Source organism: Siniperca chuatsi, linkage group LG12 (assembly GCF_020085105.1).
Source record: "Siniperca chuatsi isolate FFG_IHB_CAS linkage group LG12, ASM2008510v1, whole genome shotgun sequence".
NCBI classification, from domain to species: domain Eukaryota; kingdom Metazoa; phylum Chordata; class Actinopteri; order Centrarchiformes; family Sinipercidae; genus Siniperca; species Siniperca chuatsi.
In genome coordinates, this window is record NC_058053.1 from 15,183,660 (window position 1) to 15,244,607 (window position 60,948).

Below are 60,948 nucleotides of genomic sequence, written 5' to 3' on the forward strand. Positions count from 1 at the left end.
GCAACATAACCTTCAGAAACATCCTATTTTTCATTAGAGTGGTGTCAGACAGCTATGCCTTTAATAACATTCATCCCCCTACCAAGGAGAGGATAACTCAAGCTTTAGGCACATAATGAATGGGAGAATAGGGCCTGGCGCTGTTAAGAACAGGGGGGCTTGCCAAACAGGCAGAGCTGCGCTGCTGCACTCATGGCAAACCTTTCACTGCACGGCATCCTCCTGTATTAACGCCATGCAAATGAACAGTCAGATGCTTCCTGAGGTGGCTCTCTAATGTGGCCTTGTTAATTACTGTCATTAGAGCAGGCGCTAGGAGAGAGGACTAACAAGCCACCGTTCTCATGATCTCTGCATTTGAAAGTCATCTTTGGCGATAAAAACATGTCAGAACCCCAGTAAGAAAATTGCAAATTGCCAAATTTGCTGACAGAGTGGAAAAATTTCTGCTGACTCCGAGCAGCCTGCCAGTGATGGATGCATTCTTGACACAGTCTTGGTGTTTAGACTTAAGAAATAATGAGTATCAATGTCCCAGCCGAGGAATATGCAAAGATGAAAGAGCGCTGCGTGGGTTTAATTAAGGGAAGCAGAGGCAGGAGCCGCTTTCAAACAGAGTGACCCAACATGATCAGGTTCTTATTGCTGTCATTTTTGTGCTGAAATATGGCCAGTAAGGTACAGGGAGTGCTTTAATAAGACCGAAGTAATGTCATAGCAAGCAAGCCCAGAGGCAGCTAGTGCATTGTAAATGTAGCCCAGAGATATTTTTGTGCAGTATGTCTTGGTTTCTGAAACACAGGTTAACGTGTAGAACATCCCATTCAAATAAGGGGAGAGTGAGGCTCTCTGAATCAGGGCAGTTTTGTTTTAAGAAGAGTTGAATTGGTTTTCACTGCATCATTACAACAACAGGGGTGTGGGCACTCATTGTTTCCACAGTAAAGTATTTTGTTTTACAAATGCCCTCCGGCAGTACCCACTCCCTACATCAGGAGGGAAAAAAATGTTTCTCATACTTCAGAGAGCAAACCAAAATATCCCCTATTATGTCTGTGATGCATCAAATCCCTGGTGTGGCCTTGAATTTAGTTTCCCCCAAAAAACTGGAGGGTGACACAATCTCAGTCAATATATTCAACACACGAGGCCACGTCCAGGCTAATATATAAGACTTTTCTCTTTCTTTGTTTCACTTTCTTGCTCTCATTCCCTCCTCTGTTTTTCAAACGTCTGTGCTGTTGAGGACAAATCAAAGGCTCTATTTTACTAATGTAACACTGAGCAGACTGTGAGGTGACTGTGGGGATAATGAGGGACTGCAGAGATGTGAAACAGACAGGCTGAAATGGATAATTAGGACAGAAAGTTTTTGCGATGCCAATGACAGTCTACAGGAAATAGGATCATTAAGTTCTATATAAAATCTCTATATGTACAGTGTATCTATATAAAACTGCTCGTCCTCTTCATTACAACTTTTCATTTCATTACAACCGAGCTCTGTTTAACTTAAGGTGCAGCCCCTACCTCTGTTTTAGAGAAATGTCAGAATGTGGCCACTTTAACTCTCTTTGTAAGTGAAATACATTTAGCATAATTACTGCTTTGACCTGCTGGAGAAATACATGAATACTTCATGTCCGTTCGCACGACTGCCCACTTGTAGTTATTCTGCAAATCCAATAGTCTCGTTTTAAAATGTAGGTATCGCAGGTGAAAGTTGTGGTGTTTGATTGTTAGGTCTGTAGTGCTCAGGTATCAGAGGGTCTGGTGCAGGCAAACTGGATAATGAGCTGCAAAAGCTGTTAAAAGGTGTTTGAGGGAGATATCATGCTATGTTGCTCTATTATGATTAGATTTCTCCTTGACAATATGAAAAGATCAAATCAATATCTACTGAGATTTTGATGATCCACAAGCCAACCCCATCCAGCTCCCCCTCCCCAGGCTCTATTGCGAGAGCATGATCTGACATCACCACAGTAACATCAGGCTTTTCTCAGCTACTGTGAAAATATGTAACTTCAATTAGTGAAATGCTGAACAAAATGACCTGTGTTTTGGATTCACTCCCAAATGTTGCTGTTTGGGTACTGATGACAGGACCTATTGTGTTTCACTTTAAAGCAATTCAATTAGGAGTCATTAGTCCTCTGAGTGATTACCAGTGGCCTATTGATAGAGAGGAAGGACACACTAATTAAAGGGCATTTAAATGTTTCTCAGCGCAGAGTAATGGGGAGAAACACAGCATTTAAAACGCAGTTTGGAGGAAAATATCCTTGCACAGCAAATGACCGACATAACATGTTCACTTTGCTCACTGCAAATTCCCTTTATAGACGCATATATGGGAATGGATCCCAGAGGAATACTAAAACATGGTCATACAACAGTCACCAAGAAGCTACCAGCCCTGCTAAAACGCAGGTAAATATTCAGATGTTATGGTTTTCTAATTTAGAAAAAATAAAAAAGACAGATAAATAGCTAAACTGATGTAAAATCATGGCAGGTATTTATGGCACATATGTGAAATTGAATATAAGCATTTCACTAAAAGCAAGGAGTGGATTATCTTTCATTTTTAATTGACTGTCAGTGTTGTGCATCTTTGAATTCATTGTATCAGAGATGGATAGGTACTTTCACTGCCTATCATGAAGTTAATTCCATTCTTAGATGAATGGTAGTGATTATGTTGAAGGAAGGTGACTTACTCTAAATCCGCTTCCCTTTTCTATAACAGGATGCTGCTTTTTTATGAAATCACACTACGTACTGTGGAAATCATAAGAAGTGAAATTAAAGATATTCTGTACATCAACAAGATGAATATAGAAAGGCTGACTGTTTAAATGCACACTAAAAACTAGCTCATCTTAATCTGAAAAAAAGATACACAAATTAAATAATACAGCATTTGCACAAGTCACAAAAACATATTTAATTCCCACATGTATTTCTGGAGACTCATCATCCATAGCACAAGGACACTACACCTCTACAGCATTGAGAGGACTGCTTTTTGTGTTAACATAGTGAGAGAGATATTGATTAAAGTATGATAAGAAGAAGCTCCAGTCCCAGGGCAGAGCCTTTACAGCTATGATTAAATATGCTGCACCGAGGTAGGACCTATATCTCAGACAGAAGCATCTATATACAGCAAATTATCTTTACCACTAATATACAATCAGCATATACAGTATAAGAGCTCTAAAATCCTAATTATAGCTCTTTTGATATCAAAGTAGATATAGTCCATCACTGCACCCTACTTTTGAGAATAATAAAGTTTTGGATGACACCAACTGTCATGGCTTTTTATTACGTGGCCAACACATGTAAAAGGTACAAGATGACTCTTGAAATAATGCAAAACAAAACCTTGAAAGGTATCTTACAAATACAGTAGATAATATATAGTAGGTAAGCATGTATGTACAATAGTGACTATAACATGACAATGTGACAATTATAAGATTTAAGTTTCTGGGCTTCTTTCCAGAATGTTATTATTCTGGGTGGATGTGCAATAGCAGTGACTTAAAATGAAGCAGTACTATATTACAGGTTGGGAACCTCTTTATAATGAGACGGTATGGACAAGCAACTTCAGCGCTCAAAGATGTTTTCGGCCAGGCTGATAATTGCAGGAATGGACAGTACTGTACTGAAGGGACCAATAACTTCACTAATAGAAAGATACCACAATTAAATTAGGTCATAGAAATGAATTGCAGGAATTTAAAAATCTAATCCAAATACATTTTACTATATAAATATTAGTAAGTAAAAATTTGCAGTTGGCCCATCACTGACCAAAATACAAACATTTGCAAATATAAACAAAACTTGACATTAAACTCATGTTAAGCTGTCACGTATTGTCAGACCTTGCATGAAATATATCTTAAATTAATTTAATTATTATATAAACAAAGTTAGAGGGAAAGAAACACTATTTCAACAGGGGGCGCCACACAATGGACATGGACAGGGCCTTTCATTTAAAAGTTTGTATACTTAATAATCATAATAATAACAATGTGTGTGTTGTTTTGTATTCACAGTTGCATTCATTGTTCTATTCAATAAAATCTTAAAATAAAAAAAGTTTTCGATAGATAAATAAATAATATGATATCAACAGGAACAAGGTTTTAAGTTAATGTTAGCTGTTCAAAATCTATGGTGATCCTACAAAAGTGGGTTTGTTGTTTGTTTTAACTCTTATAATATATGATACAGTCTGGGCATTATTTTTTTCTTGCCCCATTGTGACAAGCAGTAAAATATTATATAGATATTTTTATCCCACAAAATTATTTGATTTCTTCCAATCATCAACACAAATACATCTGAAATAGTTTTGTGTAGTGAAACATCAGTAGAAGTTTGTGAAGCTCACAACAGTAATAACTGACTTTTTGACTTTTATGTATTGTGTACAGAATTCAAGTGTATGAAATTGCACCAATAATTCTTATAATGTGTTTACTTACTTATGTACTTATTTATTTATTTATGTATTTGCACAATACATTTTTGTTAGCATCACCAGAGATGGTATAATTTCCACATTTCCAGTTAGAAATTAAAAATGTTGATCCACACATGCTAGCTGAAACATTGGGTTTAAACACAGTGAGATCAGGCCTGACATATAGGTGGATGACACTCCACCACTTTATGAAGTTTAAGGAAGAGGAGTATTGTGTATACAGCATGCCACACAAGTATGCTGCTTTGTGCCTCTGTCTTCTCAGCTCACTGTTTTTTCTATAATCACAATAAAGTGTTTGCCGTTGGACATGAATGCCATTGTACTTAAAATATTAAATCTTAAAACCTGCTGGTAACTCAATAACTGTTCTCAACTGTCAATAAGTGAGTCAAGAGCAAGGAGCAATTTCCAGATTTTAGCATCAAGATGGGAAGCCATGCTGTTTTTGAGTAACACATTAGTTATAATACCTTTCTTTGTAAACTGGATGATCTAATTTTGCATGCCAACTGCATTCCTCGGTTTTAGCTACGCAGCCGAAATAACTGTGAGAAATGTCCCCTTGGTCTGACTTTTATTCCTCACCTTATTCCCAATGTCATTCATTTGCCACTGAAGGTAACAAGCCTTTTCCACTCGGTGCTCTGTAACGGCAGACCTTTAATAGCCATTTCCCGGTGTGGCAAGGGGAGAGAGGGGGAACATGTTTATTTGTGTGTCTGCACATGCCTCTCCAGCGATTCTCTCTGCTCCACTCACCCAGCTGCTGGCTGGAGGAGTGATTCATGGGCCTGACAGATGCCTGGTGCAGCTGGATCTGTCCTTGATCATCCCAAAAGCCTGGACAGCACTGTCATTCACCATTGCCCAAATTATCTCTGTATTGACTGCAGAACCCTCTGTGACAGCGCCGTAATGGCTAATTACCCAGGATGCTTTGGGTACTTTTAAACCCCAGAGTGTTCTCTTGCTGTCTTGCCATGTGGCTGCTGCTGCTACTGCGTGTCGCTGTGAGGGCCACCGTTTTCTCAAGCCCCACCTGAGCAAAACGTCAAGAGAAAAAAAAGGCATAATATGCTCTTTTCCAGAAATTATACAGCGATGCCAAAGTAACAAAACACTTTTCCTGTGGTCTCAATGGTGTTTGGTGAGCTGTCACTTGTGACATCTCATAGGAGTGAAATGTGCACATAAATTACCATTCACGGTTTGTCTGGTTCTCTATCCTTCTCTGCATGTCAGGGGAATCACCTTCGTGAAACACACACACAGTTAATTATCAAAATCCGTCTAATGATGTTAGAAAAATTGGCTAATTGAAATCTTTCTCAGTATGTAAATATGAAACCGTATTTTATCATGAAAACACCAGAAAAAAAACGACACAAATAGCTGTTGAAAGTTTTACATTTCAGTCAAAAAGTCCACCATAAGCATACTCATCTACAATTCTAAAGCTGCAATGTTACTTTAGACTTTGAGATGTATTTCAGGAGGAAGGTGACAGAGGGAAGTGAAAGGAAAAGAACGGAAAGACAGAAAGAGGAAAGGAGAAGGTGAGGGAATAGAGGGTACAAAATCCCATCCTGACTGTTAGAGAAGATGATGAGGTCCCCTGAGAATGGTCAGAGCACAGAGGGAGCAGCTTTTCTTCACAAAGACTCCAGTAATTTGCCACATCCTGTCCGCACACCCGGCATGGAAGCCACTCTGTCCTTAATTACCAGGATAACAAACCCATCCCCTCCCGGCTCCTCATGGTGCTGTTCTCCTCATGTTACTTTCCCCCTCAGCCAACGTCACCACCACCCAGGCTTCCTGCACTCCCCCTTCCCATCAGTGTCGGGGTAGAAATGGATGGCCTCTGCTGCTGTCTGCAGACAGTGGAAGGATGGACACCAAATAAAGTGATAAAAGCTGAGAGAATGGCCCTGCCTCGGTTAGCAGCTCTGATCGTGATGGACAGGGGCGCTATAATGACACGGAGGCCTCACCTGAGTAAACTAGCAGTTCTGACAGCCCTGTTAGCCATATACACAAGGGAAACCCTTAGACAAGCCCACTATCACTGTTGGTCTGCAGCTAACAACACAATTATTAGTAAAATATGTTGATTACTCCTCCATAACAATTAATTATTACATATTTTATCATAGTTAAAATTCTCATAGGTTAGAATAGAATCCATTTGCTGTCAAACATATAAATTACTTCCAGTTTTCAGAAATAAAGTTTAGTAAACATTAAAATGTAATAAATAATAAATAAGACATTGCAAACCTTGCAGCTTGTAATGACATCACTGTCATGAGACAACCAGAGTATTGGGGCCGTGGCCTTTTCGTCTGGTCGTCGTCTGTCATCTCCAAGATGGCGGCGTGTCTGCCTCGGCTTTATTTGCATTGGCTTTTGCATACGTCTGCGTTGCTGCATGCATCCTGACTCCACAGATTCAAAACAAAGGGGAAGAGCCAGGAGTGACACCACAGCCCTGCCTTACAGTACATACAGATACATTCAGCTCAGAGGGAATGACAAGGCTGTATTAGTGCAGTGTTTGCATGCTTTTCTCAGTGAGCAGGCAGTGGGAGGGTCTGCTATTCCTGGGGGTGAAGGGGTTAGAGGGGTGTGTGTGTCTGTGTTACCAGTCACCTGCTGCTAAATCCTATTAGCAAGGCCCGGGGGTTAAACCAACCATCACCATTAAAGGCCTGTCAGGGGAAAGCCCACAAATAATAGGGCTGATCGCTACAACTCACAAATAATAAGGTGCTTTGATAGAGGATAATCAATTAGTGATAATAGGAAGAGGCTTGACAGTCTGGAGATGCCTCTCAAAGGAAAAAAAATGTGACATAAAGACAACAACAAAATGGTTGAGAGAAATGAGAATTTTTAAAACCTTATTTTGTAGAGGAGCACAATTAAATAAAAGAAAATATTTATATTTTACTTTAATTTGTCATTTTCAAAATGACAGACTGATATTAGAGCTACAGTAAATACCGAATGTGTTTTTAAACTGTAGTTTTTTGTCAGAGTGTGCACACAATGTATAGTTATTGATGGGGTGAAAATAAAGACTGGGTTTTAAATGTAACTTGAGGTCACATGTTAGCTCAACTGAAACCTAAATGGCAATACTTTTATTTCTAATGTTAACTTTGCTCAGTTATACTGCAGGAGTTTTTCACATTAAATTACTCATCACAGTATGCTGAGTTACTGTGATGTCTTGACTTTTCAGCTAAGCCAAGGACAAAACAGGGCTTAGTTGTTAGGCCTTATTGCCTCTAGGAAAAAACTACAAGTGAAAGTCATAAAGCAGATATTGTTATTCAAGGATTAGAGTGTCAGCCAAAACATTTCCATATGTTTTCTAAAGCGAGGAAAACGAGGTGAGAAGAAATTGGCAAAGCAAGTGTTAAATGAGATGAGAAGTGACAGTTTACATCTCCAGCCACAATTAACACGTTGATGGCGTTTTTCGCCGGGCCCCTCACAGTGATAATGCCTGTTGTCAAATCTGTTTAGCACGCCAAATCTCCTGGAGCCTTCAGCTAGGCAGCAAGCTTTTGACAGATTGAAGGTTCAGAGATAGGCTATCATGACAGATGGAAGCTGGCATCGATGTTCAGCTCTCGCCAATCACAGGGGACCTGCCCCCCTTATTCTGTGGGGCGCAGCTCCGCAACCTTCCCCCCTCTGATGGGAGCAGGGGATGGCATTGTTAAGCAGTGCATCTGTGAGACTCAGTCTCTTCTGATGGAAGCATAAGGCAAAGAGCTCTCAAGCAAAAGACGGCCACTGCTGTAAGCGCATTTCAGATATGATGGGAGGCTAGCTCAAGGGAATTGTGGAAGAGAAAAAGTTTGAAACATTTTGAGGAGCAGAGGAAGGGCCCAGGAGAGAAAAGAACGATTGCAGCAAGCCTCAGCTATTCAGTAATGCCATCATTAAATCTGATTATTACCTAAATGCTAGCAAATGCTCTGTAGTCACAGCACAGTGGAGTTTGACAGAAACATTTACTTAATCAGTCTTTATCTGATTAGTACAATGACATTTTTCTTCTGACCAACAGAATCTCACCTGTTAAATACTCAATACTGAGAGAGAAAATCAATTTAGATAGCTGTGGCTTGTGTATAAAGTCCTCCTTAGAACTCATACTACAGTATGATTACCCTTAATGAGATCCACCTGAAACAGTGGCACAGGAGAAACTCATTAAACTGAGCTTGTTCTAATCAGACAGGCTTATATGGATTTTGCAGACATCAGAAATTGTTCTGAAAAAGAAAAATACACCAGGGCTTCTGAAACAGAAGAAGGGATCCGATAATTAAGTGTCTGCCACGCGCTGATGATATCACGAGTGTTAATGATCACTATAATGACAGTTCACGCTGCACCCAGTTGATTTACAATACACCTACTGTGAGGCACCACTGCGACAAACACTGCAGCAAACACACCCAAGTGAAAACAGTTTAGTATAGACTAAAAAGCCATAAGTTGGCTAGGGAAAGGAATTAAATGCCTCCTTGCACAATAAAATTTCTGCAGGTAGATAACTTTGAGATGCAGCACTGTTGGTTTACTTGCTGGCAGGCAGCCCTCTAAGTTGTTTGGTCTCTCCCTCCCTGTTTAGGCGAACACATTGTTGATTCAGACCCATCATGTTGAGGCTTGAGGTCACCCTGTCTCAGGCTTGGCTAGTTAGCAGCAGCCCACCTGATGGCCCAGAGGAAATCACAGCAGCCGCACTCACAGGAGAGGGCCTGACAGCCAGGCCCCGCACCAGAGAGAGGGGTCCAGCCAGGGGGGTGGAGAGAGGAGGGTCAGTATGGGGAGGGGGGGAGACGGTTCTAGAAAGGAGGGAGGGTGGGGGGTCCTTCAAACATAAGGAGGGATGAGAGACGGCTAAAGAGGACGCAATGGTGAATTGTATTGTGATCGTGGCTGCATTAAGTAACAAAGAAAGAGAAAGAGGCCTCAATGATGAAAGAAGGTGTAAGAAAAGAAACAGGGTTGATAAAGTGAGTGACTTAGTGGGTGGTATGCTAGAGAAGAAAAAGAGAGATGAGAAATAAGGAAGACAGTTCCTGGGTTAAGTCGTACAAAAAGAGGGAGAAGAGGAAAGTCCAGTCAGTGTAAGAGTGATGAGGACCCTCATTCACAAAGATGGATGCTTAGTATTTGGGGGAGGGAGAAGGATTTCTATACAGTGGATGGATCTATACAGGGGGCTGGTCTAGTGGTCTAGTTGTCTAGTTTTTCCAACACCTAACAGCAGTTTCTGTTCAAGCAGAAGCAAAACTGCCCTGTGTAAATGAAGTGAGGCATCAGTGTAAGTTATCCTGGGGCAGCGATGCTGCTCTTGCAGAGAAAACGTTGGCTGTAAAATGCTGTGATGAACAGCAGACATTTCCAGTTCACAAGATTCCCAGTCTCTCCTGAGAGTCTGCTTCATCCCTATTATAGCCAATAATAGCCCATTGTAGTCATATGCTCTTTCTCTTCACTGTGACTGAATGAGGACACATTATTTACTGAGAGGAGACAACGCTAATATGCCGCGGCAGAAAACTGCTGACGGGAAGAGGGCAAAAATCATAGGTTTTCCCTCCTAGAGGACGTTACACTTCTTTATATTTATGTTTAATAACATCCCACAATCTGCCAATACACCTCCAGACAACCTCCACAGTCGCTCTGACTGCAGGTTCAACTACAAGGTGGTAAACTAGGGAGATAGAAATCAATGCTTTATTTCCACTTTCTACAGTAAGTGTATGTTGACGCTGATAAGGTCATTTTGGTTTATATGAGATGAAAGAGGCCTCTTCAAAATGGTAAGTAATGTAAATAAGATTGTTTGACACAAAAGCTGCACGTTTATGAGCATATTATATATTCAGAGATTACAACATTATTCAGATACAAAATTATGCTAACAAGATTTCAAATTTCATGTTTCACAATATGTACTGTATGGGAACACAGTTTTTATTTATGATTACAGTTTGTACAGATCACGAGCAATGCACAAATTAAAATGTAAAACATGAACTAATTAAATGAGTCCTTTAATACTCGTTAAAATATAATCTCATGGATAAAGGCCCTCTCTTCTGGAGCATTTCAACAGGGCAATAACTGCAAAATGCAGATCAAAACCTCACTGTAGCCATGTGCCATTGAACACAGTTTCTTTAGGTTTCCATTTTGTGCTCATGTCCAAAGGCATCCGGAGACAAATGCCTCACCACAGAGTCATACACCATTAATGCAGTCAGTGGTGCTGCAGCCTCAGAATCTTATTATCTTAGTTGGTTCAGCCTCATTAGCTGTTCTATGCATATTAATGGCTGGGAAATGGAAAACTATACCCCATTTAAGAACAAAACATGCTCAAAGTACTCGCTGCTTCGAGGTTATAGGACATAACTCATTCTGCAAATTGCTATCATCGGGCTCCTGGCAGAACCCTGCTGTTTTCTTTACCCAAAAGCCCCTGGTTCCCTCGCAGAGACAGAGTTTCATTAACCTGCACTGCATTCAGATGCCATTATGGCTCTAATTATGGCACATGCTCTTGTGAGGAACTGCCTGGGTTCTCAAAGACTTTTATGTCCAGCTGTCCTGTCGCCAAGGCCAGGGTCGTCCCCGCAACTGCCGAAGTTCCAGATAGGGAAGATGTGCTAATCTCAGATGCATTGAAGCTGGCTTTGTAGACTTATGCAGGCTTATCTATCATGGTCGCGACTGCATTAGACATAAGACCTTAAGTTTGCGGGCACTGAAGTAGAAAGGAGAGCAAATTAAATTCTTCTCATCTGCCTCCTCAGCTGTGTCCAGATTGCATCAGTCAAAAAAAAAGTGCAGTCTTGAGGATAATACTAGCACCTAGCAGTGCAGAAGTCTTTATGTTCTGCTTGTTCTCCACAATAAAAATACAATGTTGATATCTACTGTAACTTCATGATTAGAAAAGCAAAATAATGACAGTATGTTTGCTATTCTAGACTCCGCCCATCTACCAATAGACCAATGGAGATCTTAGATTGGGAAACAAATAAAACCTCTGTCCAGTGTCTCATTATCCATGAAAGTATCTCCTCGGCTTTCTCTGTCTAATCAAAGACAAAGGAAACACAGGAACAAGCTGAAAAATTCCAGCATGAGGGAGATTGAAACAGTTTCCCCAGCGTTCAGCATTGCTCACTCACAGCAGATAGTGAAGGTAAGAAGATCCTTTGGCAGGTGCTGCGGGCTGTCAGAGCTGTAGATGAGCTCTGTTGCTGGATAACATCTTGCCAAATGCTCGAAGCTTGTCAGTTAACAGTCTGCCAGAAAAAGGTGGACAGCTACTAACCTCTCGGAGAAAAAACAAAGACCAACAGTAAGTTCAAAGCCATGAAAAGAAAAGTTTAGAGTTCCCCGAGTGCAACTACCAGTATTGCCACACGTATAAACATAAGCCACTTTGATATGCAATGTGCTTTTATGCATTTCATGCATATACTGCAAGGAGAGTGCATTTCAGTTGTTGCCTGTCAGACACTTGAACAAAATAAGAAAGCCAAAATGGTTCCTACATGCTAAGATTCTGTTAGGACATTTTCTGGTCAGTGTTTTTAAAGGTCATAAGATTAATTTAACATATGCCAATTATAATGGCTTCACTCAATCAAGCTACATATGACATCTGCAGTAGGTTTACTTAAAAAATAAATGTGTGTGTGTTTAAACAGTCACAAGCCAGTACTTCTAGGGGTCTGTGAAGACATTTAACATAAAAATGTTAATTTTCTTTGCCTTAACTTGCTCTTTCTGTTTGCTAACTACCTAAATAATTCACAATCATTCTCCAAACACGCAACATGGTGTGAATTACAATTCTGAATTTGAAAAAACAACACTAGGCAAGGGTAGTTTAGTTCAGCTCATCAATATAAGTACCAATTCTGTTGGCCGATGGAGACAGCTAGATCAATAATTTTATTTGTGTGATCAGGAGACAACACACAGTATACAACTCATGTACACATACTGTATGTATATGAGTATATTTGCACAAAAATGATGTGATCTGATAAGTAAAAAAAGTTAGAATTCTTCTCATTACTGTAGTTACTTCTTCTGTCTGACTCACCCTGTTTCAATACATTTTCTGCACTCTAACAGTTAACAACACTGAGTTTGTCAGCTCTCGGTCAACCTGCTTGGCTGTGCAAGAACATTTCTGGTTAGTAAATTTGTATTCAGCCATATTTTTGATATTAAAAGCAGAGTCAACAATCCAAATGCAAACAGAAGTGTAGCCCAACCACCAATATTCAGAACGCAAAGAACCTGCTATCACTGCCAAGAAGACCAATAAACACTTTAATTAAGTTATTTTAAACATTGACAGAAAACTATATTTTAGATACTGGTCAGATGGGAAACACACAAAATACAAATTTTCCATCCAAAGTTTAACTCAAGCTCTTTAATTAAATATATGACTGTATCTCGTTTTTTCATATGGTTAAAAAATACTGATAAAGTAAAAGGTTTTCTAGAACAATAAACAGTACTATAAAGGCTTTGCAGTACATCTCAGGAGATGGTGGACCAAACCAGAGAGTACTAGACTGACATTTGACAGGTGGCAAGAAAGAACGGGATGCCCATGCTGCTCTGTTTTTGTTGGATGCACAATTCAATCCAATTTTATTTATATAGCGCCAATTCATAACAGAAGTTATCTCATTGCACTTTTCCTATAGAGACCGTACTCTTTATAATATCATTTACAGAGACCCAACAATCCCACCAAGAACAAGAACTTGGCGACAGTGGCAAGAAAAAACTTCCTTTAAGAGGCAGAAACCTTGGACAGAACCAGACTTAATGGTGGGCGGCCATCCGCCGCTGCCGTGTTAGGTTTTGAGAGATTGCCTATTAGGCAATTGTTTGCAATTGATTTAGCCAGAAACTTGATAAGCTGATGCAGTGTGATGGCAGATGACTGTGAGTGTGTTTTGGAGTCTTTCCATAAGTGATTGTAGGTTTTCAGTGGTTTAACTTCTCACCTTGCTGTGATCTACAGGTGTACTACAGGATCCCGTGACATCACTGTTGGGTATGTTTACAGATGCAAAAGTGTACATTTTTGACCACGATGGGTTTGAAACAGACTTGGAACTTTCAACCAGGGAGGGCAGTGAAACAATGCAGCCAATCCAGCTGCAGCCTCGTGTTAAGTTCCTCTTTAAACAGGATTTGGTTACAGTTAAATATGAAATGAAATATGAAATGTTGGATGAAAATGAAAACTTTACTTTCAGCAGAAATCTTTCATCAAACTGGTAAATGAACCTGGTTTTAAAAGATTTATTGTTCACAAGGCACAAAAGCATTTAACCCTTGAATAGCTGACATACATTAGCATTCCTGATGTGATAAAGTAAACCTCACAGGGAAGGCTAAAACACACGTAATGTACTCTAGTCTGTTATATTGGCGGATTAGAATTTGATATCATGTCACACATTTGCAGTTGAGGGCACAGGTTTGGTATAAGTTGAATGTGACATACAAAAAAATACCAGGGAATTGGAAATAGTTCATAGGGTAGTGGACAATTACTTCTATGTATGTACCAGCGTAGAAAAACGCTGTTTGTTTAAAAAAAATACACAATCTTGTAGTTAACATCTTTTAAGTTATTTATCCATACAGTTTGGGACTGAAAACATGATAGGAGTATGAGGACTATTTACTGTATGTACACTTATTTCTATTTAATGTAAATCAGTGGAATTAAAAACTATATACAGAAAATCATACATTTTCTCTTGAAAGAAATAATAAGTAATTAAAAATGTGAATCAAAAACCAACATAGTTTTTCATAATGAATGAATATTACTGCCCATGTCATCCTTTCTAGCACACTTGGTAAATACATCAAAAGTGTGATCTACTGTAAGGGAATACAAGGTGGGGAAATCTTTGTAGAGTCATCAGCTAGCTGTTTAAATTAGAAAACTGGAAGTCACGTTAAAAATTTGACTGTTTACAGCCATATTAGTATGGACAGTGTAATTTTGCTCTGCAGTACACATCTAGTGGAAGGTAAAACCAAGCACTCACTGAAAAAAAGTTCTACGTTGCACCTGCAGTATATAAGTTCTCCTGGGACAAGGAGCTAAACAGCACTTCTTATTTAGAGTGTACAAGTAGGTATAGTTTTCTTTCTTTTTTTCAGCATCTTTAACATCCAACTGAAGTAGTCCCATGAGATCTTAAAGGTGACCTCATCTGTAAAGTTGAAGTATGATCACTAATTCCTCTCGGGTAAGTTCAACTCTCTCCCCTACTTTTTTTCAACCCTATCCATTATCATAACCAGTAAATCACTTAAGTAATTTATTGAGCTAAAATACATTTGCTGAAAAATAGCTGTAAAATGTGTGGAGTTGCTTGATTTTCTCAATGTTGTATCATGAATTGATTAATCTTTGTTTTTGTTTTTTAAATGAGTCTTGATTAAATAAGTAGGCTAATGCTAATATGTCACTTTAACCTCTTTTAACTTGCTATGATTAGTTGGTAGTTTTTGCCTTTTTAAAGACAAAATAATGAATAGACAAATTGATAACGGAAACATCTTTATTAACATCCATATATCCATATCCATATATTGCCACACAAATCATATATGACTAATTCACTATGTTTCCATGGCTTACAGCAATGAGTCTGACTAATTGAACTATTTTAACATGGCCACAAAAGTGAATACACCTCAAAGGCTTTACATATAGAATATATGGCAAGTGTTATTGATCCTTCGTCATGAGCAGGATGAGTTATCTGTAAATCACTCCAGCTGACACTCCCCATTTCTGAAGATTTAAGGGATCAGTTAAAGTATGAGGATGTCTTTCTTTTAATTTCCTTTCCTAATAGAACAAACCATTTGAATTAATGTGACCTCATGATTGAGAACACAGTGTACACACTTGCAATGTGCAACACAATTCCAATAAACCCTTTTCCTAAATAATCTAAATAATTTTGCTTTAATTATAACTGCCATAACAATGAGCCACAGTGAGATAAATAAATAACTTCACTGTCCTCCCTGGAATTGTGCTGATGCGGAGGCCTGCCTAGGCATTATAAACCTAATTAGCAGAAGATTACTATGCAGTGTGCAAGGCTGTGGTCCAGAAAGACATCATTAGGTCTTCTGATGGGGATATGCCTTCAGCACATTGATTCTTTTTCGCTCCAAGAACAATGCAGATTGCAGACTTTATAATTGGACTTTCAGGTCACTTGTGACTTCACTTCCACCATGTGTGGTTGGTGATCTCCATTCAAACAAAAGAAGCCGATAACAAAAAGACATTCCCGCTGAGCTCAAGGAATGAAGAGGATGTTCATGGATTATGAGATACACCAACGAAACTTGGATAAATAAAAATCATGTGAGCAATACTGTAGGACTACATAACTATCTAAAAAGATGATAAAGCTTAGATCCAATCAGATATTCTGAAAAAAAATTACAAATTAAAAAAATAGCAGCTGTACTGTTTGACTTAATATAGCATAATGAATCTTAAAATAATGGATCTCTTATGACTATTACATTATGACTATTACTATTATAATAACAGTCTCAATGAGACCTGTCAGCAAAACCTTCTAATGCATTTTATGTTTAATAACAATAATATTACTAATACCTATTATTTGTCTAAAACTACATTTTCATTTTGACTATTAACTACTTTTCACCATGATTAACAAAAACGCTATTTACTCCTGTTTGAGTAATGTTTGCTTAAAAATACAGTGCCCGGCCATTTTTTAAAATTGCTTAGCCTTTTTTAAAATAAAAGTTTATTACTTGTGACCTTTGTAACAACGGTTATGTCTCCAGTAAGTCCGAACCATAGACTGTATACAAAAATGGGTAAAAAGGTTGAGCTGAGGCGGGCCGAATGAAGCCTGGTTGATGAAACCACCTAGCGAGAGAGAGAGTGACGGTGACTGCGCTCAGAGCAGACGGGTGTTGGCGATCGGAGCAGAGGGAAAGGTTAGCAGTGAAGTTGTCTAGTGGCAGTAAATGTACAGTGTAGGTTACATGAATAAACGCTGCAGCTCCTCAATATCCAAGACATTCCCATGTCTTGCTTCCCAGCTGCTGGGTAAAAGTGAAGGTGGTTAGCCCTGAGGTTAGCATCAACTTCAGCCCTGGAGAAAAAACAAAGTCTTCCCTGTGCTTCCCGACTGCAGTCTGGAAGCTACAGCAGGAACGTTTACCACTATGCTTAAGTTACCTCACCAAGCAGATCATATGATTATAAAAAATATTTTAAATACTAGTCATAGTGATAAACTACTCTTATTAGCTTTTTACTCGTGAAGCTTTTATTGCACTCAGTAACAAGATTTTACTGGCCAAAACAATCACGATGTCCTTATGGCAGAGGCCTCAGTGGTCGATGGCAGTCAGCCATCAGCGATGGACGATGACATCATTCATTGCCAACCCTACTCCGAACGTATTGAGGGATAGACTGATGTATTGTTGGTTTTGGTCTTTTCATGGGATTTACTGACAATAACAAAACTTTAGAATACCACTACCCTTATCGTTTAAAGACAGCACGTCTCCATTGCTGTTTAGATAATTTTAGCAGAAATTATGTCTGTGTCATTTATGTACACCACCTATACTTCAACGCCATTGTGAAGTGATATTGTGAAGTTTAAACAAACAAATAAGCAAACAAACAAGAAAAAATTGCTTCACTATATGTACGTAAAAACAAGTTCAGTAACAAATGAAATCCATTATTAAATATTAATTTTATGTCAACTGTCAATAAATATAAGAATTTAAATACACTAACGTTTTCATGTTCCCAAAACAAAAGCAAAAAAAATCCCAAACATTTGCTGATTAAATCTTCTCAAGTGTGATGATTTGCTGCTTTTCTTTGTCATATCTGATTGTAAACTGAATATTTGGAGTTTTGAACTGAAAGTCAAATAAAACACGCAATTACAAAATACATCATAGTGGGCTTTGGGGAATTATTGTGTCCATGAAAATTATGAAGAGAATCAGTGACAAGATACAAACTTGGCCACAACCAAAAAAAAAGTGATTTCCTGACTTGTTGAAAATAGCTCTCACTCCAGTTATACAAGGAGATGGCTGGTAGCAATGACCCTGAAACCATGTATTCCCACAATAACCCCCAAAACACATACTGAGGGATATAGGACTTCTCTATGTCCACAAAGCATGTAGACTCGATGAGAAAACTCACGTGACCCCACCAGTATCCTTGTAAAAGTAAAAAGCTGCCCCCCTGTTCCACCACATGTACGGCAACCACATTACTTTTAAATCTAAAGCTTAATGATCAGCCTGAGCCTCTTTTCAGGCATCTTGACATAAACTTTCCTGTGGAAAGTTGAGCAGTGTGATATGCTGACTGAAGCACACCCTCTGGTCCACTTTTTATATAAATGGCAACTACCACACCAATCTGCTAGTTCACAAGCACTATCCCTGACTTCCATTTGATACTAAAGAGACTTGTCAACCAAGGTAACCCAACAATATCATTCACCATCTCAGGATAAATCTCATCTCATCCCCCCACCCGGGGCCACTGTGGATTTGTGCGATTGTTTACCAGAACCAACGAGAAGTCCTTTGCCATGGCTTCCCCTAACTTCTCCCACACTGAGTTTTTGCTAACCAAAACCCAGAACGCCTCCCTCTTCAGCTTAAAAGCTGTTGGTTCTTGGGGTGCCACCATGAGAGGCATCGACAACCTTCTGTCCACAACTCAAAGCAGCTGCCTGTGCAATGAAGGGTTTGAACAAGGGTCATTCGAATTCCACGTTCCCAACTCCACCCAGGTTGCAGGCAAAATTCCTCCATAGGTGGGAGCTAAACACTTTTCAGACAGGGGCCTCAGCCAGATGTTGTCAGTTCATTCTCACTGCCAGTTTGGGTTTTGCATGTTTTTTTGGTACTTTCCCCCATCAGCTAATCCATCTCACCACCAGGCGGTGACAAGTTGACAGCTCTACTCCTCTCTTCACCAAGTGACATACGGCAACAGATCAGATGATACGACAACAAAGTCAATCATCAATCTTCCTCTAAGTTGCTCTGGCCTCAGGTACACTCAAACATTCCTCCCAATCACACCCCTCTAGGTTTCTCCATCATTACCCACATGGGAACTGAAGTCCCCCAGCAGAGCCATGGGGTCCACATGTGGGTCCCTCTCCAGGTGCCTATGACACCAGTCCTACGCTAGAATGAGATAATCATGCCGTTTTGATTTATGCACCTCCTTTCTGCTGTAAGTCAATAAGACATTTTTTAATCAAATTGTAACTGGGCCCAAGAAAATACACAAACAAGAAAATCAAAAGTTTTGCACCAGCTGCCTATTTTTTTTTTTTTACCTTTATGAATATGGGGTTAACATAATAACATCAAAATTTACACTTTGGGGTTTTAAGGCTATAAGAGTAAAAAACTATGATAACTATAAATATTCTAATGCTCTCTTCTGTCTCCTGCTTGGGTTGCGTTTTGTTTGCTTACTTTGCATTCCTCTATGTGCGTGCATAAGAGAGCTTGTTTAATCAGCTTTGCTTGCTGCCTTCCTATCTGGACTCGGCCATCGTATGCCTGTCTCCTGCACCTCGTTCTCTCCGGCTGGCGTTTGTAACAGAGCACTACAGCCCCATTTGAGGTATGATAATCAGCTGATTAGCCAGCGAAGTCCTTTTCCCAGAGGCTCCTTTGTGTGCAAAATCCTCACACTCATTTGACATGTGGACATCATCAAGCTGATGAAATGCAATTGTAATGAACAAGTGAGGCATAGCATCTGCAGTGGACCCTGAACGAAAAGGACCCTTCCCTCCTGACATGCTAATGCTGAAAGCTGCTCTCTGCCTGTACTCCCCGTGGGTCCCTCATGGAAATGTGAAGAGATGCATATTCAAACCAGCGCCTTCTGAGGGGGCTAGATGTACGGAAGAGAGCGATGGGAGAAAAAACCCTGTGTGGACTTGGCCAAATGTTAATTCTGAGACAGATTATATTGCATCACGCGCAGTAATGATCTGACAGTTCATTTGTGAGGAGAGTTCAGGATCTGAGGTTTAATGCTTGGGTGGACGCAGGTGCTGAGCCCCAGCTCCTCAGAGCTGTCAGAGAAAGGCAGGGGGCTGCTGTCAAATTATTCCAGTTAAAAAGGCTGAGGCGCCTGCAAATATGAGAGACATTTAAGAAATTAATGCATTCGTATTCAACACATATTGCAACAGTGTTTCATTAGAGGTGCTCTAGTCATATTAAAACTGACATCTGACCTTTCACATTTCTCTGAGGCACTCTGGAACATTCTTATTACATACATGCTAAAGTCAAAGAGAAGGTAACTGTGATAACTAGCGATATTTAAACAAACATTTTTGCACATTTTCCCTATTATTTCTGTTCTTTTGCATCGCACAGCAGAATGATTATAAAAGCCATATTTGTGTGAGTGAGTTTATTTTAGAGGAAAAGCTATGAATTGTGAAAAACCTGGATGCCATGTGACTATCACATACTGCCTAAGTAGACCATCATTTCATCTCTTAGTTGTTTTGCTTTACCAAGGAGACTTATTATATTACCATTGCTGCTTTGTTACTGCATAATCTTGCTGTGATTATGATAAGCATGCATAATGGAGACAAATTCCATACAATTTCCCTGATCAACATTTTCTGCTTTCATGCATAAAACATTCATCATAAACAGATACAAGGAGGGAAGTCATGGAGACTATCAAAGTCAGGATTTCATAAATTACATCAAGAGAATTTCTCAACACCACCCTTTCAGATGTGGTGTCACACAACAGCTTGCAAAGTGTATCTGAGTAAATCAGACTTTTTACAAACAGACTAAATCTTTTGGATATTCACATGAACAGAGTGTAGAGTTGCTATGAAATGCAAGTACAGTTGGTAGAGGTCAAGCCAGATAAACAGACTGATGATGCCATACATATTGTTCTATATGGATAGATGTAGGTCATTACACCTATGGCCTCCAGCTGAGCTGCTTTGTGATGACAGGACCTCTGGGCTTGGACCTCAGAGACAGAGCAAATGGGCAGTCAGCAGGCCCCCTGCTTTCTGAGCCTTTTGGGTCGCTGAGGTGTCAGGGGCTGAGAGGGTCATAGACCCTGAAATCTAGCCTCACACACCTCAACACTATCCCTAACCCGGTGTAAGCACAACTAGACCCTAGGCTCTGAGGTGGGCTCCCTCCCACCAGGTGTTCAGGATGGCATACATGTCTTCAGGGTGTGGAGTGCCGCTGGCTGCCCAGGACTACACATGGTGCTGGGGGTCAAACATGGAGCCATGCTGGACCAGCTGTCGCTTTGCTGTTCGCTCCAGCTCTGAGCCAGGCCCGCTGGATAGGGCCAGATGCGCACCCTCAGTCACTACAGCTTAAAGCAACATTGGTCTCTCTATCTGACCTCAGTGCTTTGGCATTATTTTGCTAAGATCATTGCAGTAAAGTAAGCAGACATGTTGTGATCATGGGAAAAAAATCCAACTTTGGTTCTCCGCACAACAGCACAGAAAGTGTGCAAACAGTTGCTCAGTATTCTGTGTTCCCATTCAGCATACAAGGGCATCCATTAATTTGAAAAGGCTAAGCTACCTTGCTCACACATGTGCGCACCCAGATCACAGACTCTGCACTGCTTTGGAGGCAGCAGCACTCTATCTTCTGTCTAACTGCAGCTAAAAGCATGAAAGCAACAGTGAGATTTCATTTGGCTAACTGACTGAAGGCACTGAGGGAGTAAAGCTCGCTGGAGAGATTTATACACCCAGCCTGATGCCTCCTGCTCCCTATAATAGAGCAAAAGCTTGTTGTCTATTCCAATTACAGATGTCAAAACGCTTATTTTGAGGGTTGTGATCTTTTCCCTTTTAATCTGCAAAGATAAAAGGTCTCAGCTTCATTAGCATGTGTTCTCTCCCCCCAGACTCAGATTCCCTGCAAGCAGCCAGCTCAGCCTTACAGCCTATTACCCACTCTTGGGGCCATTAAGGTCTAACATTAATGATGTGTAATTAGCATATGATGACAAATAATAACAATGCACTCCCATTCGATGTAATGGGGGTAGGATAATAACATGGAATCCCACTGTTTCAACCCTACATAAAGCTCACAATATCTATGTTTTATTGCCCACTCGGTTGTTCAAAGGTATAATGGAGTGGGATGTAGTACATGTGCATAAATTATTCAAATTAATATGTTTATCGCAAAATATCACAATTACAATACATCATTAAGTCAAAGTGCTTAAGCTACACAAAGCCTGACTGTAGTTTAACCACATTCGATGACAACGGAAGAAAATGTTAATATATTTCTGAGAACTAGAGCTTTTTTATGTTTGTATGAAAAACATATGAAAATACTGGGAACTTCATGTTGTAACCTTAAAGGGACAGTTCACCCCAAAATCAAAAATACATACTACTCCTCCTACCTGTAGTGCTATTTATCCATCTAGATTGTTTTGGTGTGAGTTACTGAGTTTTGGTTAGTCAAGATAATTCACAATTTTGTTGTGAGCAGTTTCATGTAGGAACTATTTTCTTTCTACCGATAGTTCCTACATGAAACTTATTACCTTGAGTTGGCGCTTTGAGCACCACAAGCTGAGTGCCATATAGTCCCATTATATTCAAAAAATGCAGATATCTTTACGGCCAATATCTCCAAAACTCTGCAACTCACACCAAAATAATCTAGATGGATAGCTAGCACTACAGGCAAGAGGAAAAACATGTATTTTTGATTTTGGGGTGAACTGTCCCTTTAAAGTCCAACGGTATGCAAAGAATTCTTTATATCTACTCAATTAACCAAATGGGCCAAATGGGGCTTCTTTAGCTCTCTCCACATCTTACCTATATCCCTAATTTATACATTATCTATTAAAGTTAATGACAGCAAGAACTCAAGTTAAATGGAGGAGTATCAGTAGACAAGCGATATGCTTAGAACAGAGGCAAAGCAATCAGAAGTGACAGACCGTCTTCAAACGGCTCTTCTCATCCATTAAACAGGCTGCCTGTTTGTGTCAGCTGTGGGTCTGGAAGAAAACCATACAATTAAAGAGACCTCGCATGTTTACGCACACACATTCATATGCAGCTCCAACATTGAGCATATTGTATTGTGTTTTGTGCAATGCAACCCACACTACTTTTTTTTTATTTTTCACATCTGTCACAAAACAACCCATCACCAATTATATTGAAGCACAAACACGGCCGTTTTCAAATTTGTTGGTTACCTCCTGTAAAGAGGATGGCGGGGCATCTTAGAATCAAACTAATCAAAGCACCTCAAAAGTAGAATGTGAATGAATATATTGACAAACACAAAAGTGAGGTGCTGTTGAAATAAACAAGTGTGAGATGTTGTGAGACATCCTACTGCCTTTGTGTTTTATATGTGAGTGGTAAAATTGGGTTAAAATAATCAGTGTTGTTTTCTCGACCATTATTATAACATAATAACAAGTACGTATGTAATTTCTATCCAAAGAGTATCAAAGATCTCACTGAACAGGGCAAAATATAAAAATGTGTGCATAATGGAAAAAGTGCAAATAGAAAACTAGAAAAACATCTGAGCTGTTTCAAATTGAATTTGCTCTCTGGAAACACAGACGTTCTTCTTTTTTCAAGTGAGCAAAGCAGGGCTATTCGAAACCCTGTTTACAGCACCCAGATCTCAAATTGACTTGCTAATGTTAACTTTTATTCCGTTGCCATGGGTTACCATGTCGTGTGATTTGACACCGAGCTACAGACACTGCTGATTAGTAGCATCCAGTTCTGTCCATCTCTGTGCATCACTGAACCATCTGGTCATTTATTCACTAATAAGCCCCTAATGGCCCAAATATTCAGCGGCCTGTCATTGTGACATGGCAGAAAATGCCTACATCTTTCAACTCGCCTTGACATGTTGCTTGTTTCACATCAAAACTCGTCATTTACAGGAGAGAAACTCAGAGGGGTAAAAACTTGACCTAATCTGCAGTGTTAACACTGAGGCAAGGAGCTTTGTTATCTGCTAGACTGACTGAAAGGATGTTAATGCATTCATCCTTCCCCACTTCAAGATCTTCTTTTCTGCCACAGGGAGAGGGATATGAGTGCTGTCAATAGGAATTTGATTATGCCCACATTGTTTCTACGCTCAAAAATGAAAGATTATGCACAGCCCAGACTGTGAGATGCTGGGAGAGAAGGCAACACGGGGCTCATGGTTCTGCAATGTGTTCACGTCCAACCTGTCATTTGTCGCCAAAACATTGACTTTTTGCCATAAATATTTCCAGATGAACAAAGCCACCTGGGATCGTAATTGGTGACATGCAACCATAAATTTAACCTTTCCTGGGACACTGGTGGCAACCAATTAACTAGCCATTGAATAAAAAATATCCTCAATTATCTGTCTCATTATGGCTATGTTGGCCTGCATGTACAAAGAGCAAAGAGCAAAGAAGATGAGCAACAAAAACAACCACAAATTGTTTTTCTCATGTTGACTTTTTACATTTACATTCAAGTGCTCAAAGTTGATAGAAAATTAATGTCTAATTTATTATAGTCATGGCAAGATGCATAAAAATGCGGCGAAGGCAATTTATCATTATGCTGATTACTTATCTGATGTGTGAGAAAACATGAAGGCAAACAAATTCGTTGTAAAAGAATAAACACCTTAATACAAAATTCAAAATGAAATCCTGAAACAGCCCTTTTCTCTATCATTGGTCTGATTGGAGTGTGAATGAGCTTCATGTTGACCGACTGGTTGCAGAACCTCTCTGTCAACTTAACTAGCAGCCCAGGATGGTGTGAATGTATACTTAACTCCCTGTCACTTAGCAAGGCATGCACCCTGAGTCTCCATCAAGACAAGCTAAGTAAGATGGAAGACGAGCAGGCTTTGGCCGGAAAGGAGACGGGAAATGCCACCTTTGGTGAACTCGCCTGGAACCAAAATCTCTCAGACTTATTTGAATGTTGTGCTAAGGGTGAGTGGATACAGAGCGTGTATCTTTTACACACTTAATATAATTTCTATTGTAGAAATGTTAGGGCATGGCTGTTTGAGGGATTTACTTCATACTTGAAGCATTCACAGGAAAATCCCTATTCTAGCTCATCTTTTCCCTTTTTAAATCTCCTACCATGCATTGGCATTGCACACTACACTGCAAGCGGAGGAAATCAAATCATCTATGTCTTAAACCATCAGCCTTCGTACAAAAATAAAGTTGAAACCAAAGGCATTTGATACAGGAAAGTGAGGGGAAAATGTTTTATGTATGCAGTACAGATTCAGGACTGAATTCAAAGCAGAGTATATATTTTGAGTCCAGATTTTTAGCACTTCTAATTAACCAAAGTATTGAAATACAAACAGTCTAGCCTGTCTGATGCCACTGCAGCTCTGTGGTCTAATTTATGTAAACTTGTTCCATTATATAGGCTGCTGAGAGTATCATTAATGTTTGGCTTGGTTTTGGGACTCTTTTAAAGCAAACCTACAATAAAGCACAGCCAGCTCATCTCATTTGCTCCGTGTGTTGGATGTGTATTCTAATGAACGGCTTACAACAATGCGACCTGCCAGTGCAAATAATTAACCTTAAGTGAAACCAATTACATACTTTTCTGGCATCACAAAAGCCTCCAAAAGCAATCATGTATAGCTTTCTCCAGGACTGTTGCTGATAAAGAAACTAAGTAGAGGATTCTGGGCTATTCTGTAGCAACAAATGAACACTGAGAAGTCTCTTTATGCTCAGAGAGATATCTAAAGAGGAAGAAGATAAACAACAATTATACTGCTCTCCCTGTCAGCACAGCATGCCTTGGGTCAGTCCATTAGAGATCACTGTTTGGTGCACTCTTCTGCTGGAATAAGAAGTGCACCCGTTTGCGGCCAGGCTTTTGACTGGCAGTTGGGACCTGGAGACTGTGTGTGTGTTGTGAGCTGCCTGCGAATGCAGACGGGGGGGGATATCCAGACATAAACTTCTGCTGTCAGCATGGGCAATCATGGCACTTCATTGTCCAGCAGCATCATTACAATATGGTTATCATCTGAGCTTGAGTCTGACACCTTCTCCAGGACCTCTCCAATCACCCCCCATAGTAGGCTTCAGTACTAGGCAGTCAGGGCAAATCTCTGCTTTGTGCTTGTCTGCCTTAATAGACTGGATGTCACTTCTGCCTGTGGAATGTGCCCGGTCTTCAGCTGTCAGTCAGAGGCGCGGGTGTCAGGCCGGAGCGTGGCTGGAGCCGTCTGGATTAGAGGGTAGTTACCATAGCTGTCAGATTACTGACAGCCTGACACCCCCTCTCCCAACTTCCTCTTATTGTTTCTTTGTTTCTCTCAAACATCCTCCAGATGGGAGAATTACCAACCAGAAGAGAGAGAGAGGAGAGTGAGGGAGAAAGAGGGGGGGATACAAAAGCTGAGGCGGGTTTTGAAAGTTCTATGCCACGTTAGCTTTGTGATGAAGTAAAGCGTGCTTGGTAGATTCCCATAGAGGGAGAAGGAAACGAAGAGAGAGGATGAAAGAGAGAGCATTACACCTATTCCCACCTCTCCTTGTTATCTTTGGTATTCATGTCAAGATAGGTGATTGTGTTGGTCATTAGTGTTCCTATACCCAACAGAGTGTCTTAGTTAGTACCATTGAGTACAGCTCCATCTTCACTGGATATTCACCTCTATGACTGTACCTGTCTCATTCATCTGGAGAAATGTTGGAAATGTTCTTTAATTTCTCTTTCTTTTTAAGACAAATGAACTAGCTTAATGTAGAGATGTAGACAGGCATGATAAAAATCACTTAGATACTATAACCTATGATGAATTATGGAATCATCCATGGTTTCTGAAAGTATTTTAATGATTGAAGAAACTGTGGGTAGGCTACGGGTCAGCACTTGTCTTTACATTTTTCATCTCTCTCATTTCAGTGAACCTGTATGGGTGATGCTGGCATTCTGCCATTTTTAAATGAGCACTGGACTAACAGCAGAGTCTGCATTAGAGAGTAAGGCCATGGACATAAAAATCTACATCCCATTGTCTGCTTAGCTTTCCATTTAAAAGACAACATGAAAGGCAGATTTATTTTTATATTAAATAACATTTTATTTGATCAAGCTGATATATATAGAAAACAATCTCGATATTAAAATAACAGATTCTTAACCTGCTCCAACTTCCAACAGCCCCAAGCAGTGAACTTCAGAAACAATTACACAGATGTAAAATGAAAGGAAATGAGGTGTTATGTTTGTAAAATACACTGATACACCGCCAGATTCTACCATAAAAATAACCAAAGGCAGATTACAGTTTGCCCTGACCTCCAATCTCCTCTAACAAGCCCAGCTACTAAAATCAGCTGCACCGTCATGTACGGGTAAAGATAATGAGGGCGGCTGCCTGAGGAGAGACCGAATGCAAAATAATTATAGTTAGTTACAGGAGCACAGGTTAATATTCTCTCATGTCCCTCTTCTCACACATTCCCTTTTGTCCTACATCAATCTTAATGAAAGTTATGAGACCTGTCCGCAATGATAAGCAGCCGCTCAGGCGTACTCTGTGTCAAGGCTTCCACATTATGCCTCCCCTTCAGCCTATGTTTTGCATAGCCTAAAGCATCTATTAAATTCCCCTTGTAAAATTCATAAAACAAAAATGTGGTGGGTCAAGTCTAGAGGGAGCCAAAGTAAGCTGCTTATTAGCAGGGAGTCGAAAACACAGATCCAATTACAGATCCTGAACAAGGAGCACTAAGAATCAGCATTGGGGAATAAGTATTTTCCTTTTCTCTCCCCTTCAATTGGCCTAGGTGCAGAGGAGAGAGAGGGAGGTATCAGAGAGCAGGATCCACGAATGGTAATTACAGTGGGAGTGTTTAGTGCATGAAGCTAGAGTTGGAGCCATTCAAGTACAAACTCATGTAAATCTTCACTTTGCTTCAGATAGTAAATTGGTCGGGTTTAAGAGGAATCCCAGAAGGAGCGGAGGAGAGGGGCTGCGGCGAAAGGAGCCATGAGCTCCAGAGATATGTAAAGAATCTCTGTCTGGAATTTAAAGGGCTACAAATTAGACCAGACATTAGCCTTTTTCTTTTACAGAGCCAGCAGAATGTGAATGAAACAGAATAAATAACTATAAGACAGCTTTTCCCCCTTCTTATAAGATGACATTAATCCTTTCATGTGCAATGACAGCTTACAGGGTCTGACCCTCTCCCCAGACAGCCATATAAAGCCAGGAGATTTCTTAAGATCCCACCAAGAACATGCTTCTGTTAATAAGAGCTCCTGATAGAGGTCTCCACCCCACATTTAATACTCTAGTTTACACTAACTTACCCTGCTCAACATGCTCAACAGATGGCTCTTGTTAAACCAATCAACAATATTGTGAAATTTTATTCCATTTAGAGGTTTACTTTTAATTTGAATGGTTCTATATCTGTAACAAGCGGACAGCACTTTTTTTCTTCCTGGGTAGTGAAGGCTGAAGTGTCTCTCAAGCGTACAATAGCGTGAGCATTTGAGCCCTTTGAAAGAAAAAAGATCAAAGGCGGCAAGTCCTCCTGCTGCTGCTGGGTTTAAGCTGTAACCAGCACACACCCTGCTCGCCACATCTCGGGTAGCGCATAGTGGTGGGTGGCGAGCTGACTGATTGCCAGGAGTGTACTGTCAGCATCACTCTCTCCACAGAGGACCATGATGGGGGACAGTGTGCGGCCAATCCATGTGGACCCCCACACCAAAACCATCAGCTCTGTAGAGAGACGGTGGCAGCCTGCATCTCCCATAATGACCTCAGTGGGTAATGTGCTACGCTAATATCTAGACAGGGCAATTCATTTGCACAAATGAACAATCCATCACATTTTTGCAGACAATGAATTCTGCACCGAGTTGAATGGATGCCATATTTAGTTTTCAATACAAAATAATTGGGTATTTTCAAAAAGAAATCAATAGAAATATACTGTAATTTCTATGAGTGGTATTTAGTAAGATAGCTTCATTTGAAACTAGAAAGGTTTTAAGGGAAGTGTAAAATCTAATATAAATTATTATAAATGGGAAAGATTCATCTGTACATATATTGACATGCAATTAATTGGAAACACAAGCGGTAAGTTGTAATTGTATGAATAATTTGTCAATGGTTATAGTTACAATATACTGTACATAGTCATCACAGAAGTTACTAGAAGCATGTTAATAGTGATTTTATTTTTTTTTAACATTTGCCTGGCTCAGTGGACTATTAGCGGACGTAACGTGCTTTGTGATGTTGTGGTTTCAGCTCTAGCTTGTGGCCTATGTTGTGTTTCATGCCTCCCTTTTCTCTGTCTAACCTCACTATCCTGTAACTCTCTGCTAAATGACATAGATGATGTTATCGCAGTTTCCATACTGTGTTATATTCATTACAACTGGACACATTGGAGTTGTGTCAGGGGCTAAACTAAGTCCAAGGTCCTCACATCCTTAAATAAATGTTAACATAGTGGTATCCGTTAACAGACATTCCTGTACAATTACCAGCTAGTGTTACACCGCTGACATTATCAGGAGGGAACCTATGCTGGTCTTCCTTTTGAAAACAGCAGCAAGGTGGCCACTTTATATTCCATCACCTTAGATTTTTTTCCCCGCCGCCCCTTATTTCCCCTTTTTCCAATCAATTTCATCTGCTGCCAGTGGATTGATACAAACACAATTTCTATTTAAACAGGATCAGACACAAAGCAAATAAAATCTGCATGATATGCAGTCCAAAACAACATCTGCTAGTCAGTGTATGCAGATTAATTGAAAGTCTTTGTGCTGTCATTTCAGTTGAGTGCAGTTTGACTAACATCTTAACCTACTTAGTGCAATTAGTGCTTCATTAGAGAGGCTAACTAACTATTGCTTCTCTCCATAATGATGTGCAAGAGTGTAGACATAAAAGTACATAATCAATGGTTTCCAATTACTCCACAAGTGCAACCACTATTTCAAATAAACTGGATAATAATATAGAGGCATTACAAAGTCTAAGGTAGCAGAACCATTTAATTGCAGTGCAGTTCTTCTCAGCTCCAAGATTTTTTCACACTAATGAAGTGTCATACAAAAAAAGGCCGTATTGATTTTTTCACCACACAGCCTCCACCACAAATATGTAATTATCCTTTTTATATCTGGCAGGGGATTAAAGTAATCTATAGTATCTAGCCTTTGCGCTTCCCTGACAGGGTTGTGTGTGGGGCTTTTACCCTTTTCAAAATATGCACCTTTTTGATGAATGAACTTTAGACAAAATGCTGTTCTGTTCTATATTGTTTTTGTCTAAAAACCTGTATTCTGAAGACATCATGCTCCATGTACAGCTGCCTGAGCTTTCAGTACACAATCATGGCATTTCAAGCCCTGTCATCTATGAGCCAGGCAGTTAGAGCTAACCATCAGCTAACACACACACATAGACACACACAGACAGATAAGCTCCACAATCAAACACAAACACACAAAAAATACAAATAGCTGCACACTTTCGCACACTCGCACAGTTTCTTTGGAGATCTCTGTGAAGCAGTGAGCTCAATATAATTCATCACAGCTGGTTAATAAGGTTAATTTAATCCAATAATGTGTCCATGAAAATCACTACTTCCTCTGGAGCACCACACAAAAGCTCCCTGCTGTTCACTGTCAAACACACAACACATCCACACTCATCCTCAGGCTTCACATAATAACAGCCCAGTCCATTTAAACTTTGGGCCAGCTACTCTTCTCCTCTCTCTCTTTCTCTCTCTCCCTCTCTGTCTGTCTTTGTGTCTCCAGACCTGAGATGGACGAGCAACCTTAAGACTACCCCACGCTGGGCTGCCCTTCACGATAATAAAAAGCCATTACCTTGACCGCTGACACGAGGCCAAGTGTGAGGGTCAGAGTGATATTTATTGATGAAACTCTGAGCTCCCAATCTGCTGCACTCAGTGCGCATCATACAGCTGTCAGCACAGACAGGGATCAGGCAGCATGATGGCCCTCGACATGGCCCATCTATAATTTATGAACTACACAGAAAACAACCAGGAGACAACAGAGAAGCCCCGGCTGCCCAGGGATTACCCTCCAGCCCAGCTAAAGAGATCTGAACGAGAACCATCTAAGGGCCACTGTGGGCCACGCTGATATGGGGCAGCAGGTAAGCACAATAGCTGGTGTTCCATATTCAGAGGAGCCTCACCGGGATCCATCTCTCTGGAGGACACTGTTGTGAATAATATAATAGACAGTGTTTACAGTGGGGATGTAAAGTGAGTGCGGTGGTGCATCACACACCCCAGCACACTTCAGCTGAGCCCTGTAAATGAGCTAACACAGGGGCAATAGATGTAAAGTTTCACACTTTATTCTACAAAAAGCTCACCCCCAGTGGCAAAGACAGTCAAAGATGACCACCGCAGGGTGAAAACATTTTGTTCTTTTTCGTATTATTATTACTATTATCATCATTATTATTGATTAACCTGTCAATTATTTTCATTAACTGATAAATTGTTTGGTCTATAAAATGAAAAGAGTGACAATTAAGTCACAATTTCCTCAAGCCAAAGATGATGTCTTAAAATTTCTTGTTTTGTCTGACCAACAGTCCAAAACCCAAAGACATTCAGTATACAAAGATGCTAAACACAGAAAAGCATTAAATCCTCACAATTGTCCAGCAGAAACCAGAAAATGGCGTTTTTGCTTGAAACAATTAATTGATTATAAAAATAGTTGTCGATTAATTTTCTGTTGATTGTTGTTTCAGCTCTCATTAAATGTTGGCTAACATGTGCCTGCGGAGCACAGTTACAGGAGGCTTTTGTCTATTAGCAAAACAAGCAGTAATAGTTTTTTTCACTATGGTTGATAACAAAACTGATGTCCCATTAATGTGTAAAAAAAAATAAATAACAGCCACCCAACTTGAGAAAATATTTTGTTTCAGTTAGACCATCATGTTTCTGTTGTTAATTATTACTTCTGGTCTTAACAAGACAAACATGGGTTACAGAAGATAGGTAGGTTTTTTTTTTCTAATTTATATTTTTTCCCACTAGTTTATTTCGGTATTGTTGTGCTTTTTTTCTCCTCATTTGAAATCCCACTTGACAGTTCTTTGTGGAAAACTTTAATTGCAAATACACTTCTGGCCCATTTTTTAACACAAGGGTATTCTGTCTCCATTCTTGAATTCCCACCCAGATCAAATGCAATCCTTCATCGGCCAATTTCCCTGACACTTTCTTTTTATCCTCTGAATTCATCTTTACATGCCACAGACAGACATATATTGTTTCTGATCAATAAATAACCATATAATTGAATACTGCTGCATCCCAAATGAAGCCCTCATTTACCAAGCTTCAGTAAACAGGCTGGATTCTTTGCCTATCTAACGCTGACATTTCAGAATTCAAACACATTCAGGGCAGTGTCAGTGCACAGAGCTTCTGTATCCCACTTAGGCTCTCTTTTCAATATGGAACTATCTCCACCCAATAAATTATTCTGGGCATCTCCAAAGTCATTACACATTTATTTTGATCTCACATCATAATTCACAGGTTGGCGCACAATGCATTTTCTCAAAATGCATGGTAATTCCTTGGTGCAGAGCAAAGTTATGATTCATTTATACTGGAGTGACAGCATAATGCAGAGACGTCAAAATCCATTAAACTGTTCAATGTCTTGGGGTTTATTTTTAGATCCAATTGAGATTTAACTGATGGTGAAATATATACAGTCAGGTGTGTTTACCTCACCTTTAGAGAGAATGTGTTATGGTTCCAATTAATTTGTTATTCCTGTCACTAAGGCACTGTCTATGTCAAAACTGTCACAGCACTTTGGGCTTTGTTTTCTGGAGAATGGCATTTAATTTCACCGTATACTTTCATAACTATACTCATTTAAAAGGTGTGCATTTTATGTAGAGCCACTTAAACTAAATACATGCTGATTTGATTGCTCATCACAATGGCAAATTGCAAAATTGCTGGCTGTTGTCTTGACCACTGAGCTAGTTAAATGATCACCCGCAGTTTAAAAGACATTCAATTATCTTATGGGCGCCTTCAGAGATGGGTTTTGAGAGGAAGGTTCTGCAGTCTGAGTGGATGCTAAATTGCATTACTGTGGATATAATGCTACCATTTAACATTGTTACCTTTGTGAATACTTTCCAATGTAAAACAGTGTATAGGCCTATACTGTGCTGTGGCACTGCACACCCACATTTTGAAGGAAATATTTGGGCAATAAAATATTATCAAAATGTTCAGTAAAAGTGTAGTTTAATTATTAGAGTACTTCATGAATTATTGTTTTACTATATGCAGTTTTTCACTCTATTTGTACTTTTTTTTAGTAGATTAAGCCACTAAATAAGAAAGAAATATTTTTTTAAAAGACATTAAATTGTAAACTCCACAGTGCTATGGTTCCTTTGTATGAAAGCCCACTAGTGCACTGAGTATGGCTAGCTGCTCAGTGTCTGAGATGGGGAAAGGCAGGCGGGAGGGAATTTTTTTTCTTTCTTCTACAAGGATTTTTTGGTGTGCAGTTATGGTCCATCATTATTAAATGTCTCTTGTTGGATGGGAGAGGCGCTTTATCAAAAACAGCCATTCATCAGGCGCTGTGCAAGACAGCTCACATCTGACCTCTGCGGCAATAATGCCGCATCAAGTAGGCCAACTACCTAGTTTAGCGGCAGAGCAGGGAGCAGGGGCCGGCTCCAAGATTAAGTGCGCTGTTTCAGGTTTTCATTCCCAGGGGCTCTGCTGGCTGATGTTGTATTGATTGCAAAAGTTTACCAGTAAGTATCACAAACAACAATAGCCAGGTCAACGATCGGTGATGCCTGAACCGCTATTCCCCGGCGGGGGGCTACACGTTCAGGGCTAAAGCACTGCCATCATCATAGCTGTGTGCAGGGTGCAGAGAGGGTTCTCCTGAGCTGGGGGAAGAGAAGTGCACTGGCTGTTCCTACTGACATTTAGGAAAGCGATATGTCAGTGTGAAATGAGCGAGCGTGAGATAATTATAAGCCCTTGCATTATAAAAGGCTGCATCGACAAACTGTCGGATTGGCCTTCCACAGAGGCACCCGGCCCTGTTAGGTACTCCTGCAGAGGCTACTCTTTATCCCATTTAATGGTTTGGTAATTTTTTAACATCCAAAGTAAAGACCCTGTCTTTCTACACACATATGTCACAGATCCAAGCTTGGTGTAAGGCAAATGATTCACAGCCTATTTCTAAACAACTCACTTTATGTTAGCATGTCCAAGAAAGGAAGTGTTACTAATAAGCAATATTTCCTAGAAGGAAACAGCAATGATACACTCTAACATAAGTGAAAGGGCTGAGCAGTAAAGAACACGATTCACCCTAAGGCCATCTCCGGCAGGCTGAATGATGGTGCATCCTTGGCCCTGCATGGAGGACAGCACACAACCCTCCATCACAGTGCCACTGGACCATTACCCAGGGACTGCAACGGCCAGCCGCACCAAGCAGGCCTCCTCCACTGCCCCATGAAGCTAATCATGTGATTTGATGCAATGACAGAGTAATGACACAGATTGGTGGTGTGTTCAGCTTCCCCTGCTGGAGACCACAGAGGAGGTGGTGAACACACAAGACTGCCCAAGCCAGAGCAGGAACCAGAGATACCACATTAAGGAGCAAGTTATAGAAGATATCCAAGTACTCTCACATGTGAAATCAAGATTAGTGGTGCTGCTGAGGGATTCTTTTATGTCCTTGAGTAACTATATTTCACTTAATGAGGGACATTAGCCGTAATAAAAGTACTCAGAAGTACAAGCCGTTAATTAATGCCTCAACATTACCAGTGAATGAGAATAACTGAGTTGTAGGACCCATTGGACCAAATATTAAAGGTTCAATCTGTGGGCTCATAATTTCCACTGCTTGGTGCCAATTCATCATTTCAGCCACTAAGATATATCATGGTACTAAATTTCCAAACCAGTATTGTGAAACGTAGATTACTATACTGCACATAATTCCTTATTAGACTAATTCTGTCTTCAGCAAGGTTTAAATGACTGTATTTGTTTACCTCGTTATTATGTATGGTAGCAGTGAACATAATTACTGTCATGCTGCTTTTAATATACTGAGGACTGTGTATGAACTTGATAGTAAATAATCTAAACGGTTAAATCAAATACCACTCCTGTTTCATTTATAGTTTAGTCTTATTGTGTCTGTTCCTGCATCAGGCATTCTAAAAATTACTTCCAGATCTTCACCTACCTCAGCACCACAGAAATACATCTCACTAACCTGCCGCACCTTTATCTGGGTTATAATCCTGGCTGTAATGTGCCCTCGTTAGGAGAGCACTGCTGGCCCACACCAGTAGCAACACGGGGAAGGCCTCAGGCACCAATGGAATTAATTACAGACAAAAGCGATGGTGTTTGCAATTGTCATGCCAAATTTATCACTAGCCACTTAATGTGCCTCATCTGAACTGATCCACACTAGCTGGATTGCCCCAGGGCATCTATTCTTCCTCTTCCAGGGGCGGAGTGGTGGTAGTAAGGGAGCATGTCTGTGTGTCTGTGTGTGTATGTGTACAGGGGCAGTCTGCATCTGCTGGGGGCCTGACTAAGTCCTGGGCTGGAGGCGGTGTGTGCTAACAATGCCCCCAGCAAATACAGAGTGTAGAAGTCTATAACAAATGTTAACACCCTCTCCACCCCTCCCCATTCTCTACCCACCCAGCTACGTCTCCAGAGAGAGGTTCAAAGCCAATGTTGACATCTTTAATTCTGTGATTTTTGTGATGATAATCCTTGATGTGCTTGGATGTGGTGTCAGTAGTCATTTGTTCAACGCCAAAGTACATCTCTACACATGCTTGTGGCACACAAAAATCCTTAGATCAATGAAGAGGTCTTATTACATTTTATCAAAATATACAAACAAATAGAACATACTTGAAAGTACAGCTTCAACTAACTAAAGTACAGCTTCAGTAAATAATTATTTTCTTTATTGATTAATCTGCTCATTATTTTCTCAATTAATCAGTGAAAAATGTCTATCTCAAAGAGCCCAAGGTGATGTCTTAAAATTGCTCATTTTGTTTGACCAACAATCCAAAATTCAAAGATATTCAGTTTACTATCATAGAAGACAGAAAATCAGTAAATATTCACATTTGAGAAGCTTGAACTGGTAGATCTTTTGGCATTTTTGCTTTTAAAAAATGTCTTAAATAATGAATCAATTATGAAAATTGTTGTCAGTTAATTTTCTATCAATCAACTAATCGATTACCCGACTAATCATTTCAGCTCTGAGTGGACGTTTTTAAATAATATCTGCCATTTAAGTATATTATAAAGATGAGTTACAACACTTTCACGCAAGGTGAAATACAGTTTGCATCATTTAGCTTTTTTCTTTAATCCTGTCATTTATATGGCTGTTTATATCAAAGGACAAAGGCTGTCCCAAATGCACACTTACACATAAGCCACCATTATCTTTCTGCTTGTGCAGCTGAAAACCTAATACCTTAGTTCAATAATAATGCAGAGGGGACAGCTCATTGGTAGCCCAGTGGTACAACAGAATAATAGCTCCAAAGGAGTCCTGCCTCTCGAAAACAAATATGCAGGTGCTTCAGTTCAACTTAGGAAAAATGCAGCAAAATATTGTATCCACAAGTGCATAATGTCTCATCAACACCGATCGGTTATCAATTAAAGCAAAACCATCTCATTATATTAATGAATGGCCTCAGCTAGTAATAGCCTTTCTTATTGATGTTTGAACAAGGTAAGCACAAACCCCCTTACACACCACCGAGATCTACAGTATCAGCAGCTGAGAACAGATTTGCAAGGAAGAAGAAGACAAAAAAAGGGAAAAGCAAAGAGAAATTGAAGGACACCACAGGCTACTCTCAGAGGGACTGCATTTATTCCAGCAATTGTCATGCAAGCCTTGTTGTAAGTAATAATGTGGCCTTTAATGACGGAATGATGGACCTGCCAAACACTGCCTCTGCCATATACTGTCTGCATGTCCCCGCCGTCCGCTTCTCACATACCCATCTGGGACATATTAGCATATCCTCATCAATTCGCAGCCCACTTTAACATAATCCATATTTGTTGGGTAAAGTCCAACAGCAAGCCTCCCGTACAGCGGTCATATGATGCTATGACACACTTGTGTGCCTGGCCCACATAAAGCATGCTTGGGCAGCTAAGCAATTCAGAAATGCAAAATAGCAGGGCATACCGTTCCCTACCTTGTACCAAGAGGGACAAATCCCTTTTGGCCAGACATCTCCAGACTGTTACCTTGGTATTTCTCCACAACAGTACTTGTGATTTTTATTCTAAGTGTTCAGGAAAGAGGAGAAAAAGAACAAAAAGGAGTCTGCTGTCATTGAGTGTGTAGAATACATTGAGTTGCAGAGGCATGTCAAAGTATGTATGCTTCACCTATCAGAGAATAATGCCATATTTTGATACACATTTGCTTGGAAAATATTCTTACTCTTTAAAAAATGGGTGAAGAGACCAAAGACCAAGCTTAAAATAACATTCATTTAAAAGTAATTTTTTTTTCTTTACTGACACTGGGCTGCTGTGTACATGTATTATGGCTCATTACTCTATTATGTCATGTATACATATTCATGAATGTATACACCTGCATCTACATTAAGAAATTGCTAATATAAATGAAGTGAGATAAATACAGTCATGGTAAATAAGGTCACTGTGGTATCCTTTACTCCTGAATGCACATGGATAATAACTGACTTACGAGTCATCCCTTAAGAGCAGGACAATCATTATTTTGGAGAAGGGAAATGCATCTCTAATGTCCTGACATTTATTGATACTGTAATGTAAGTGTAGATTTTATTGACTACAGTCTAGAAACAGTTTAAGTGAAAATATACCTCAAGTTGAATCAATGAGCGAATCCAATCAGAGGGTGTAGAAATAAAAAACAACTAATGATGAACTCTTTGAGTAATATTAATTCTCAATATTCGTGTTTCACTGATACAGTTCCTTGAAGTTCTCTGCAGTAAAGACATTCAGCCGAATTCCTTCATCCACTTGAAAGCAATACCTGTCATGAACCATCATCACAAAAGCCTTCTGAGATATAATCTCAGAGAACTTTTAACCCAGGAATTTCAAACCCTCCTGTCAAAGAGAAAGCAGAGATCTTGGGTTCATGACACTCAGTCAGCAGCAGTCACACAGCTCTGGGCCGGGTGCTTCTCAAGTGCTGGACTGTCTGGCAGCCAGCAGGGCCAGAGGCTGAATTTCACATAGGTTAGTTCAGTGGAACTAACCTATGGAACTAACCTTAAGTCCAGTGGAATCCACTTACTGTAGCATACAGCATACATGAAACTATTTACGAATACATCAAGGCTCGCTGCATGCTATTTTTCATCAAATGCAAAAAAAAAATCTACCACCACTATTAGGAGGTAAACAGAGTGGAGCAAATCGTAAACATCAAGGCTATAAATATTTCAGCCATGTCAGTTGTCAGACCCACCTAGTGTTCAGGCCAGAGACATCTAGTTATGGCTGAATTCTCACTGAGGTTGTCTTATGCTAATGAGATTCATTCACAGCAGGACCTACTGTATGTATACAGGACACCTCCTTCATTTCACTAAGTTAAGGAAGTTTCTGGATTTAGTTCCTTCCTACCTTCAAAGAAGAAAATGTGTTACGCATGACTTCAATTTTATGAAAAATTACACAAAGCAAACACACTCCTCCTGAATCACAGTCCAATTTGATTTGTCCTCCAGAGAGGTCAATGAGGGATCCTGCAGTTCACACATCCCCCCTGACCAAACCCCCCAATGAGGCTGCGAGCGGGACGCTTCTCCAAGGGATGTCATGCTGCATGTCATCAGCCTGGTTAAATTGCACTGCCAGTGGGTAAGCAGCAGGGGTCACATGAGGCTCAGTGTGGACTGCAACATGTAACGCATGGCAGACCACAGTCTGAAGGCTGACCAGTAATGACTCCAAAACATCCCAATAAAGATTGAGGGGCAGCTGTTTTCATCTAAAACAACTCATCTCAGACACACACGTGCACACACAATGGATAAAAGTATGTGTAATGTAAAGCTCTGCAGCAAAATCTTAAAAAGGGCTATAAGGTTTTGGTTGTTTGCACTAAGGAAATCAATATGTCAATACTGTGTCAATAGAATCCATCTATAATAGGGCAATTGTTTGGGGGATGGTCTTCAAGTGTAGATGCTTCTCATTTTAGAAATGATTAAACAAACCAGCGTATCAAGTTATTAAAGGAAAATGTCTGTTTTGGGAGCAAGTCCAAGCATTTGCCCTTGGAAACACAAAGCCCACATGTGACTGGGAGAGGCCTCAGTTGGGCAGACAGCAGAGGGAGTTAACAAAGCTAATTAGGGGAGGCTGACATGTTAAAGTGAGCTGCGGCTCGGGAGTCAGCTCTATCACATATGTTTCCTTTGTGGCGGGTGAAGTGGGTCCTTTGTTTGTGAATTGATGGCGTTTCGCTCCGCCGTCCCTTTGGGTAGAGGCACTGACCTGCGGAGGCCCCGACAGTGAGAGGAGGCTCTTTCTCTGTCTCCCCAATGCCTGCTGCTCCAGCTGTCCCACTCCCTCCCTCCCAAACCTAAACCTTCCCAGAGCCGTGGATGCACAGTAAGATGGGCAACACCTGCAAAAGAGCGAGTACCCCCTCAGCCCAGGCACCTCAAAGCAGCCTGCCCACCTGCTACTGAGCTCTCTGGGCCCTGCAGCTTAAACGCTCATTTTGTGCCTCTCAGCACGGGACTTATTGATATAAATAGCTGTGCACAAAGTGCACACTCTGTTTTCTCTTGGTCTGATGCAGTAGGTGTGTATGTGATTATATTCAATGGCAGCTGCTTTCAGGTGGGGATGAAATATGAGCAGTTTGGACACTGGGTAAATGACAATCTCTGCTAGATTCAATGAAAATTATTATAGCACATTTGACATATATCGAAATGGACAACATGATTCTGGCACCCGTCTTAAACAAGGATTCAATATCTAATATGTAGACACAATATACTCTGTATTAAACATTACAGATACTGCGAAAGATTTAATGATGACCTTACCATTTGTCTTGATATAGCTTGTCCTTCCTCAATGGTGGAACATAAGGTATGTCCTTGAACAAAACACTTAAGTATAATGCCCCATATAGTGCAAGCCTTCGACTTATTATTATCAGTTAATTATAAATGATTAAAGATATAAATAGCCAATTTATGATTAACTCAATGAGGTTTACTTTGTATTTAAATCAGATGGAAACAAAACAGTAGAACAAATCTCACTGTACAGCATCTCAAAGCATGGACTTTAAAGTGTTAACTTGCCCTTCAGGGCCACAAACAAAGTTTGGAAAAACAAAATCTCTTTCATTCACCTTAGCCTGCATGGCAACAGATTAATCCTCACCCATTAAGATGACAACACAATTTGTGGAGTAGTTGAGTGTAAATAAATACGTTGAGGAGGAGATAATACATTAGGCTGCTGACCGGGCTATTCCATTACAGCAGCACATTTGTTTCTATAAGTGAAGGAAGCCATTCTGCGGATGGCGTCTTTCCTTCATGAGGTGAAAGTGGAATATTGCCTCTGAGAGGAAAATAAGGACATCAGGACTCCCTGACATTAACTTTCATCACAAAAGTCATCTCACCCACCAGGAATAGAGGCTCTCTCCAGCTCGCTCATAAAAAGGAAAAGATATAATACACAGCCTTCAGTTTAAGAGGTAACAATAGTTTTGTCTCCATTAAGTGTTATAAAACAACAACGAGACATGCATCTGGTGCCTTGCTATTTCAGAAACACTACTGTAAAACACTATCCTGCAATGATTCTCCAGCAACACAAAACAACCCTAAACAACTTAATATTTTAGATGTTTTATATGCATCTTTAGATTTACAAGCTTTTTTTTACCATTCCAAGTGGTAGTTCTGCTGGAAGAAAAGAGGCAGCACAAGCCAAGTGGCTGCATTGATTTGGCAGTAATTGATCTGATGGTTCCTTGTGATAATTGACAATTATCCCTGATTACCAGACAGGGGTTTAAAATCAGTCTAAGAAAATGACCGGCATTATGTGATGTTGTACAACGGCTGAACAAAGATAAATCAATACCCCTCAGAAAACTGCTTAGAAAACAAGACAAAAGAGTGTCACACTAGACCACATTCTGCTCTGCTGCTAACAATCCCTGACATACTTACATATACCACTACATGCTACACGGGTACTAATACTACAAGGACTTAAAATGAACACAATAATCATTTAAAAGCAGGAAATAAACTAACATTTAGTTTAATTAGCACACCAGTTTCTGCGTGTGCATGTGCATGCTGCAAACCTGCACATGCCTGCATCTTTCTGTGTGTGCCCATATTAAGCATGAATGGGTGTGTAGCTATATGTCTTTATTTCTCTGTTACGATGTGTCTGACCTCAGCTGATTGGTCCTCTTAATTCAACCAGACAGATGCAACTCATTGCAGCTTAATAAATATAGGGGCCCAGGGGATCTCCGCTAAACAGTTCTATTAAGTTGGAAACATGTCAGCCAATATAAAAGCAGCCTGACCCCGGGAAAGGTCAACTGTGACACGCATGTTTACTCAGGAAAACAACCCGAGGCTGGAAGGTCTTGTTTTATCGGATGTCTTCAAAGGAGAGAGAGAGTGTCTGGCTGCCCAAATGTTGGTTTTACGTGATTTTGGGTCTTTGAACCCACACAGGAAAGCGCTGTGTTGTCACTGAGCTTTTTTCTGCACAAGTAAAATGACAGGTACTCAAGGTTACATTGTATATTTCTCAAGCCATGAAAAAGGATAGATAGATAGATAGATAGATAGATAGATAGATAGATAGATAGATAGATAGATAGATAGATAGATAGATAGATAGATAGATAGATAGATAGATAGATAGATAGATAGATAGATAGATAGATAGATAGATAGATTGATTGATTGATTGATTAAATAATTGTGTCTGTAAAAAGTCAGAAAATGTTCCCATTAAAATTTCCATGAGCCCAAGCGGTGCCTTCAGATGTCTCGTTTTGTTCGACTAACACTCGAAAACGAACTATCATAAGTGACAAAGAAAAGCAGCAAAAAGCCTTCCTAACATCTGAAAAGCTGAAATCAGAGAATGTTTGCCATTTTTGCATGGAAAATGACTGAAACCATTAATCGCTTATGAAATAGTTACTAATTGATTTTTTGTTGATTGTCTAATCAGTTAAAGGGGTACTCAATTCAGGAGTGTACTTCCACAAAGATGGAGGACTTGTGAGAGGCAGATTTACAAAAGAATAGTCAATATCCAGGCAGCAGAGGCGGAGATATTCTGATTTTAGTCCCTAGTATGGGTCAAGTTCCAAAAACACTGGATCTGACACTTCCCATAATGTTCTCCATAGCATCTTTTGTTAGAGCCTCTCTGCCTGGTAAATACTCTAAAAACGCCACTCCTCCAGTGTGAAACACGGGCTTTGTGTTATAAATTTGTAGTCTACATTCTCAAAGTGAGATAATCCTGATGACATCAACAAGGTTATTTTCTCTATTTACTTTAAGAAGCTCCTCCAGAGCCACAGAAAACATTATAAAGCTGTTTTAACAGGATAGTAGTAAACTGACTTTGTTGTGGAAAATCAGTGCCCCTTTAAGATAGATAGATAGACAGATGGATAGATAGATTATATAATGATTATTTTCATTATTGATTAATCTGCTGATATTTTTCTCAATTAATTGATAAATCATTTTGTCTATAGAAAGTAAGAAATTTCCATTATAATTGTCGATAAAATGCCCATCACAATTTTCTAAACCCAACCTTGTTTGTTTTCCCTGACCAACACCAACATAAAAATATTCAGTTTACTATAGAATAAGGCAAAGAAAAACATTCACCTTTGAGAAGCTGGAACTAGGGAATGTTTGCCATTTTTGATTGAAAAATTACAACGATTAATCTATTATCAATATCACTGCAGAGTATTTTTCTGTTGATTGACCAATCATTTCAGCTCCGATAGATAGATAGATAGATAGATAGATAGATAGATAGATAGATAGATAGATAGATAGATAGATAGATAGATAGATAGATAGATAGATAGATAGATAGATAGATAGATAGATAGATAGATAGATAGATAGATAGATAGATAGATAGATAGATAGGTTTGAGGCTTCAGCAGGTGGTATTTTGTAATGTGTTCCTGTTATTTTATCCTACCCTGTACATACATATAATACATAGTGTGCCAAACAAGATTCTGAGAAAGAACAAAAGAAAGAAAGAAAGACATATGGTAAAAACTTGGAAATGTTGAGAGTGAGGGAGGGGGGACAAAAAAGCGACGTTGCAGTCAGTCACGCTACCTGAGTGTAGAATGGACTTGACTGCATTGAAACAACCTTCCTCGTCATTTTTGGCGCTTGAAGAGACTCCGGGTAAGAAGTCCCCCCCCCCCGCTGCGACAACACACTGAACCCTGTCGCTCAGGAACAGCAGAGGTGAGAGGGCCCTGCTTCTTTTCTTCACTAATCTGCCTCTACAGTGTTTAATCAGCACATCAAAACATTGAGGGAGAGGAATTTCCGTGCTTGGTGAGCATATTAGGGATGCAGTCACAGCGTTAACTAGCATTGATGAACTGTTTGCTTATGCAGTAATAATTAACTTCCATTACATTACTTTGTGTGATTACTTTCTTAATTGCCTGAATTATGCATCAATTTAATATCTAATAACCAGTCTCAGACATTAGACACTGTTCAGACACAAATTGCATGTAGTTTCCGAGCTTTAATTAAACACACTAGAATAAATGAAACGATGTAGGATGGATGTCTTGCAGTGATTTCCTGGGTGCTTAAATATGCTATTTATTATAAAAGCATATAAAATTCACTTTCTCCTCAGGAAAGCAAACCACAAGATGCCAATTATAGTATGCAAGTTGCTTTGCCATGGCTTTTTCAGAATCTAGACTAATAAATTTGTTGAGTGAGACTCATTGTTATATTATGCAAATATATTACCATGCCATTTTTTAAGTTTCAAATTTTGTGTGCAGAGCAAAGCATGTCCCCAAAGATGATTTTAATTATATAGCAGAATGGGCTCTTGTTTTGCATTGTTATTGTCCTCTATAAGGAACTGGTGAGCTGGGACAATAAATGAGAGTCTATGCAGATATTCAAATTATTTTTCATATCACTTAAATGCAACATATCTCGCACATATTCTCTGCATGAAATATGGTCATGTGCTTACTGGTTGAAGCAAGAAATGAATGACCTAATCAGAAATATAAAAACACTATAAAGATATTACAGCCATAGAGCAATTATATGACTGTTATTTTAGTTGTGGGTCGGTGCATCAGTGTGAAGAAAAGCCTTCTGCCCAAACTAAATGACTTTGCTCATCTCTTGCAATGCAATGCAAAAATAAACAGTTTAGAATTAGGCCCATCTTTCTCAATTGTACCCTTTGTGGTACCTGATTTAAATTTGATTTACAGGTAGTAAGCTGTATGTCATATGAACAGAATATAATTAAAAAGCCAACCCATGGAAGCACCAGGTCATTCAATGAATTGATATTAACTTTTAGTCCTCTTGTATCATCATTTTACCCTCACTCAAAAAGTGACATATCCACTTAAAGAGAAAAATGAACCCTATTTTCCTCATCAGCAGTAGTTTGGCAAACATACATGTAACAAGAAGGCAGCACATACATACTTCTCATTAAAACAACGTAGGAAAACCCTTTGAAATTATGTGAAATATTTTACCTGAATTATTGAAAATGATATATGAATTTAAATTTAATTGTCAAGTCAATGCAGAAGTCACTACTTGGGAATCATCACCATGGCTGAAATGAAAATTTAGCTGATCTAGACTCATGCAAATCTCTGTGACTGGTGTTAGGTCTGGCAGCATCGTTAGTCTGCTTTTTAAATGATCTCCAGAGCTGGTGAGCTGCTGGCAATGCAAGGTTAGACAGAAAATGATGGTAGCACGCGGATGCTTCACAGACCTCATGATAGTTTCCGTCTGTCATTATTTACGTCTGACTAGTCGCGTCATGTCAGCTACCTAGAGAGACACTTTTAATGTGAACCCCCCTCCGTTCTCCTATTGCTTTTCACAAGTAGTAGTATCCATTATTTCTTTGCTTCAGTACCTTTAGGTGAGGCTCGCCCTCCCATCAGCCAGAATCAAAGACAGATCCTCTGCTTGATATTATACATGCTCGCGTTCTTACAGAGCTGGCACAGAAGCTACATACCACAATGAGAAAGGCAATTCTGTATCTCATTTGACTAATTCAATAAAAGGGTGAAAAACATATTGGGTGATGTGGTGTTTAGGGATTTAAAATCTGGATCTCAAAAGATTTTGGAGGGCACAGCTGCAGCAGAAGTTCCAAAATGAATATCTGAAATGTTTCATAATTACCTTTACACTGTATGCTGCTTTGTAATCTGTAGTCATTTAGCTAACACAGTATGTTCTCTTGAACAGCAGAGTACACAATAGGATATTATGGGTTATTAAGGCTGATCAACTAATGAAACACTGAAAGCAAAGCCAAAAGGCCTATCTTATGAGTTCTCTCTCACAACATACAAATTTATTTCACAACAGTTACCCTCAAGCTCGATAAGACGGCCATTTATCACACCACTACCCATGAATCAAGTCACGTTGTAAAATCGATCATTGATTCACCTTATTCCCTTGTTTTTCCATCTGAGCCACATAATGATCATTAAACTGACCACAGCATGTCCAAAAAATGGATTTATAATACACAGAGCTCAGCCTGAAACATCACAAGAATGGTATCATGAGGAAAAGGTGACACAGATATAGAATACAAAAGAGAGCGTTAATTTACTGTAACACTCCTTCCTGCAGCTTTAAGTACAGTACACTTGGGCTGTGGCGCTAGAAACCATGGGCCCAAGACCTCTTGGCTAGAGTCCATCTCTACGCTTTGTGCACGTGTTCTCAGCCTAGATGAGCATGCTGTAATGGGGCTGCTTAGCCCCATCATGACCCAATGAGTGCCGGCTGTGGAGTGGATGTGCTTGGTGTGTGTGTGTGTGTTCCCAGCAGGGAGACAGTGCCTTATGAAGGTCACAACTGCAGCAGTCTGGGGCTCTCTAAATGAACCCTGGAGAGGATAACAAGCCACATCTAACGCTCTCTCTTTGTGCTCTCACAGCCACTGATCCACCTGAGAATAGTACAAGCTAAAACACAGTAAGCACAAAGCAAAGCAAAATTCTATCTCTGGATGGTACGAAAAACATACATTCAGTTCCTCGTGAAAATGCCGTTTCTTATTAGGCTACTTCGGAGAATTATTATCTCGGCATCTAAAACATCAGTCTTGAGCCAAAATGAGAAATGTGGTGTTTTGCAAAGCAATTCTTATATAGCCTGTATACAAAAATGGAAAAATGAAGAATACCATTTGCCTCAAGGGAATTTCAGTTCAACCACAATGTGTGACAGCATTGCCCTGTGTTATGGCCGCCTAATGGACAATGTAGCATTAATTCAGCTTCAGATGAACAGGCAGGACAGCAGAATCAAAAATGAGGAGGGGGCCCTAGGTGTATGAATTATGCATATTACATTACCATAACCGTACAATACACTGTGCGACAAAACAATGCAGTGAAAATTGGGCTTCGACTAAGATATTGAACAATTTCCTACATGGTTCTTGCCTACCTTAGAAGTGAAATTGTATTAAGCTTCCTCAATAACAGCCAAACCCATGTGAGATTTGTATGTTAACATCTAGTCCAGTGAACAAAACACTATGTAAACAAGTCAGGGATAATTGAAAAGAAAGTCTCCTGACTCCTTTCCAGGGACCTATCATTCAGGTGGATGGGAATTTGGTTAAATGGCAGGAGAGAAATTACTTTTTTCATTGATTTTCCTTTAGACATCAAAGGCAGACAAATGAAATGGAGCAATTTACTTTGTCGAGCTCTGAAATGGTATTCAAGCAAAACATGTCAGAAACTATTATTTGCAATCATGTTGCTCTTATTAATCCTGAGGAAAAATGGATAAATGAAAATGCACAAAGGGATTTACAGGGCTACAACACATTTTCAGTTTGTATTAGCCAACAAACAGTGGCGAGAGACACATGTAGTCACACAGAGTAAATAAAATGAAAAATTAAAGTGTAATTTTTAAACAGAACTTTTACACAAACTGGTTTGTTGAAACTGAATTGGTTTCTTTGATCATTAAAGGTGATTCAAAAATGAATTGAATCGTATATAGATTTTAGCACACTATACAATAAAATCATTCCTCTATTTTACTGGCAGGAGATTGAAACTGTAGATTTTTTGGAAGAACAAACACAGAACAACTATCACACAACATTCACGATTTTAAACCATATTTATAACTTTGTCAAAATCACAGTGTAGTCCTGTAAGCTTCCAAAGAAAGAAAAACTGCAACTTTGTTTTTCATTTCCAATAATTTAATGCTGAGACTAGATGACTCCTGTAAAGGAGACAGCCTTTAGCTGCAGTACACACTTTGAGTGTGCTGTGTAAAACAGCATGTGGTATTGGTAACTGCTTCTGTTCAAGCCTTGTAATCATTACCTGGCATCTTATTGCCTCTGTGGCTTTTAAAGCTCTTGTCTCACCCCCAGAAAACAGGGAGTTATAGCTGATCTTTTATTAAAACTTTAGGAGAGCGTCCCCCTCCGGAGGGGGCGGAGGAGGAGTGGGACAAATTAGTGTTGACAGTAGACACTTAAAGCAGGAAAATCACAGGCCCACTGGGAGGCAGGAGCCACATGGGGCTCTCCGCCTGTGTAAAGAACACTCCAGATTTCACTTGAGATGCAGTCGCCTTTTAACAGGGCAGGGGGAATGTCAACAGACCCTCTTGAATGAACCAATAAAGCCACTAAAAGGAGAGGATTAACCAGCTGATATCAGGGACAGCGGTTTGTTTTGAATGCAGCCCCCCCTCATTGGAACATGGCCTGAAACACACTGGGCAGAACATTTCCTTTGCTAAGCATGCTGCTATGCTGCCAAAATTGTGTAGATACTTGATTGTGGTCACAGCAGAGTTAACCATGTAATTGTACTCTGACTTTACCACTACTGGATTGGATGGAGTATAAAAATATCACTTTGTATTAATTTGTAACTGACGCAAATAGAATTGCTTTCTCCTTACCTCAACTTTTGACGTTTTCCTCTTAACTCTTTTGTACGGTAGTTGCTCTATTATTGCTTTTACTGCCCATTTATCAGAGTGCGCTGCTGTTCGTAAGTGAGGCTACACAACATGAAACACTAATTACAAGACATCAGGGGCTTTCAATCTCCTCTTAATTTCCCAACAGCTGTGATGAAAAGCCCTTAGTCCAATTAATGTGTCAAAATATGACCCAACAATGTCATGGCCTTCTCACAACCCCATAAACATCAAATAAAAGACATGGCTTAAAATAGATGTATTTGAACCACAATGACAGAGTCTAATTTCTATAAACCACTAAACAAACAAGCAAAATTGCCCAGTTAGTTGTTTTTCTCAGGTGTTGAACTTCATTTAACAACTCCAGCTAAACAAGGCAGGTTAAAGAGGGAAGCTATATTGGTGACATTTGACATGAGGATAAATATATCTCAGAGAGGCGTGAGGTTTTAAAGTCAAGGTCTGTAAATAGAAAGTCTGATGTATATGCTGCAACATGAGAGGATTGTGATACATATAGGTTGGGCTCTGCTTAAAAATGTCCAGATCTTTTACCATTCACTACAAGGCTTACAATGCACATTTTTAACAGCAGAGCCTCGTCTTTACAGAGAATATGCTTAATGTTCGTACAATAAAACATAAAATATTATGAATGAAATCTTTATTGGATCTGATCCTCTTCTGTGTCTCTTTATAGGCGATCCACATGAGGTAAATGATCTGTGATTTCTTTTCATTAATGAAACTTGATGCTATCATTAGCAGTTAATTCACTAGCTATTATCCAAGCTACATCATGCACCAAGTACTTGTAAACACATGATCCTGTGCATGTCAGAAATGCTTGCAACTTAACTTGAATTTATTTAACAGTAGTTTACCGCTCGTGTCATAACCTCGGGTCCATGCCTTCAGTACATAATTAGCTGAGATACTCACTGCCATGATATATAATTTGAGTCCTACAGTAGACCTCACACTGTATGGTCTTTTTTCAAGCATATGTGGCACTGTGGATCGGTACATAATCTTTAATAATGCTCCATTAAAAAATATCATTATCAATGTGACTTCATTGTTGCAAAAAAAAAAAGTTCTCATCTTAAAACAAGGTGCCTTTTCACATGTCAAGAGGACAACTACAATATTCAGACTATTATACAGACAGTATAAAACACTAGCTGAACAAATGTCAGGTGTTATAAAAGTTGACCAAGTGCTTATCTCTATACTATATTTCCAGTTATAGAAAACATAGTTTCATATGAGATATTTGAAAAGAGGCAAAGTACAATTAGTATTTCTGAGCATCTATCCCGTTCACTGGAAATGTGTTCTTTCCTATGTCAACCAAGGCAATGTGAGATGAATTTAGGCATTTGCAATGTGCATCTGATTTATTAAGGAGAAGGTGAGGGTAAAACATTGAGGGATTTCCCTTTAATCAGATCTCTTAGGATGTAGTGGACCAATACCCCAATGAGTTCCCTTTTAAAAAGCCGGGAATATTAGATTGGCTGCACGCTGCCACAGTTTTAACTTCAATCAGAGGGAATTGGGGAGGATTTTGTTAAATCTAAGAGCCTTTTACATCTCTGAAAAGTTCATTTCTCTTCATCTATTAACTCTGAATAAAAACCTACCATCACTTATGCATTTGTCCATTTAGAAATCCACAAGCTTGTGAGCTGTAGATCTGAGCCCAAATTTTGAGCTTACGGATGACCAATCACAGAGGTGCGTGCCACAGAGCTGAACCACAAATGGGTTCTTCACAGCATTGTAAATCAGGACCTCAAAGAGTATTATTTAGCCTCAAGCAAAGAGTGCTTGTTTATCAGATGGTGCCTGAGTCTAGGATAAAAACCTCCCCATAAATCTGGGTACCTTTTATGTGCTCATGGAGCCTGGCAGGCTCATTCTGAGTTTAAGGCTCTCAAGAATGCAGAGGTAAGTATGGCATTCATGTCAAAGAGTACACATAGTATGATGAGTACTTGAAGACTAGTTCTAATGGATGAGGTTTATGAGATGTTCAAACATATTCTAATTGGTCTTAATGCACTCTCAATGAGACCTGTGTCCCAGTGTAGCACTATCGTCACTTGATTCAGACAAACAAACCATAAACCACAAATCAGTGACAAATCAGAACACTTAAAGGGTGAATTCAAGGTGAATCTTTGGCTTGGCTAAAGGCTTTGCATTCATGATTTAGTATATGTTGTCACTATACAGGTTCAATAAGCATTATCAATTTTTCACATGGAGTGTCAGAAGGTGCCACACTATATCCGACAGTGTACTAGATGTAAGTTATCACGATTGCAGTCCTCCTGCGGGTAATTTTCTGAAAATTTTATTTTGTTGTCTGATATATTGCCGCTCAGATATGGCAACGCTAAACCCCAGATGATAAATCAAACGTGCAGTGGCTGCCTCTGATAACTCAATAAGCACCTGGACTCCTCCTAACATGTCACACCTGCACTTCTACATATACCACTCTCATTCTCGGGCCTCCATGGGGGGCTCAATACACCTGCCAAGTGTATTTCAAAAACCTAGCAGCTGGGAGAGAAACATCATGCATGCTTAATTAGGAGGTTCAGGAACCATGGGAAGTGGTTGGCAATTTTTAATACACATTATATATTCCTGGCTGTATGAAAATCCATTCATTCATATAGCGTCTGTACGTTAAAAAAAAAAAGTGATATCATTTATGTAACTAATTTATAAACAAAGAGGATTTAATGACTGAAAACTGTAAATGATCACTTCCACCATAAATGAAAAAGCCTCAGTTGTGTGTAATATGCTTTTCTCAAACTGCAGATGAGTCTGTTCTAAGATGGAAATTGCTCCTACAGTATTTTACACAAAGAAGATGAAAATTCTACTTTCACACTGGACAGTATTAAATAGACTTGATTTAATAAGCATATTTAACAAGAGAATACCAAGGGGAGACTTTGTTCATCAATATTATCGTATACTTTCTACCCAATCAATTTAGTGTCTGCTTAGGAGCCATTACCAAGTGTAATAAATAGGGGGTTTGTTTAAGAAAATAATAATATACTGATTCACAAACCCCAGAGGCATTTATTAAATTGCATGACGAAATGTTCGATGTCATGTATGGACAACAAACAAAAAGGCCATTCAGTGGATAGATTGTGTACTCCCAGACTGTCAACAAGTATTTAAGCCAAACATTGACTTTCAAACCCTCCAGTTAAATTTGAGGTTCAGCAAATGTATGATCAAGTATCATAAATGTTTGAAGTCAAATGAGTTCCTTGTAAATCGCTTATTCCAATTAAAAATGTTATATTTCATGGCCGAATTTCGGCAAACCAGTAAGTTTGTGGCCACAAAAAACTATTCTGAATTCAGAGATAAATGTTTCCTTGAGCTGAGATGTGATGCCCTGTAGAAAACAACTTACTACAGCTGTGTTATGGCCACATGCATAGAGGCAGTAGTGTCTAAGAAGGTATTTCAGACAGGAGGTTACATTTCCAATGAATTTTTTAGTGTTTTACAGGGCCAATCTTCTAGCCAATCTGAGAGTATTGCTTATAAGGTGTGACTCTTATCAACACTGCACGAACTATGTGTTTATCACAGACTTTGAGTCATACAGCCAATTCTGATATGAGGTCCAACATTGTTACAGAGGCTATAAACCCTATAAGGGCGTGAGGAGGGGAGAAGCAGCATGATAACTCAGAGTGTCCTGCTGTAATTATGGTATTCATGAAAAGATGAAATAGAGTGCAGACTAAATCTGTAGCTCCAGGCAAAATCAACAGCTTGGCATTACTCCGTGACCCCTGCCTATCTTGAGAATACGGCAAACATACCAAAACTTTGCTGCTTTCTTCATCAGTCAAGAGTGAGGGAATGAAGTGCATCGATTGCTTGTGATTATTAACTAGACTGAGATAAGCCCTCTCCTTATTATGCAGATTACTGAGGCTCCCCGCTCCAGCATATTGTACAGATGCAAGGGAGCAGCTGCTCTTACAGATGGTGGGTACACGGATCTATCATTATGCCTCCATTGTCTCCACTTCAGTTGTTTGGGGGACAACAGAACTGCATCAAAGAGGAATCCGACTGCAATGAATTAAGAAAGAGAAACGAAAACCATCAACTAAATTTATACACCGGAGGCCGTGGAATGGAGAGGAGCGTAAAGCTGGAGATATTTCATATATACCACCATGGAGTCGCCCAGTCATGTATACTGTACCCAAATCTGTTGGATGCAGCACTGTGCACCAAACATATGTTGTTTTTTTTATTAACAAACAGATATTAATTCAGGACGCAGTTATTAATTCACATTTGAAAAAAACACAACCAGATGTAATCTACAACCAAAATAATAAATGGATACATAAATAAACTTAAATGCTCATAAAAATATGGCACCTGATTTTAGGGGAGTTTGCTAATTTTTTCCTCAAAACACTAACTTAAATTTTTATTTTATGTAGATCCTCGTTAGGGTAAATTAAAGAATCAGTCACCATCATCATTCAAATACTACACTGTTGACGGCTCCAGAATCTAAAATATCAAATCCACCCACAAAGCCAACCGCAGTGAGGGAAGAATATGCAGACAACGTCAATTTTGCCCTTAAGAGGAACCTCTGGTTGTCCATTTGACTCGCCACACCTCCTGCTGTGCACTGCTGAGATCAGGACACTAGTAGCTCCTCTGATCAAACATGACATTACACTAGAGGGAATTACATGCTCAGATTATAACAGAGAAGGTCACATCGAGTTGTAAGTCATGACAGCAGTCTCACACTATTTCGCAGATAGCGAGGGGTAATATTACTTTAAGAATTAATGCAGTGACATTAAACTGAGCACAATATACGTTTCCGACCCTCGTCAGGCAGGCTGGGAATTTAAGGTTAGATGAAAATATCCCTACAATATACAGGACATATTTACACGTGAAATTATTAGTAATACACATGCAGCTGCCGCAGTGGGTGACAAAGGCAAAAAATAATGATAGAACACATACTTTAGCATAGCATAAGTTACATAGGAGCATAATAATGAGAAGCAGACAAACTAAAAAGAACAGTAGGTAAACTAAGTTATAGAATTGAATCTTGCGCTGAAGTCACTAGAAAAAACAAATCTTAGTCTACAACTAGTCATGGTGTTTTTGATTAATTATTATTTATTGATGTGATAAATGTTGCATTAAACAGTGTGCACACTATATTTCGCAGACTATAACATTGACATTGACTATAACATGTTTTAGATTAATAATGTTCACAAACTCAACAATGCTATTGAATTGTATTGTTGAGGTTGCAGACTGAAGAATAAAGCGCATGAAAATGTCCAGCCTTCGTTATCCCATAATTTTCCTGCATACCCGTGTCAGTGGGATTTTAAGTCATTGCATGCAAAAATCAAGGATGGTTCTTGGATGTTGATGATTTTTAGTCTTTGAGTGCATTTATTCTGTATAACAGCAGCCATTGATTACAAAGATGGAGCTTCTTCAACAACAAACACGAGATGCCCGCTAGCATCCATACAGTGGTATGCAGTAATTCCCATAAGGTTCAGAGATCTAACATTACTTGCTCCAAATAGAAAATCAATTCCTTAGCAGAATATTTTCTGTTTTCAATATCCTACAGAAGCTGCTGTCTTCAGATGACCTCAGTATGAATTAATAAATCCCTGTTTACCATCTTCTTTCATACTATATTCATTCAGTATTGAAGTAGAATTCATGGCATAAATACAACTCGCAAACAACCGCCTCAAAATAGGCACAAAATGCCTCCAAATACACTTTGCATGTGGGTAAAAACATACAAAGGGCGCCGGAAAATAAGTAGCTGTATCCCAGCAGGTCAGAAAGCTATATTTCAACATTAATTCCTTAACTCCTATCTGCTGTATTCAAATAAATAACAGTTTTCCTTTCTTCGGTCATGTGTCATGGGTGGATAGATTGAGCTCCTGTCAGAGCACAAAGCTCCCCTTAGAAGTCCACATTGCCTCGTCTGTTGTTAGGACATGGTCCACATGGGGCCAAATTTGATTGGAAAGCCCAAAGGGAGGAGTTCCACCAGTCACAGGGGCATTGTTAGTGCCTCAAAAATGGCCAGAGAAGAATGACTGATTATGCAACCACAGCCAGGGTTACTAATAGGAATTCTATTTGAATTTCTAACATAACAGATGTTTGCTGGCCACCTCCATGGAGTGCGCATACACAGTTATGCTAATTCACCAGTGTTTCCCTTCAAGTTAGCTCAGAGTCATTAGAGCACACAGCTAGCTTGGATCCTTCTGTCAAACTAATAATTGGCCATTATTGATATTAATTAACATTTTTGCTCTCTATGTCCTTTTTGACCCACTATCTGTTAGTAAATCCAGTTACTGAGTCCTATTAGGGCAATAAAATCCACGGGACTCTATAGTAGTTGTGAGGGATTTATCAGAAAGAGAACATAAAGCCAATTAGGAATGGGTGCAGACAGTTGTCTTCATTCTCCACTGACTACTTCTTGATCTCCATTATAAATTGTTAATAGGGCAGATACTGGTTAGCAAAAGGGAGGAGGAGTGGGGGGTTACCATTGTTAACTCCCATCCGTGATGACAGGTGACAAGGACCCACAATAGTACTCTTGCTTGATGGGGCTACACCATCATCAGCTGCTGTTTTTTTTTTTCCTTCAGTCTTTTTGTTTAGGGGCATTATGGTGCACCTTCCTCTCTACTGCTGGTCAATCATGTTAATTGGCCTAAAAGTAGAATATTACAGAAAGCCATTAAACTGTTGATCATCTGAAACACTGTACACCGTAGGTTTATGGGCTCAGATCAAGAAATCCTAATAGGTGTATATTGACTGGTTTATTTTCCACAAACCTCCAAAGGGACTGGTGGTTGCAAGAAAATATATCAAAAAGGCTATCAACAATGGTTGGGTCTTCTGTGTAAAATCAATAGTGAGCCATAGATGGCTTGAGTTTTCACAGTTCTCTCTCGTCATTTAAAAAGACTGTAGGCTATATGATGCCTGGAAGGACCCATGAGATTTTTGTAACATAGCAACCACGCTATATGTTTGAAAGGGCACAGATTAGTATAAACTTAATCTGTTTTGCCTTTGGTGAAAACACTGTGGGCTGCTGTTTTGAACTTGATAACATGTTACTGCTGCTCCGACCTGACACTTTGGCAATAAATGGTTTAGTTTTCTAGAACAAAAGAGCTCACTAGCATAAAGGATCATGAGTTGTTGTTGGGGCAGGTAGTCTAACATAACCTATGTGAATAACAACTTATGTTCCTGCTCCCTGAATCCAGATGCTACAGTGGCAGCCCAGGTTTATGACAAGAGGTATAGCGGTCATTTAAATGAGCAGTATTTAATAGCCTGGATTCAAGTGTAAAGGCTTTCTCCCCTGTGCATTACTCCAAGAACCTAATTACAAGTTTCATCATCAATCATGAGCATTATTTATTCAGTGAAATGAATTTCTAATTAATAACTGATGAGCATTATGGCCTCGAAGACTGTAAAGCAATTAATTATGGCTGGCAACAGGGAATATCCCTGTAAAGGACTATCTAGCGCACAGTCTCAGCACAGCGTTGCCAACAGGCTAATGTCCACAAAGAAGAAGCACTGGATTGTTTTTGTACCTAGGCTTCATTGAGATAATTACTTTCATGAATGTTGTCTGGGGGCTGTCATACTGTTGGCAATGTAACAAACACTGAAAAACTCTATTTAAATTTTGTTAAATGCTGTTCTGAACTGCCATCTTTTGCGCTCTGTGCTGCTACCCTCTATCCTCACAGATGTTTTGTTTTTGTTTTTTGATTTTTCTCAGACTACAAGAGGGCCCAGAGTGCATTTTTGGGCAAAATACTCTATTAACACTCTATAATGTACAGACTCTTAGACTTTTTTTATGATGAACATCACACTTTAAAACATCAAGGGCACAATCACTGTTGCCATTTCTATGGTTTCTGAAGGAATGTCTCCTTGAAGATTAAAAAAGTGCAAAGGATGGCTGCTACTGTACATGTTCAGAGTTGCAGTCCTATCATACAGCTAAAGTTCAAGCTTAATGATGAATTTAATGTCAATTAGTGAGTCATAAATTACACAAATCTTAGAAGAAATTACATTGATTCATAAATTAACACTTTTTTTAGAAAGTTATAATATTTGTTGCCATCAGAATGAAGGAAAGGGCAAAGATGATTTACATCATACCTATTATATTTTATGTAAATACTATACATGTATTATTACCAGTTCGTAACAAGAACTGATGCAATAGTCTTTATGTTTTAGTTGGTATTTTGAAGTATAAAATTTTGATAAATGGTGAGCTTAGAAATGTAAGGCTGAGGTTTGTGTTTTGTTAATCAACGGATTTTTGCATGAATGCACAACTGCTTAATGCTTGCTTAAAAATAAGTTCCGGTGTCAAATAATTAAAATAATAGAGAGTACATAACAGTTTTGCTTGCTTAATAGCTCAATATCTATCACTGCACTTACAACAACTTACAAGTCATTCCACACTCACAAAATGTCAAATGAATTCATGCATTTGGCAACAGTGGCAAGGAAAAACGTCCTTTAAGAGGGCAGAAACCTTGGACAGAACCAGACTCAACTCAAGGGTTAGGGAGGCACAATGCAAAGACCACGTAGAATTATTTTATTTTTTTCCCCTCTGTGTTAACTGTTCAAGTTTTTATCAGTGTAATGGCAGGACACACAGAAAGACTGGTGGAAAGAGATAACTACGAGCATGTCAGTAAAGATACTGTAGTTCGTAAGAAGAGATTCAAAAGTCAGACCTGATTCAGCTGGCCTGACCTCCTTCAGTAGGGTTTCAGAGAATGGGTCACCTGATGGCAAATGAGCACTCTTGTTTAAGGCAAAAAAAAGTACAATTACAATACGCTAAAATTGATTCAGTTATGGAAGCAAGGATATGTTTCTTTTTCGGTGGAGTAATAAAATAAAATAAACCATTCATTTGCAAGTTATTGATGACTCTTTGCTGATATTTTTAATGTATATTATCACATTAGAAATTTGTATCTTTGCAATTACCATGGGTCAAACCCAGATTTATTAAAATTAAGGTAGATTATTGTACATCTTCATTCAGACATTACAATAAAATAGACACATTATGAAAGAGACACAAAGAAAGTCAAAATGATGATAAAGAACCATGAGAGGCTGTAATTATTTCATTTAGAAAATGGAAATCAGTGAAGCAGATCTTTAATCTATATGTTGTTTCAATTCAGCATTTTTTTTTTTTTGCACATTTGTTGCAGTTTTTTGCATATATTCATCTCACACACAACTCTATCCGCACAAAACAGAGATGGATTGAGTCATGCATGGCTGTTTGAGCCATCCAGAGTAAATGTAATAAATGTGCATGACTATAATGCTGAATTGCAGCAGTGTCTTAATGTGTGTGACTGCTTCCTTATGGGCTGAAAGACAATACAGGACTTTTGCAGGTCTTTTAATTAAGTTTAAAGTTACTTGTTGTGAATACATGGCACATGCTTTTTTCAGGGTCACAGGGAGCTGGGATCTATGCCAGAACACTAAAAAGTATGCACTACATACTAAATTATGTACTGTACTATTTTGTACTAACATGAAATAGTATGTGTGCAACAATGGATGTCAATCAAACTGACTTTATAAACTGTGAATTACAAATCATCACATTAATCCAGTTAAATCAGTCATTATACATTCTATTGTAGCTACTCAACAACGACTTTATGATATTTGTTTTATATGATATCAGTAAAATATTAACCATTACGTATGCGATTCTGGAGAAATCCAATACCGTGACAAATACCATGATATAGAGCGAACAACGACAGAGCAAGTAACGTTAGCTAGGTTGTGGGTTAGCTTAGCTAGGTTGTGGGTTAGCAAACTGTCGCTACAGTTGCTGCTGCATATCTTGGCAAACTAGCAAGTAAGCTGAATGGCCTTGGGCAAGTCATTTATCGTTACCTGACATACAAATCATGGCTGGAATAGTGTTGTGTGGCTCAGTCCAAACCACTTTGTTCATTACCCATTTATAGAGTCAGGGCTGTGTACAAACACACAAGTTTTTTTTTTCAGCCACACACTGAACAGACAGCTAGCACACCGAGAGGAGATATTCGCTGAATTTGACAAAAACATGTGTATTGGATTAAGAGGGGATATTAATAAGGTGCTGTCAGTCTGTGCAAGCTATCCAGAGGCTCTGCAGATAACAGGGAAGAGGAGACCAAATATTCATAATGCACCCAACATCAAGATTTCCACAGTGAGCGCGCAGTGTGTGAGGTCAGGACACGTAGAGACCCGGTTACATTGCTGTCTCTGTCTCTCTCCTGTGGCTCCTTCCTACAGGAGTTTGCAGAGGTGTGGACGTGTTCATTTGTGCTCTGGAACGTAACTGCCGTGAAACAATCAGAAAATAACTTTTTATTTCTCTGATTCACTGCTTTGTTCTCGCTAATGCTGCTCGTTCACTCTCGACCTGGCTCTCTCTCTCTCTCTCTCTGCATGGGGCCAACTATGTTTACAAACAGCAACCAACAAATCCTACTCATTCTGCCTGTACTTAACACTTAACTTTTATCGTTACATGAATATATTTTGTATTTTTACATTATTTTATGTGTGTGAATTGTTGTTTGGTCTTGTTTTTATGTTTGCGAACCAGCTTGCCTCAAATTGCCACCCGGGGGACGGACAAAGTATTTGAATTGAATTGGGAACTGAATGAGTGAGTGCTCAAGCAAAACAGCAGAAATTAACAAACCAAAATTGACTTTACTTTATTTGGTCCTCATTTCGTTCTTGTAATTTACTAACACAGATAAAACTAGAAGCAACACTCAAGTTAGCAGGCAGGATTAGATTTAATCTGCTGTACACTGCTAAAATTGTGTTGTATAGAGTGACACAATCAGCAACACAAATACCAAGCCTGTTTGATATTGAGGGGACTCGCTCCATCCGCAGCAGTTCTGGGGAAGAGTGGGGTGCTAGGCCAAATGTGTAGGCTGCTGTTATTTACAATAGCGCCGAGATTAAAAAGTGGCTGATGATATGCCACTAGTGGTTCAGCAGCATATGAATAATACATTTCTGTTACGAATTAGTCAGACTGGCTATGGTGGCTAGGCTACCAATAGCGATGTTAGCTAAGGCTAGCTCTAATAGTTTTGGGTACATTGGCAAGGAAATATGAAATTACTTTAAAGTAATTTTCATAGACTGTATAAAATAGGGTTAGGTTAGGTAATTTTAGATTACTAATGCTAATGCTAATATTATACCACTCTAGGGACCGGCATATGAACCACTGGTGGCATACCATCAGCCATTTCTCGATCTCAGCGTCACTCGGGGGTTAACTGGACCCATCAGGCACTTCTTCTCTTCAGGCCAGTCAATGTTAGCTAGCATTCAGACTGATCTCAGTACTGCATTAAAAAATGCAAAATGCGGTGGCCGTGTTGCTTCAGGTACCGGATTACAAGCCTGGAAATCACATTGGAGGAATAGATCCACGAGTTTGAAGGTTAATCAGACACCAAAACACTACACAGTTTATATATTTAATAATACTATAAAGTTGGATTATACAAGTCTGGAAAGTTATCATGGAGGCATTCTTTTTATCCTACATCTCATACTAAAAAAAGTACACTGTCTACGTATATTCACGCATTTGATTGGCCAATGCAGCACCTTGCAAGGTGACAGCACCTGTTGTTGCAGTGACACATATATAGCAAAGCAACAATTGCTTTGAGAAATCTGTGTTTACTTACTTCTGCCATTGCCCTAGAGGGAGGTAATGGTCTCAGAACTGGAGTTGGTTCCCTGGCGCAGTGCTGAGTGGCTGCCCGCTGCTCCTGTACTTAGAAAGGGTCAAATGTATAGGACACTTTACCCACAGTGAGTATAGCTTAAGCTAACATTAATTAAATTCACTTAAATTACCATTTAAGTTGTTTCCAGGTGAAAAGCACAGCAGCTCCTCTGCTACACCTATTAAGCTAGCTAGGTAGCGTTAGCAATTTCTCTAATTAGCTAATTTAAAAACATGGTTGCTTTCCTTCAAATGAAATCACTTTTCTCCTCAACCGCACCACAAACTTTCGAGCTTTCGATTTTTTTACTTCCACGGTGGTGTTAGCTAGATTATAGAAATCTTAGATAACTTCTACACTGTGATTGAGATAAGGACGTTACATGTAGCGTTAGCACTGTTTGGCATTTGCGGAGTAAGTCCTGATTGGATGTAGCTGTAGCTGTGGCTGAAATCCAGCGTTCCTATTGGCTGATTGTAAATGTTGCACCGTTTGTCTCCATGCAGATGCTGAAGTACTTTAGACAAATAGATAAATACATGTAAAGTATGCCTGTTTAACTAGATGTTGTTATACATTGGTCAGTGAATGTGTAACACATTCAGATATGCCTATCAAGCATAATATATATTTAAAGCATTTTAGCCCAGTCACATTTCCACCTGCAATACTTGAATTTGTTGTAATTAATATATATATAATCTTATCTTATGCATATGTATATGTTACAAAACAATATTAGTATGGAACATTTTCAGCAATAGTAGTAACTCTGGA

At 39.3% G+C, this 60,948-nt stretch overlaps 1 long non-coding RNA gene across 6 annotated transcripts; it reads right to left on the minus strand.

Annotated features, from left to right (window-relative positions):
- Window positions 1-3,313: 3,313 nt before the first annotated feature.
- LOC122886036 lies at window positions 3,314-60,589 on the minus strand. Of its 6 annotated transcripts, none has more exons than XR_006380238.1 (6): window positions 60,302-60,589; window positions 60,130-60,213; window positions 6,794-6,951; window positions 6,238-6,387; window positions 5,713-5,764; window positions 3,314-5,552 (listed from the first exon to the last, which is right to left on the minus strand). It is a non-coding gene; the product is annotated as an uncharacterized LOC122886036 (long non-coding RNA). The 6 variants fall into 6 exon arrangements; XR_006380237.1 differs by adding an exon at window positions 57,106-57,156 and having other exon boundaries at window positions 5,713-6,387; XR_006380234.1 differs by having other exon boundaries at window positions 5,713-6,387.
- Window positions 60,590-60,948: the final 359 nt, after the last annotated feature.